At 47.5% G+C, this 71,628-nt stretch overlaps 2 protein-coding genes and 1 long non-coding RNA gene across 4 annotated transcripts; all 3 read left to right on the forward strand.

Annotated features, from left to right (window-relative positions):
- The first annotated feature begins 21,216 nt into the window (after positions 1–21,216).
- Positions 21,217–36,814, forward strand: LOC123187914 (ATP-dependent RNA helicase DEAH12, chloroplastic). The gene is made up of 3 exons (XM_044599907.1): positions 21,217–22,206; positions 22,447–25,600; positions 35,466–36,814. The coding sequence occupies exons 1-3, from the start codon at positions 21,388–21,390 to the stop codon at positions 36,740–36,742; spliced, it is 5,250 nt and encodes a 1,749-aa protein (XP_044455842.1). The 5' UTR covers positions 21,217–21,387; the 3' UTR covers positions 36,743–36,814.
- Positions 36,815–37,334: 520 nt separating this feature from the next.
- Positions 37,335–39,864, forward strand: LOC123187915 (uncharacterized). The gene is made up of 4 exons (XR_006494236.1): positions 37,335–37,516; positions 37,707–37,816; positions 38,680–38,876; positions 39,420–39,864. It is a non-coding gene; the product is annotated as an uncharacterized lncRNA (long non-coding RNA).
- Positions 39,865–41,590: 1,726 nt separating this feature from the next.
- LOC123187916 (uncharacterized) lies at positions 41,591–43,472 on the forward strand. Of its 2 annotated transcripts, XM_044599909.1 has the most exons (3): positions 41,591–41,843; positions 41,910–42,919; positions 43,020–43,472. In XM_044599909.1, the coding sequence occupies exons 2-3, from the start codon at positions 41,948–41,950 to the stop codon at positions 43,188–43,190; spliced, it is 1,143 nt and encodes a 380-aa protein (XP_044455844.1). In that variant the 5' UTR covers positions 41,591–41,843; positions 41,910–41,947; the 3' UTR covers positions 43,191–43,472. The 2 variants fall into 2 exon arrangements, with proteins under 2 accessions (XP_044455844.1, XP_044455843.1); XM_044599908.1 differs by having other exon boundaries at positions 41,720–42,919.
- Positions 43,473–71,628: the final 28,156 nt, after the last annotated feature.

The following is a 71,628-nucleotide window of genomic DNA, read 5'->3' on the forward strand; positions in this document are numbered from 1 at the left end:
AGAATCAACATCTGCGACAACTGATTCTTAAGGAGGCTCATGAATCTCCTCCCACGATTCATCCCGGTAGCACTAAGATGTATCAGGACCTACGCCAGAGGTTCTGGTGGACTAGGATGAAGAGAGAAATCACTGAGTTCATTGCTAACTGTGATGTTTGTCGTCGCGTTAAAGCAGAACATCAGAGACCTGCTGGCACCCTTCAGCCTTTAGCTATTCCTGAGTGGAAATGGGACAAAGTTGGTATGGACTTCATCATCGGCCTTCCCAGGACCAAGAGAGGGAATAACGCTATCTTCATAGTCATTGCTCGTCTTTACAAAGTGGCTCACTTCCTACCTGTTCGAGAGAGTATAACTGCTAGTCAGCTCGCTGACTTATATATTTCTCGAATAGTTTCACTTCATGGTGTCCCACTAGAGATCAATTCAGACCGTGGTAGTCTCTTCACTTCTCATTTCTAGGAGAGTTTCCAAACTGCCATGGGCACCCATCTTTCCTTCAGTACCGCTTTCCACCCTCAATCAAGTGGTCAGGTGGAAAGGGTCAACCAAATTCTCAAAGACATGCTTAGGGCTTATGTTATCTCATTCGGTATGGATTGGGAGAAGTGTCTTCCCTTCGCCGAGTTTGCTTATAACAACAGCTACCAATCCAGCCTCAAGAAAGCTCCTGTTGAGGTTCTGTATGGACGAAGATGTCGAACACCTTTGAACTGGTCAGAAACCGGTGAAAGACAATTCTTTGGACCGGATATGATCCAGGAGGCAGAAGAGCAAGTTCGCATCATTCGTGAGAATTTGAAAACAGCCCAATCTCGTTAAAAGAGCCAGTATGACCGTCATAATAAGGAAGTGGCTTATGAAGTTGGCGACAAGGCTTACCTTCGGGTTACCCCTTTGAAGGGTACCCATCGTTTCGGTATCAAGGGCAAGTTGGCTCCTTGTTATATTGGTCCCTTTCTCATTCTCGCTAAACGAGGAGAGGTTGCCTACCAGTTGGAACTACCCCCACATATTTCTCGAGTTCATGATGTCTTCCACGTCTCTCAACTCAGGCGTTGCTTCTCGGATCCCATCCGCGGAGTGGACCACGAAACGCTTGATCTCCAAGATAACCTCACATATTGAGAGTACCCTGTTTGCATCCTTGATCAAGTAGAGCGTGTCACCCGATGTCATAACATCAAGTTTCTCAAGGTTCAGTGGTCTCATCATTCCGAGAGAGAAGATACCTGGGAGCGTGAAGATCGTCTTCGACTTGAGTACCCCGCTTTCTTTCCGCCAACTCCTAAATCTCGGGATGAGATTTTTTCAAGTGGGGGCGAGTTGTCACATCCCTAGTTCTGGTATGACCTAGGCTAGCCCTTCATGTGTGCATCGTGTTTAAATTTCATTTAAATTTGAAATGGGGATTTGTGAAACCCTCAGAAATTATTTCAAGAAATGACTGAGATAAAAATTGCTCCAAAAAGGTCCGAGAAAATGTTCATGTTGCTCTCTAAAAATATTGGTCAGAGGTAAAATTCTAACAAATATTTTTAGGAGCTCATAAATACTTATTTTGGCCATTTGGAATTAATGCATAATTATTTTCTTTGGATATATATATGTTATATATATAATATATGTCCAAAACTTATGCTAGTTGTTGAGGAGCTCTGGAATAATACCATTAGCTCCTACAAAAATTGGCATAAGAAAATAAATTAGTTTAGTATTATTTTTAAGCAGAAACAAATGTCAGAAAATAGAAAACAAAAGTGGAGAAAGCTTACCTGGGACGGCCTACCTAGCACTGTGCAGCCCAGCCGGCCCACTGGCCCAGTGCGAGTCGTCGTTGTCCTCGCGCCAGTCGGACAGGCGTGTGGCCGACGCGCGCGCACCACTGTGCCGCCACGCCACCAGCCTGCCTGCCCTCTCCCCTGCCAGCGCGACGCGCTGGGCGACATCGCGGGTGCCGTCCCGATCAGGTCGACCTCCTCACTTCTCCCCTCGCCTTCTCCCTCGCTTGCCACAGCCATGGCCGAGCGCCATCCTCACCGCCGTTTGCCGTAGTTGTCGCCAGAGCCGTCCCCTCGCCCCTCCGTCGAGTCCATGAGCTCCGCCACATCTCCTTCTACCTCCCCGTCGAGCCACGTGATGCGGGAAGCCCTTGAGAGCCACCATCGCCATCGTCTTCACCTCCGGCCGCCGGAGATCTTCTTCAACGCCCTGACGCCGTTCGCCTTCCCCGAGCCCGCCGAGCATGCCCGCATAACCGTCGTGAGCTCTCCTCTGTTTCCCCTCCTTCCTCGTGCTTGATTCTGCACCATAGCATCGCCCGCAAGTGCCCGTGAGCTCATCACCGGCGACCATGGCGCCGTCGTCATTTTAGCCTGCGTTAGTGGCGCCCGAGCACCTTATCGTGCTCCTGGTGCCACGAGGGTGCCACAGATCCCCTCGGGTGGCCTCCCCGTGCCCCGCAGCCCGCTCCCGCTCGAAGCCGAACTCCGGCCACCGCCCCGAGCTTCGCTCCGGCGAGCTCCGGCCGCCCCCGCCTCTCACACTTGCTCCGATCAGTGTGGAAGAGCGCGGGCTTCGCCTCTGTGGTCTCCGCCGCGCGTTTGGTCGCCGGAAGGCGGTTTCTGACGCCCTCCGCCGCGTTTGGCCTCGCCGGTGTCGAGTCGCCGGCGGGTTTGACCCCGCTGACCGGGGTTTGACCTTCCCCTTGTGTCACTAATGCGTGGGCCACCCCCTGACATTTTAGTTAGTATTAATTTAACACTAATTAACCTAGGTTAGTTAGCTAGTTAGTCGCTGACCAGTGGGCCCGGCGCCCACTAATCCCAATTAGACTAAATAAACCCCCTGTTAACTAACTGAGTCACTAACGTGTGGACCCCACACGTCAGGTTTGACTTGGTCAGCGCCATTGACCTGCTGACGTACGCATGACACTGTGCTGACGCAACATATCATTTTCTGGTATTAAAATAAATTAGGAAATTCCAGAAAATGATATAAACTTCAAAAATTCATAGAAGTTCAACCGTAGCTCAGATTGAAATAATTTATATATGAAAAATTATCAGAAAAATTCAATCTATCCATCTGTACCAGTTTCATGCATGTCAAACCAACTTATACCTACTGTATAAGTGAAACACTAAAATGGCTTCTATAAAGAGATTATTTTGGAGATGCATTTGAATCTTTGGTTCAAATGGATTTCATCCAAATAAAAGCTAGTTGCATTAGCTCAATCAGCATCACATATTCATGCCATGATCATGCATCATATTGTTGCATATGCTTGTGTTTGATTATCGACACCGTTCCTTCTCGATAGGTCTTGCTCCAGAGACCGATCCAGAGTACCTGTCAGAGGAGCAGTGCCCCCTGTTGATCTACCAGGCAAGCAAACCCCCCTGTTCATTTCGATACAATCCTACTCTCACGCTCCTGCTCTCATTTATTGCATTAGGACAACAACGATTCAACTTCTAATTTATGCTGCGGTAGTTGAACCCTTTCCTCTACATGACCTGTCATTGCCACAGTAAATAGTTAAAACCCACTAGCATGTGTAGGAGTTGATTGAGCCATGTTGTGGTCCTACCATGCATGGCCTGCTATTGCTTAGAGTATGTCAGGTCTGATTCATCGGGAATGAATTGGAATGTTACGGTATGTTCTGGTGCTGAGAGTTAAGCGTGTGAACATGATTTGGTAAAGGTAGCAGTGAGAGGCCATGTAGGAGTACATGGTGGGTTGTCTCACTAGAACCGTCCTTAAGCACTGAGTTCCATGTATGTTGTCCAATGACTAGCTACTACCACACATTGGAATGCTTAAGTGCCCCTCTCGACTTATTAGCCAACTTGATCTCTGTCCAGGAGTTGCAAATAGTTTCTGGTGTTTGTAGGTAGTGTTAGTAGTCTACCAAGTGGCACTCGGCCATGTGGGCTTGGGACAGACTAGGCACAAGTGGCACCATGTACCAAGCGTAGATCCATCCGGCGAGGTGGGCTTGGGAACCCTGCACACATCGTTTGGGGCCGTGAGCGACACCCCGGCCGGATCTCCTTGCGGATGGAACCTGAATAGGCGATAAACCTGGACTAGAGTCTTGTGTGGTTAGTCAGGTCGTGGCCGACACCCTCGCCAGGCTTCCGCTTGAAGGTTGCCAAGATACATGACGTGTACATAGTGATAAGTGGTGAGAGCGTGTGTGAAGAAGTACACCCCTGCAGGGTTATCATGATCTATTCGAATAGTCGTGTCCTTGGTTATGGACTTCTTGGATGCTTACGTGGTACATAGACAACTTAAAGTGGATACTCTAAAATGCTCAAGACAAGTGTGAGTGCTATGGATGGCCTCCCGTAGGGAGACGGGAATGAATCCATAGTAGAGTATTGATGTGGTGATTAGTGGACTCGTGTGCGCCACCTCAAAAGAGTTACCAGCAGTCGTAGTACAAGTTAGCCACTGAGTCAAAGCTGGCTTGCTGCAACTGAACCCCACACCGCCTCCTTGATACTAATGCATGTATGATAGGATCTGATGTAAGTCTTGCTGAGTACCTTTGTACTCACGTTGATTTATTTATGTTTTTGCAGCGGAGACTTCGGTCTTACTAGTTTACTTGGACTTCGACGAGTAGCTTGCACCTCAGCTACGATCTTGTACCCTTGGGAGGGACTTGTAGATAGTCAGGCTTCTTAGCCTTTTTCTTTTGTGGTTGTCTGTACTCAGACATGTAATGCTTCCGTTGCTTGTATGCTCTGAATGATGGGTCATGTGACCCATGTTTGTATTTAATTCTATGTGGCTCTTCTGGGCCTTTATCTATATGAGTTGCGTTATGTTGTGATGCCATGTTGTACAGCACATACTTGCATGTTATGCGTACGTGTGATGTGTATTGCTATGTGTGGGATCCGACAATCTAGTTGTTTATCCTTGGCAGCCTCTCTTATGGGGAAATGTAGCTTAGTGCTTCCTTGAGCCATAGTAGTCCGCTACAGCCTGGTTCACCGGAGTCCTGCTAGCCCAGCACTACTGCTCAGGACACTTGGCTGGCTGGCATGTGTTTCACTTCGTTCCTGTGTCTGTCCCTTCGGGGAAATGTCACGCGGTGACATCCGGAGTCCTGCCTAGCCTGCTACATCCCGGGTTCCCCGGAGTCTTGTTAGCCCAGTGCTACAGCCTGGATTCACACGCTGCTGACCGACATGCTCGATGTGAATCATGTATGCCTGTCCCCATAGGTTAGTGCCGCTTTGGGTTCACGACTAGCCATGTCGGCCCGGGTTCTCTGTCATATGGATGCTAGCGACACAATCATATACGTGAGCCAAAAGGCGCAAACGGTCCCGGGCCGGGGTAAGGCGACACCCGTGGGAATACCGTGCGTGAGGCCGCAAAGTGATATGAGGTGTTACCGGCTAGATCGATGTGACTTGGAATCGGGGTCCCGACAATTATGGTCTTCTCCTATCGACCCCCAAAGAAAAGAAAAGAAATAAAACTATTTACACGGGAAAGCTCCCAACAAGCAAAAGAAGAATAGGAAATATTTTTGGGTTTTCTTTTTAATTACTACTATAAGCATGGAAAGTAAACTAACTAAAATCTACAACTAATTTTTTTGGTTTTTTTCTTAAGGTTTATTAACACACAAGAAGAAAGCATAAAAAAGGAAAATAAACTAGCATGGATGATACAATGAAAAAGTATGAGCACTGACATCTAGCAATGAGTGTGTAAACATAAATGTAATGTCGGTGAGAAATACGTACTCCCCCAAGCTTAGGCTTTTGGCCTAAGTTGGTGTATGGACACGGCTGGCCTGGCGGATATCCATAATAATAGTTGGGGTCGTACTGAGAAGAAGAAGAGGAAGACTTCGCTTGCCACTGGCTGACAATCATCTCCGGATCCCACTGGTAATTAGACTGTCGTGAAGGATCAACTTATGGTTCCGGCTCTGGCTCCATGGCTGGTGCAGGGTTCCGGTAGGCGTGAATAACCTTCAACAGAACAAGGTGTGTGCCTACAGATAAATCAAACAAAGAAGGAGCAGGCAGGGTAATAGTCTCAGGATGATGTTTATTAAAGAACAGTTGATATTTAAGCTCTCCTTCCCTATTCTTAACAATAAAATCATGCCCCACCATACTTTTATAATCTAGATAAACACGAGGCATCACTTTTTCTTCCTTCTCATAATGCCTAATAGGTATGTTAAAATGTGTAGCTAGGCATGAAGCATAGATGCCTCCAAAGATGGGGCCCTTTGTACGGTTCAAACTTAACCGTTTAGCAATAATGCCGCCCATACTAACAGAGTTATCACCATATAAACCGTGGAGCAAAATAATAATATCAGGGATATTAAGGTTTCCATAGTTTCCGCGACCAATTAAACAACGACTAGCAAATAATGCAAAGTAACATAAAACAGGAAAATGTATGCTAGTGATTCGTGCATCGGAAACCTTCCTTGTTTCCCCTACAGTGATAGTATCAATGAACCCCTCCACATCATCACGATGTGGTTCTTCTATCTTGCCCTCAAAAGGGACTAAACAAACCCGACAAAAATCATAAAGTGACATCTCCTTATGCTCATCATATAAATGAAACTCCACCGTAGGTGGTGAGCTCCTAGAATGGAAATGAAAGTTTTGCACAAAGGTATTTGTGAGTAAGAGATACTGATCGCATTGGTCGTGGAGGAAAGCGGTGAGGCCTGCATTTTCAGCCAATTCATGAAAATCTTCATAAATCCCGGCTGCTCTCAAGAATTCCTCGGAAGGCCATTCACACGCACGAACCTCCGCGGTGCGCGGCAGATTATACTTAGGCTTCGGTGCCTTTTCCTTTGAGCTTTGGCTTGATGAGCCCCTCAAAAGTCTCCTCATCATTTTCAAGGAACAATCTCCCCAAGAAGTTTTGTGAGAGGTGCTTTGAGCAAGGAGATCGAAAATGGCAGCAAAACAAGCCTGGACTCGGGTTTGAGCTGGATATTTGTGTTTGGGGGAGGAAGAAGGAGTGTATGGGTGAAAGGATAAGTGGAGGAGGGCCACCGTGGGCCCACGAGGTAGGGGCGCGCCCTCCACCCTCGTGGGCAGGTGGTTGGACCCCTGCTGTGTTCTTTGTGCCAAATATTCTCAAATATTCTGGAAAAAATCATATTTAAATTTTAGGGCATGTGGAGAACTTTTATTTTCGAGGTATTTTTATATTGCACGGATAATCAGATAACACACAGAAAAATATTTAATTTTATTTTATTTTATATAAGTAGAAAGTAAAAGTGGGATACAGAAGGTTGTGCCTTCTAGTTTCATCCATCTCATGATCATCAAAAGGAATCCACTAACAAGATTGATCAAGTCTTGTTAGCGAACTCATTCCGAATAACATGGAACTAGAGAAATTTTGAATAACACTATGTTACCTTAATAGGGATATGCACATCCCCAATAATAAGAATATCATATTTCTTATTGACAGTAGGAAGAGGAAATTCAAAACCTCCAAATATAATCGATGGAATTTTTCCAATAGAGTTGATACTATGAACTTGAAGTTGTTTCCTCGGAAAGTGTACCGTATGCTCATTACCATTAACATGAAAAGTGACATTGCCTTTAGTGCAATCAATAATAGCCCCTACAGTATTCGAAAAGGGTCTTCCAAGAATAATAGACATACTATCATCCTCGGAATATCAAGAATAACAAAGTCCGTTAAAATAGTAACATTTGCAACTACAATAGGCACATCCTCACAAATACCGACAGGTATAGCAGTTGATTTATCAGCCATTTGCAAAGATATTTCAGTAGGTGTCAACTTATTCAAATCAAGTCCACGATATAAAGAGAGAGGCATAACACTAACACCGGCTCCAAGATCACATAAAGCAGTTTTAACATAGTTTCTTTTAATAGAGCATGGTATAGTGGGTACTCCTGGATCTCCAAGTTTCTTTGGTATTCCACCCTTAAAAGTATAATTAGCAAGCATGGTGGAAATTTCAGCTTCCGGTATCTTTCTTTTATTTGTAATAATATCTTTCATGTACTTAGCATAAGGATTGGTTTTGATCATATCAGTTAATCGCATACGCAAAAAGATAGGTCTAATCATTTCAGCGAAGCGCTCAAAATCCTCATCATCCTTTTTCTTGGATGGTTTGGGAGGGAAAGGCATGGGCTTCTGAACCCATGGTTCCCTTTCTTTACCATGTTTCCTAGCAACAAAGTCTTTCTTATCATAACGTTGATTCTTTGATTGTGGGTTATCAAGATCAACAACAGGTTCAATTTCTACATCATTATCATTACTAGGTTGAGCATCATCATGAACATTATCATTAACATTATTACTAGTTTCAGGTTCATTACCAGATTGAGTTTCAGCATCATAAATAGAAATATCATTTGGATTCTTAGGTGTTTCAGTAATAGGTTCACTAGAAGCATGCAAAGTCCTATCATTTTTCTTTTTCTTCTTTTTAGAAGAACTAGGTACATCTATATTATTTCTCTGAGAATCTTGCTCAATTCTCTTAGGGTGGCCTTCAGGATACAAAGGTTCCTGAGTCATTTTACCACCTCTAGTCATAACTCTAACAGCATTATCATTATTCTTACTATTCAATTCATTGAGCAAATCATTTTGAGCTTTAAGTACTTGTTCTACTTGAGTGGTAACCACAGAAGCATGTTTACTAATAAGTTTAAGTTCACCTTTGACATTAGACATATAATCACCCAAGTGTTCAAGCATATTTGAATTGTACTTCAATTGTCTACCAAAATAAGCATTAAAGTCTTCTTGCTTAACCATAAATTTATCAAACTCATCTAAGCATGGGCTAGCAAATTTAGTAAATGGGATTTTAGCTTTATCATATCTGTAGAGAGAATTTACCTTTACTACCTGTGTCGGGTTATCAAGACCATGAGTTTCCTCAATAGGTAATGGATTAAGATTATATGTTTCTTCAACAGGTGGTAAATTAAGGCCGTCTATTTCTTCAATAGGAGGTAAATTCTTAACATCTTCAGCTTTAATACCTTTTTCTTTCATAGATTTCTTTACCTCTTGCATATCTTCAGGACTGAGAAATAGAATACCCCTCTTCTTCGGAGTTGGTTTAGGAATAGGCTCAGGAATTGGCTCCGGAGGTGTCCAATTATTTTCATTTGTCAACATATTATTCAATAGAATTTCAGCTTCATCCGGTGTTCTTTCCCTGAAAAAAGAACCAGCACAACTATCCAGGTAATCTCTGGAGGCATCGGTTAGTCCATTATAAAAGATATCAAGTATTTCATTTTTCTTAAGAGGATGATCAGGCAAAGCATTAAGTAATTGGAGAAGCCTCCCCCAAGCTTGTGGGAGACTCTCTTCTTCAATTTGCACAAAATTATATATATCCCTTAAAGCAGCTTGTTTCTTATGAGCAGGGAAATATTTAGCAGAGAAGTAATAAATCATATCCTGGGGACTATGCACACAACCAGGATCAAGAGAATTAAACCATATCTTAGCATCACCCTTTAATGAGAACGGAAATATTTTAAGAATATAAAAGTAGTGACTTCTCTCATCTTTAGTGAACAGGGTAGCTATATCATTCAATTTAGTAAGATGTGCCACAACAGTTTCAGATTCATAACCATGAAAAGGATCAAATTCAACCAAAATAATTATATCAGGATCAACAGAGAATTCATAATCCTTATCAGTAACAAAGATAGGTGAAGTAGCAAAAGCAGGGTCAGGTTTCATTCTAGCATTTAGAGATTGCTTACTCCATTTTGCTAATAACCTCTTGAGTTCATTTCTATTTTTGCAAGCTAAAATAGCTAAATAAGCTTCTTGATAAAAAACATAACCCTTAGGAATAACAAGTGATTCTTCATCATCACTTTCATCAGTATCATCAGATTCAATATTTTCAATTTCTCTAGCCCTAGCAAGTTGTTCGTCAAGAAAATCACTAAGTGGCATAGTAGTATCACGCATAGAGGTAGTTTCATCATAAGTATCATGCATAGCAGAAGTGGCATCATCAATAACATGCGACATATCAGAACGAATAGCAGAAGCAGGCGTAGGTGTCGCAAGCTTACTCAAAACAAAAGGTTAATCAAGTGCAGAGCTAGATGACAGTTCCTTACCTCCCCTCGTAGTTGAGGGATAGATCTTGGTTCTTGGATCTTTCAAGTTCTTCATAATGATAAGTAGATATATATCCCAGGTGACTCAAAGAATAGAGCTATGCTCCCCGGCAACGGTGCCAGAAAATAGTCTTGATAACCCGCAAGTATAGGGGATCGCAACAGTTTTCGAGGGTAAAGTATTCAACCCAAATTTATTGATTCGACACAAGGGGAGCCAAAGAATACTCAAGTATCAGCAGCTGAGTTGTCAATTCAACCACACCTGGAAACTTAATATCTGCAGCAAAGTATTTAGTAGCAAAGTAATATGATAGTGGTAGTAACGGTAACAAAAGGTAACGGTAGTAAAAGCAATGTTTTTGGTATTTTGTAGTGATGATAGCAATAGCAACAGGAAAGTAAATAAGCGAAGCACAATATATGGAAAGCTCATAGGCAATGGAACGGTGATGGAGAATTATGCTGGATGCGGTTCATCATGTAACAGTCATAACCTAGGGTGACACAGAACTAGCTCCAGTTCATCAATGTAATGTAGGCATGTATTCCGAATATAGTCATACATGCTTATGGAAAAGAACTTGCATGAAATCTTTTGTCCTACCCTCCCGTGGCAGCGGGGTCCTTACGGAAACTAAGGGAAGGCCTCCTTTTAATAGAGAACCGGAACAAAGCATTAACACATAGTGAATACATGAACTCCTCAAACTACGGTCATCACCGGTAAGTATCCCGATTATTGTCACTTCGGGGTTAACGAATCATAACACATAATAGGTGACTATAGACTTGCAAGATAGGATCAAGAACACTCATATATTGATGAAAACATAATAGGTTCAGATCTGAAATCATGGCACTCGGGCCCTAGTGACAAGCATTAAGCATAGCAAAGTCATAGCAACATCAATCTCAGAACATAGTGGACACTAGGGATCAAACCCTAACAAAACTAACTCAATTACATGATAGATCCCATCCAACCCATCACCGTCCAGCAAGCCTACGATGTAATTATTCACGCACGGTGGTGAGCATCATGAAATTGGTGATGGAGGATGGTTGATGATGACGATGGCGACGGATTCCCCTCTCCGGAGCCCTGAACGGACTCCAGATCAGCCCTCTCGAGAGGTTTTAGGGATTGGCGGCAGCTCCGTATCATAAAACGCGATGATTTATTCTCTTTGATTTTTTTCTCCCCGAAACTCAATATATGGAGTTGGAGTTGGAGTCGGAGAGGCAACAGGGGGCCCACGAGGTAGGGGGTGCGCCCTTAGGGGGCAGGCGTGCCCCCACCCTCGTGGGCAGGTGGTGGGCCCCCTGGCCTTCATCTTTTGCATGTATTTTTCTTATTTTCTGAAAAGTGGCCCCGTGAAGTTTCAGGTCATTCCGAGAACGTTTGCTCCTGCACATAAATAACACCATGGTATTTTTTGCTGAAAACAACGTCAGTCCGGGTTAGTTCCATTCAAATCATGCGAGTTAGAGTCCAAAACAAAGGCAAAAGTGTTTGGAAAAATAGATACGTTGGAGACGTATCATGGTGTCTCGGCACGACGAACTTTGGCAATGGTGCATACTCAGGGAGAACACTTTTACCTTGAAATTTAGTGAGAGATCATCTTATAATGCTACCGTCAAACAAAGCAGAATAAGATGCATAAAGGATAAACATCACATACAATCAATATAAGTGATATGGTATGGCCATCATCATCTTGTGCCTTTGATCTCCATCTCCAAAGCACTGTCATGATCACCATCTTCACCGGCGCGACTCCTTGATCTCTATAGTAGCATCGTTGTCGTCTCGCCAACTATTGTTTATACAACTATCGCTACCGCTTAGTGATAAAGTAAAGCAATTACAGGGCGATTGCATTGCATACAATAAAGCGACAACCATATGGCTCCTGCCAGTTGCCGATAACTCCGTTACAAAACATGATCATCTCATACAATAAATATAGCATCGTATCTTGATCATATCACATCACAACATGCCCTGCAAAAACAAGTTAGACGTCCTCTACTTTGTTGTTGCAAGTTTTACGTGGCTGCTATGGGCTGAGCAAGAACCCTTCTTACCTACGGATCAAAACCACAACGATAGTTCGTCAAGTTACTGTTGTTTTAACCTTCGCAAGGACCGGGCGGAGCCACACTTGGTTCAACTAAAGTTGGAGAAACTGACACCCGCCAGCCACCTGTGTGCAAAGCACGTCGGTAGAACCAGTCTCGCGTAAGCGTACGCATAATGTCGGTCCGGGCCGCTTCATCCAACAATACCGTCGAACCAAAGTATGACATGCTAGTAAGCAGTATGACTTGTATAGCCCACAACTCACTTGTGTTCTACTCGTGCATATAACATCTACGCAATAACCTGGCTCGGATGCCACTGTTGGGGAACGTAGTAATTTTACAAAAAAATCATACACACACAGGATCATGGTGATGCATAGCAATGAGAGGGGAGAGTGTGCCCACGTACCCTCGTAGACCGAATGTGGAAGCGTTAGCACAACGTGGTTGATGTAGTCGTACGTCTTCACGATCCGACCGATCCAAGTACCGTACGCACGGCACCTCTGAGTTCTGCACACGTTCAACTCGATGACGTCCCGCGAGCTCCGATCCAGCAAAGCTTCATAGGAGAGTTTCGTCAGCACGACGGCATGCTGACCGGTGATGATGATGCTACCGATGTAGGGCTTCGCCTAAGCACCACTACGATATGATCGAGGTGGATTATGGTGGAGGGGGGCACCGCACACGGCTAAGAGATCAATGATCAATTGTTGTGTCTATGGGGTGCCCCCTACCCCCATATATAAAGGAGCAAGGGGAGGAGGAGGCCGACCAGGGAGAGGCGCGCCAAGAGGGGGAGTCCTACTCCAACTAGGAGTAGGACTCCTCCCTTTTCTAGTAGGAGTAGGAGAGGGGGGAGGAAAGGGAGAGGAGGAGAAGGAAAGAGCGGGTCGCCCCCCTTGCCCTAAACCAATTTAGTTTGAGCCTTAGGGGGCTCCCCACACTTCCCTTGCTGCCCTCTGTTTCCACTAAGGCCCATGTAGGCCCATTAAGCCCCCCGGGGGGTTCCGGTAACCCCCCAGTACTCCGGTATATGTTCGAAACCTTCCGCAAACCTTTCCGGTGTCCGAACATAGTTGTCCAATATATCGATCTTTACGTCTCAACCAATTCGAGACTCTTAGTCATGTCCATGATCATATCCGGGACTCCGAACTACCTTCGGTACATCAAAACACAAAAACTCATAATACCGATCGTCACCGAACTTTAAGCGCGTGGACCCTACGGGTTCGAGAACTATGTAGACATGACCGAGACACGTCTCCGGTCAATAACCAATAGCGGAACCTGGATGCTCATATTGGCTCCCACATATTCTACGAAGATCTTTATCGGTCAAACCGCATAACAACATACGCTATTCCCTTTGTCATCGGTATGTTACTTGCCCGAGATTCGATCATCGGTATCTCAATACCTAGTTCAATCTCATCACCGGCAAGTCTCTTTACTCGTTCCATAATACATCATCCCGCAACTAACTCATTAGTTACAATGCTTGCAAGGCTTATAGTGATGTGCATTACCGAGTGGGCCCAGAGATACCTCTCTGACGAGTGACAAATCCTAATCTCGAAATACGCCAACTTAACAAGTACCTTCAGAGACACCTGTAGAGCACCTTTATAATCACCCAGTTACGTTGTGACATTTGGTAGCACACAAAGTGTTCCTCCGGTAAACGGGAGTTGCATAATCTCATAGTCATAGGAACATGTATAAGTCATGAAGAAAGCAATAGAAACATACTAAACGATCAAGTGCTAAGCTAACGGAATGGATCAAGTCAATCACATCATTCTCCTAATGATGTGATCCCGTTAATCAAATAACAACTCATGTCTATGGCTAGGAAACATAACCATCTTTTGTCAACGAGCTAGTCAAGTAGAGGCATACTAGTGACACTCGGTTTGTCTATGTATTCACACATGTATCATGTTTCCGGTTAATACAATTCTAGAATGAATAATAAACATTTATCATGATATAAGGAAATAAATAATAACTTTATTATTGCCTCTAGGGCATATTTCCTTCAGCATACAAGAATTCAGAGAAGAATCAAATAATATTCATAGATAATCAAGTTCATAAACCCATAATTCATCGGATCTCGGCAAACATACCGTAAAAAGAGTTACATCGAATAGATCTCCAAGAATATCGAGGAGAACTTTGTATTGAGATCCAAAGAGAGAGAAGAAGCCATCTAGCTAATAACTATGGACCCGAAGGTTTGTGGTAAACTACTCACACATCATCGGAGAGGCTATGGTGTTGATGTAGAAACCCTCCGTGATCGAATCCCCCTCCGGCAAATCGCAGAAAAAGGCCCCAAGATGGGATCTCACGGGTACAGAAGGTTGCGGCGATGGAAAAGGTGTTTCATGGCTCTCCCCGAAGGTTTTAGGGTACGAGAGTATATATAGGTGAAAGAAGTAGGTCGGTGGAGCTGCGAGGGGCCCATGAGGGTGGGGGGCGCGCCCTCCTGCCTCGTGGCTTCCTCGCTGCTTCCTTGACGTCCACTCCAAGTCTCCTGGATCACGTTTGTTCCAAAAAAGATCCTCGCGAAGGTTTCATTCCGTTTGGATTCCGTTTGATATTCCTTTTCTACGAAACACTGAAATAGGCAAAAAAAAACAACAATTTGCGCTGGGCTTTCGGTTAATAGGTTAGTCCCAAAAGTAATATAAAAAAGGTATATTAAAGCCCATTAAACATCCAAAATAGATAATATAATAGCATGGAACAATAAAAAATTATAGATACGTTGGAGACGTATCACCGGTTTTCTCCGGTTAAACGGTAAAAATTGTTCGGTTTTTCTGGGGTTTTTTCCGTTAGATCGGTTTTATTTGTAGGGTTTGCTTTTTAGCGAACTTTCACCCGTTCATCCGATAGATTTTTCTTATTATTTTTATTTTCAGCTAGGGACCTATCTGCGAGTATTTTCTTACAGATTAGTCCCTGATCTTTAAACCCTCGTTACTTTTTGCTCGTTTATCCAAATCAAGTGAAACCAACACCAAAATCTTTGTCTCGATCCCCTTTGTTCAGATAATCAACTTGAACATGGTTTTGACAATTTAAAATTTGGTTTCAAGCAGATTTGAATTCGAACTTCTTTTGATCGTGGTTTGAGTTTCGTAGCTCCGATTCGATTGATTCTTTTTTGCAAATCAAAGCTCTTCTTTTGGACTTTCTATTCAGATATTTTCTCTTGAGTTTTACCCTTGCATCTTATGCTTGAGTGCTTATTTATGCTATTGTTTGTTCACGATAGAGTTGCCGGAGTGCGAGGCTTGCTACTACGAATCACTAGGGTTTTTAGATCGTCAGCAAGGCGAGTAACACTTTGATCATATGCCTTTAACACACAATTTTTATGCATTAGTTTCAACCCTCAGACATTGCATGAGTAGGACTGATAACATGTGGGTATTTGGGAAGTAATTGATGAGGTAGGAACTTATTGTCTTATATCAAACCCTGGGAGTTACTACGTTATGCTTACACTGCTATGCTATGCTCGTAGACATGGATTGGTTTTTGAGTGAATTCATGAAAGTTGTGAGAGTTATTGTTTACTAAGGTTTAACTTAAGGTGGCTACTTTAATACACATCTAGGTGGATTGGTTTGTGGGCACCTGGGGAATCCAGTGCTATCCAAGGAGATCCCGGGGCATCCGTGTGATCATCCTATGGTTCGCCACCCAGGCTCAAAGGGATCATAAGATTATTCATGCTAGAAACTTCCGTGTGCAGCCACATGCCATTATGGGCTCTGGCATAGTTGAGTAAGTTGTGGGAAACCTTTCCATGATGGGCTAGCAGATGTAGGGGATTGTAGGTGTACCGATCTATCTATCGGTTAAGGGGACCTCTTCGGAAAGACTGTGTCTCGGCCATCCGTTTCTCAAACACCGTGCAGTGCGAGAAATTCAACGGAGGAGATCAAGTCTTGTGAGGAAAAGTACGCAAACCTCTGCAAAGTGTACAAACTAATCATGATTAGCCGTGTCCCCGGTTATGGACATCTTGAGTATCTGGTACTTGAATTATTGATTTGATTTCATCACTTTACTTAATTAATCTGTTGGGTTGTTAACTTTTAATTGGGATTGAGATGGGGTTACCATTCTTAATGTTTTCAACAAACTCGTAGTTAAATAAAATATATTCATTTGTTGTAGGGGAAAACTAGCTTTTTGCAAATGATAACCATAGAGCCTCCACCAGCCATATATGCATGTAGTGATAGGTGTTATTTGTTCATTGCTCTATAGTGTTATCTTTCCAGTATATTCCATGTGCTGACCTACACGGGCTGCAACGTATTATGTTGCAGAGTTCTCAGACAAAGAGTAAGGTGCGCTAGGTCATTGTCATGCACTCAGTTTTGCCGTGGAGTTGGATGGACTCTTCTACCTTCGAAGCTTCCACTGTTATCTTATTTAGGTGGCCTTCAGCCATATTATTGTAATAAGTTCTCTATTGGGACATTCGGTGTAATAAGTGTATGGTTGAACTCTGTTATAAATCTTCGAGTACTGTGTGTGTCAGCAATATCGATCCAGGGATGACACTTAAGCACAAAGACTTGACCGTCTGAGGTTGGGTCGCTACAAATACATATTTGATTAGTCCTATGTATTGGGATGAAGGGAGTAGATAGAAGAGACTAACAGAAAGAAGAAAATAGGTTTTATATCGGATGGATGAGAAGTTAAGAGCAACTCTAGCAGACCCCGCAAAACGCCCGACCCGCAAAAAATCCGGCAAGTATGCGGGCTCGGCCCAATTTTCCGGCCAGAACAAAGCCCGCATACTCGCCCAGCCCACAAATTTTTTTGCGGTAGTCCGCAAACCGCATGCCCCGCGCAGTATAACTGCGGCCCCGCGACCCTTTTGCGGGTCCAAACCCTATCCGTCCGCCGCCGCGAGCCACCCGATTCCCCTTTCCTCTCTCCCAATTTCTCGCTGTTGGCGACCACCCGCGCCACCTCCAGCCGCCATGTGGGGGCGCATGTGGAGCTCCAAACGCGGCTCCGGCAACAGATCCGGCCGTGAGCGCGACCCGGAGCGCGAGCGGCGCGTTCGGTCGAACGGCGCGAGGAAGCGCGACGCCCGGAGGTGGACTAACCACGGGATGTCGCCACCGGCGAGCTTCAACCGCCGCGAGACGGAGGAGTACGACCGGCGTGCATCCTTCTCCTTAGCGAGGTCCTATGCCGGATCCTCCTCGTCCTTCGGCGCGGGCTTCCTCCCCGTGAAGAGGGAGTGGTCGGACGACGAGGAGGAGCCGGAGCCGCCGGCGCCGTTCGCCTTCGTCCCGATGAAGGAGAAGCCCGAGGAGCCCGCTCCGCTCGGTCGCCGCGGAGTCGTCGGCCCCGAGGACTACGTCGCGGACTTCGACACCATCGTCGTCGCCATCGCCGAGCGGAGCGTGCACGAGGAGGAGGAGCGCCGACGCCACGCCGAGGAGCTCAAGGCCCTCGAGTGGCGGCAGGCGGTCGCCGACAACCGCGCTGCCAACGAGAAGGCTAAGGAGTGGCGCCGCATCCGCGCAGAGCAGGGGGCGAAGTACGTCGACCTGTGCAGCTCCGGTGAGGAGGATTGAGCATCCGGCTCCTCCACGACGTCGTCCAGTTACCGCGACCTCGCCGCCGTCATATCCAACCCCTATGCTAGTAGTTTAACGTAGTTTGTAGTATAAAATATGCTTGTAGTTTATTGATCATGTGATGATCTATGTAGTATGTGATGAACTATTAGTGCAATTTCTGCCGCGAAAGTGTTTTTTCAAATTATGCAGGTTTTGATACGGGTTCTGTTCTGTCGCGCATGTTTTCGACTCGCAAACGCGATCTTCGTGAAACCGCAAACGTGTTTTGCGGGTCGAATTTTTGCGGGGTCTGCTAGAGTTTCTCTAAGGGAGCCGAGGCAGACATCGATCCACAAGCCCAACAAGGAACATGGAGCTTTTTCATTGGACTGCAACATGTACCATGTGATTAGGATCGGGCGTCACTATGCAGAACCGCCTGTGTGTATACAAACTGCACAACTTTTTTCTTGTATCTATGGGCAATACATAGGTGAAAACTCAAGAGAGATAACCATGTATATTAATTTATTATTGTTGTGGCAAACGATAATTATTATGAATTAAAAATGATACCGTTGACGCTCAAAAGTGGTACGTTTATAAAGAGTGACTTGAAGCTATGTCAAGAGTAATTCAAACTTACTATTGAAAGTCACTATGAGATGGCTCTCTTCGAGAAGATCAAGATGAATATGAAGATGGTCTAAAACGGAGTTCGGATGCAAAAGTTATGACAACTTCAGAGATGCTCATGTTGACACCAGATTAAAGACTGGCTTGAAACCCAATTAAGATGTCCTTATATGGAAAAATGATCAACATGAAAGTTGTGCGTATCGTCGAAACGGTGGATTTTGATATAAAAATCATCTTAATCCGAGGTCGTATGCAACCTGTGAAGGCAAAACAAGGTTAGAAACAGAAGCTGCAGAGTCATTTCGGACCGACCGAGTTGATTTGATCGGTGAGACCGAGTTGGTCCGAAAATTTACCAGAGAGTTGGCAATGTTGACTCGGTAGGACCGAAGCAAACTAATCGGTAAGACCGAGATTGATCCGGAAATTACCAAAGATTCGTGTCCGAGTTAGGTTAGGGTTTTTGATGTTTTGGACAGAATTTTTAGTCCTTTTCTTGTACGGAAAGTCCAGCCGCCTCATAAATAGATGAGAGGTGACGACCGATTGAACAACACACAATCGCAAAAAACACATCTACTATTTTTCCATCTATGTTTTGACTTTCCATACAAGAAAAGGACTAAAAATTCTGTCCAAAACATCAAAAACCCTAACCTAACTCGGACACGAATCTTTGGTAATTTCCGGATCAATCTCGGTCTTACCGATTAGTTTGCTTCGGTCCTACCGAGTAAACATTGCCAACTCTCTGGTAAATTTTCGGACCAACTCGGTCTCACCGATCAAATCAACTCGGTCGGTCCGAAATGACTCTGCAACTTCTGTTTCTGACCTTATTTTGCCTTCACAGGTTGCATACGACCTCGGATTAAGATGATTTTTATATCAAAATCCACCGTTTCGACGATACGCACAACTTTCATGTTGATCATTTTTCCATATAAGTACATCTTAATTGGGTTTCAAGCCATTCTTTAATCTGGTGTCAATATGAGCATATCTGAAGTTGTCATAACTTTTGCATCCGAACTCCATTTTAGACCATCTTCATATTCATCTTGATCTTCTCAAAGAGAGCCATCTCATAGTGAATTTCAATAGTAAGTTTGAATTACTCTTGACATAGCTTCAAGCCACTTTTTATAAACGTGCCACTTTTGAGCGTCAACAGATACCTTTATGAAATAAAGGACAGTGGCGACCATGAGTGAATAATAAATTAGCAACCACAAAAAGTACCATTAGATTGTAAAAAACAAACACGCGACACATACTTATACACTTTATAGATTAAAAAAACTAGTACCAACAAAAGGCAAACTTTGGAGTACTAAAATTTTATTTAAAAAATGCCACAAAAATGATCTTTTTTTATGAACACACTATACTCGACTGATATGACTAATCACATGTACAAATTTAATTTGAACAGACACTAAGTACTCAACAATGATCCCCTACACTAACTATTTCACATACTTTAGCATCAGATTTCTAAATAAAAACTAATTTACGGCTACAAACCAAAAATCATCATTACATATAGCAATCCTTTCTTCTGTAGAGCCCCGCAATTCAGCTCACCTACCATTGTGATCTACACCTTACTGCTGCAATAATGGAAGATCAAAACATTGACACCCATATATACTACCTTTTCCTCCTAGTGATCCATCCTCATGCAATTTTTATTTCCACCCCAACATAATGCTATGTATGTCTTGATATGTTCTGGTCTCAACAACATGTAGAAATGGAAGGTGTCAGAAAATATTCAACAACATATGTGGTCGATGAGACAACTAGATCATGTGTTTAGATGTCGAAAAAGATTCATGACTCCACTAAACACGTCTACCTGGCCATTTGCCCCACGAAAGGTGCTTCACTAGTTTCATTTTTATCAACTTGTGTTAGATGTATTATGAGTGTATTTTTATATTTGTGATTATTGTTAAGCGGTATCGTAATGTTTTTGTTTTTACAACAAATGTTTGTCCTTCTGGATCTAAGAGGCTTCCACAAGGCCACACTGTTAAAAAGCAGTTCTTGAAGGCCTCAACTGTGCCGATGAAGTTGTTCTGGAACAACACCAATCCAGTAGCTCGTCCTCACTCTTAAGGTCTAGTCAGCTCTTCTATACACACACACACCACACACACACGCACACACACACGCGCGCGCACACACACACACCACTATACCCTAAACCAATCGTGTGAGAATGCAATCGGTCAAAAGATGGTCGATATACTCATCGTGTTGATCGCAAAAAGTGGAGATACCCTAATATGGCAACCCACAACAAACAAGGCAATCGACATCCATCACCCTTTCTTTGTAGCCAACGAGAGAAAAAACTTACAACTCGTCGATATACGAGAATCTTAGATCTTAAATAACTTTGGCAGCCAATACATCTTGAGGGCAAATAGCGTCGTATATGTAGATTGAAGACCTAGCGGAGAAGAGACCGTTTCTCTCGCAAGCTCACGGCACATCAAACACATTATACTACATTTTGCGTCTCGGTCGCGTGCTTCTGATATCATATTTATTTTAATTGTTTGAATTACTTATAACATGTGTCATGTGGTAAATCTGATACCACCTGATGATACCCCAAATCCCCAATAGTTTAACTTTACATTTACAGTTTTTTTCATGAGAGAAGCCGAACATATCTCCCGAGAAAAACAAAGGCCCAAAGGAAACCTCCGCAAACCCTCGTCGCGCCGCTGCCGCTGCCGCCACTTCGCCTCCCTCGACGCACCGCCGCCCCCGCCACCAATCCTCCCTCAACGCGCGGCCGCCCCGCCGTGCCTCTCTCGACGCGTCTCCGTCGCCTCCATGCGTCAATCCAATCACTGCCGCCCCTTCCGCCCGCCGGACTGGGGTTCTCCGCCTCCGCACTGCCGCCCGCACCACCAGCAGAGCCACCGCCAGCCGCAATCGGCCCCGCGGTTCGCCGTGATCCTCTTCCGCGCGGGCCCCAACATCTCCACCCCGACCGCCACCGAGATTGACGCGCTCGTCGCCGATCTCCCCTCGCCGCCCCCCGACAACCTCTCTGTATTCTCCTCCGGCCGCGACGCCGCACGCCTCCTCTTCCGCTCCCTTCCTGCCGCCGCGGCCGCAGCGCGCGAGCTCTGGTCGCTCCGCCTCGAGGGCCTCCACCTCCTCACACCCTACCTCCCCAATGCCGCGCTTGCCGCCCACGCCTTCCCACTCATCGCCTCTCTCTTCGCCTCCCACGCCTCCCGCCTCCTAGACACCGACCTCGTTTCCCGTTCAGCTGCCCGCTCCGCTGAGCTCGCAGCCTCCATCCAGTCTCTGGAACACCGCCTGCGCAGTCGCAATTCCTTCCGTGACTTCGACCAGCTCCATCTCCAGAAGAAAACATTGGAGGCCGAGAAGGACTCGGTAGATGCCAAAATTGCCGAGTACAAAGCGTCAATGAGTTCCATACGGCGTGCCATGTTACGTGGGACCGATGAGGAGGAGGAGGTGGAGGAGGAGGGAGTGGATGTGTTTGGGATTGGGGAAGGCGAGGATGTGGACTTCGCGAGGTTGCACATGATGATGCTCCGTGAATGCAGGAGACTCAACGAGGGATTACCAATTTACGCATACCGCAGAAAAATTCTCAATCACATTTTTAATAATCAGGTGAGGATGCTTGTTCCTCTGCAGTTTAGTTGTGATTGCATTGCAAATTTGTAGTGTGAGCCATTCGATCCTTTATGAAATTCATTCTTAGCTGTAGTTAGTCTGTCTCATGACTCGAGTTATAGGTACCGCATATCAAAACTTCCCTTTATTTAGTTTGACTTTCCTCTTTTTTTTTGTGAATTATGACATACCGTTGCAAAACTCGTGACCCAAATTATGCAAGCTCTGTTTCTACAGGTTATGACCTTAATTGGGGAGACTGGTTCTGGGAAAAGCACGCAGTTAGTTCAGTTTCTTGCTGACTCAGGTCTTGCTGCTAATGGCTCAATTGTCTGTACTCAACCTCGAAAAATTGCTGCCACGTCATTGGCACGTAGAGTGGATGAAGAAAGCAACGGCTGCTACAAAGACAATTTTGTGTTGTCATATTCAACCTTTTTAAATTCGCAAGACCTCAATTCGAAGATAATATTTTGCACAGATAGTTGTCTTTTACATCACTGCATGAACGACACGGGCCTGGATGGCATTTCATATATCATTGTTGATGAAGCTCATGAAAGAAGCTTGAACACTGATCTTCTTTTAGCCTTGATCAAGAAGAAGCTGCTTGATAGGTTGGATTTGCATCTCATTATAATGTCTGCCACTGCTGATGCTGACAAACTTGCTGACTACTTTTATGGCTGTCAAGCATTCCATGTTAAAGGGCGAAATTTTCCTGTTGAAATTAATTATGTCCCAGATGTATCAGTGGAGGGTTCCTCCAATGCTGTGCCAAACTCTATGTGTGATGCTTGTGCAACTGCTTCTTATGTCAATGATGTTGTAAGGATGGTAAGCATCATTCACAAGAATGAAGAAGAGGGTGCTGTCCTTGCTTTCTTGACATCTCAGCTGGAAGTTGAATGGGCTTGTGAAAATTTCAGCGATGCCAGTGCCGTGGTACTTCCTATGCATGGAAAGCTTTCCCATGTAGAACAGAGCCGTGTTTTTAGAAGCTATCCTGGAAAGAGAAAAATTATCTTCTGCACGAATATGGCTGAAACATCACTGACAATAAAAGAAGTAAAGTATGTTGTTGATTCTGGACTGGCCAAGGAGAGCAGATTTGTGCCCAGTAGTGGTCTCAATGTATTGAAAGTTAATTGGATTTCCCAAAGTTCTGCTAATCAACGTGCTGGTCGGGCAGGTCGAACAGGAGCAGGGAAGTGTTACAGGCTTTACTCTGAAGCCGACTTCAGTATGATGGATGTGCATCAAGAACCTGAGATCAGGAAAGTTCATCTTGGCACTGCTGTTCTAAGAATACTTGCTTTGGGTGTTAAAGATGCACGGAAATTTGAGTTTGTTGATGCCCCAAATCCCGAAGCAATCAGTATGGCTGTGAAGAATCTTGAACAGTTGGGTGCTGTCAAACATAGACTTAATTGCTTTGAGCTGACTGATACTGGACGCTACCTGGTCAAATTGGGGATTGAGCCAAGGCTTGGGAAAATTATGCTTGATTGCTTTGATGTTGGTTTGAGGAAGGAAGGTGTAGTTCTAGCTGCTGTTATGGCAAATTCTAGCAACATATTTTGTAGAGTGGGCACCGATGAGGAGAAACATAAAGCTGACCTTCAGAAGGTCCGGCTGTGTCACCGAGACGGAGATCTTTTCACTCTACTTGCTGTTTATAAGAAATGGGAAGATGGGCATGACAACAGAAATATGTGGTGCTGGCAGAACAGCATCAATGCCAAGACCATGAGGAGATGCCAGGAAACCATATCAGAACTTGAAAACTGTCTAAAGCATGAGCTGAACATCATTGTCCCAAGTTATTGGCGTTGGAATCCCGAGGCTCCCACTGTGCATGATAAGGATCTAAAGAGAATTATCCTATCATCACTTACAGGTAATCTTGCCATGTTTTTAGGACATGAAAGGTTTGGTTACCAGGTGATTTCGACAGGTCAGGTTGTGAACCTTCATCCCTCATCCTCATTGCTCAATTATGGCATCAAGTCAGAGTGGGTTGTGTTTACAGAAATTTTGTCAGTCCCGAATCAATATTTGGTATGTGTAACCGCTGTTGATCATGATGCCTTGTATACAATTCACCCAGTGTCTTTCATTAAGCAACTGGAGGAACAAAAATTGCAGATAAAAGTGATTAGTGGGCTCGGTACTAACTTACTGAGAAGGTTTTGTGGCAAATATGGCCAAAATCAGCAAAAGATCATCTCGCGTCTCAAGGAAGATTGCAGGGATGACCGAATAACTGTTGAAATTAACTTTCAAAATAATGAAGTTGTGTTATTTGCTACGGAACAGAATATGGAAAAGGTCTTTTGCACTGTCAACAGTGCTTTGGAATGTGAATGTAAGATATTGAGGAACGAGTGCCTAGAGAGAAATTTATTTCCTGGGAGGCCTGGCAGTTCTCCTATTGCACTATTTGGTTCAGGTGCTGAAATCAAGCATTTGGAACTTGGGGGGAGGTATCTAACAGTAGAGGTTTTGCATCAAAATGCCCATGATATCGATGACAAGGAGCTTATTTTCTTGGTGGATAGTATTGGCTCTGGCATCGCTAATTTTCATAAATCCACTGGAAGTTTTCGGATAGCCTCAGATGGAATTAAATGGGGGAAGTTCACATTTCTGAAACCTGAAAATGCTGAAGATGCTGTTTCAAAATTCAATGGCATAGAATTTAATGGTTCCTCATTAAAATTAGTTCCTGTATGTACTTTCGATAATCGAGGATTACCATTTCCTGCGGTGAGAGCTAAATTATGTTGGCCACGTAGACACAGCAGTGGACGTGCACTTATAACATGTGCCAGCGGGGAAGCTGAATTTGTTGTAAATGACTGCTTTGCCCTAGGAATTGGTGGAAGGTATATTAAGTGCAGGGTTAGTACTAAGTATGAGAATTGTGTTTTTGCTGAAGGAATTCCAATGCATGTCACAGAGCCAGAACTGTATGATGCTTTTCGTAGCACAACAGGAAGGAGAATCCTTAATATCCGTTTGCTCAGGGTCAAGGGAAATGCCATAGCTAGCCCCTCTGTTTCTACATGTGAAGAAGAACTGGTTAGAGAAATTTCTCCATTCATGTCAAATAAGAGTTTTCCTGGACAGAATTTCCGTGTTGAGGTGTTTCCTCCGGAGGAAAATGATTCACTGACAAGAGCAACTATAACTTTTGATGGAAGCCTTCATCGAGAGGCTGCAAGAGCACTGGACCATCTTGAAGGGCACTTTCTTCCTTGTTGTCAACCTTGGCAGATAATACAGTGCAATCATGTGTTCCATAGCACTCTGTCCTGTCCGGTACGTGTTTACAATGTTATCAGCCAGGAAGTTGCTTCTCTGCTTGAGAGTTTCCAAAGCCAAAAAGGTATGCCTGCATTCGACATCTCCTATCCATTTCGATCTTTTTCACTGTTCTATGGTTGAATGACATTCCACATTTTGGTTCATTTATTTATTCTTTCTGTTTATTCATTTAGTCAGTTTTATATGAGTTGGCAGACTTTTGAGCCATCTTTTTCCTGGAAATTCATCAAGGCCCCTTATCTCCTCAGGACTTTGCTTTGTTCTTTTCTCTAGTTTTTTGTTTGTTATATGTTTTTTGCTACTGAAGGGGAGCCTTGGCGCAGTGGTAAAGCTGCTGCCTTGTGACCATGAGGTCACGGGTTCAAGTCCTGGAAACAGCCTCTTACAGAAATGTAGGGAAAGGCTGCGTACAATAGACCCAAAGTGGTCGGACCCTTCCCCAGACCCTGCGCAAGCGGGAGCTACATGCACTGGGGCTGCCCCCCCCTTTATATGTTTTTGCTACTACTGAAGACCCACTCTCATTCTCTCCTTACTTCTACTGTAATTATGCTGATACCATTGCTCTCTTGTTCTCAGCTATATTTTGCCACATCCCCACATTACCGTCAGGTTAGCTCTGTTTGACTAGTCAGGGCAAGACTTCACCCGAAAATGCCCTTGTACTGCTTAAGTCTATTTAGTGATTCTTTGAGCATCTGGACCGTGGCTTGCAAGCTGATACATTTATTTTGGGGTCTGCAAGACCTTATTTAGACCATGCTGATGTATTCAGGGTGGGTGAAGTAGAAGATAACTCATGTAGAAATTATGGATTAATAGAAGCACTGTATCTCCCATGTCATCTTCAGTCACTCTTTGTCCATTCACAGAAACGGCGAAAGAAAAATATTGAGCAATATAGCACTAAAGAAAAATCAGCGAAATAAGCATCAGGTTTCAAGATTTTGCTTACTCATTGTCCAGACGTCCATCACAATAGCATCAGGTTTTAAGCATCATAAGCATGATAACGTTGTGAAAGACCTGTTTTTCAGGTGATCCATCAGAACTAGCTGCCTAACATCAGATTCTACTTATCAGTACAAGTCCTTTCCATCTTACTATCTAGCATCATTACAAAAGCATCAGGTTTAATTTAGCTTCACAAGTTAAAGTTAAAAAAAGGTACCTTCGCAGCCATTACAGTTTTTGGCATCATTATGAGCCATCAGGGCACATAAGCATCTGTAGAATCAGGGAGAGAGGAGTACCTGCAGCGTGAGTGTGAGTGTGTGTGGCGGCTCACACAGGGAACGGGAGGACTGGATGCCCCTTCTAGGTCAGCTTACCCTCATGGGCTTGGGCCCTAAGTGATACATATGATGGGCTTGGGCCCATACCGGTTCAACACTCTCCCTCAAGATGGGTGGTAGATATCTATCATTCCCATCTTGTCACATGCCAAGTTACAGTCCTTTGTTCCTAGTCCCTTTGTCAAGCAATTTGCAAACTGCTGCCCAGAACTGACATGACCAAGGCTGATGATCCCAGCATCAAGTTTCTCCTTAATGAAGAAGCGATCAATTTCCACATGCTTTGTCCTATCATGTTGAACTGGGTTATTAGCAATGGCTATAGCTGACTGATTGTCACACCACACCTTCAAGGGGCCCTTCCTCAGAAGTTTCAACTCGCTCAGTAGGTACTTCACCCAGAGCATCTCACACAACCCTTGAGATAATGCTCTGTACTCAGCTTCTGCTGTTGATCTAGACACAACTGTCTGTTTCTTGCTTCTCCATGACACCAAATTTCCTCCCACAAACACACAGTAGCCAGAAGTTGATCTTCTATCATCTTGACAACTGGCCCAATCAGAGTCACTATAGCCATCCACCTCAAGATGTCCACTCTTCGCAAACCACAACCCTTTACCCGGAGTCCCCTTCAAGTATCTCAGAATTCTGTGCACAATATCAAGATGCCCACTCCTTGGTTCATGCATGTATCTGCTCACCACACCCACGGCATACGTAATGTCAGGCCTGGTATGACACAAGTACAATAACCTCCCAACTAATTTCTGATAATCTTCCTTATTCACCAGCTCACCTGATTGAGCTGTCACTCGATGATTTTGTTCAATCGGCGTAGGGGCTGCACGACATCCCATCATGCCCATGTCACTCAAGAGATCCAAGGTGTATTTCCGTTGGCACAAAGGTATTCCCTTCTCTGTCCGAGCCACTTCAATGCCAAGGAAGTATTTTAGGTTGCCCAAATCCGTTACCTCAAACTCCTTGCTTAGACACCCCTTCAATCTCTCTATTTCCTCCTTATCATCTCAAGTGATGATAATGTCATCCACATAAACTGCAAGGATGGTCATCTTCCGATCAGAGAGTGAGTGTTTGTAGAACACCGTGTGGTCACCATTACATTGACCATACCCCATAGCACGGACAGCACATCTGAACCTATCGAACCAAGCCCTCGGCGATTGCTTCAGTCCATACAAGGATTTCTTCAGCCTGCATACCTTCCCCGTGGTCTGTGAAGTACCAAAACCTGGTGGTATCTCCATGTACACTTCTTCCTTCAACTCACCATGCAAGAAGGCATTCTTGACATCTAATTGATGCAACTTCCACCCAAAGTTTGCAGCACAGGAAACCAATATCCTTACTGTGTTCATCTTTGCCACTGGAGCAAACGTCTCGTCATAGTCCATTCCATAAGTTTGACTATATCCTCTGGCGACCAATCTGGCCTTATACCGTTCCACCTTCCCCTCAGGATTCTGCTTCACTGTATAGATCCACTTACAACTCACTGCTTTCTTTCCTGCCGGCAATGTGGTTAGCACCCACGTCTTGTTTTTCCTCAGTGCTTCCAACTCTTCTATCATCGCTTCACGCCACTTCGGATCTTGCTTTGCAGCCTTCCAATCCTTTGGGATTGACACAGTTTGAAGAGAGGCAACAAACACTCTATAGGAAGGAGACAAAGCCTCATAAGACACACAATTTCCAATGTCATGATCATCAAAAAACTTCGGTGGTAAAGCCTTCTGTGCCGCTTCACGTGTCCCCTTTCGCAACGCAATAGGCAGTTCCACCGTGTCAGATGAGCTTGCACCACTGCCTTGTTGCTCCCCCTGCACTGATTGCTCCCCCTGCACTTGCTGCTCCTCCTGCACAAGTGGTTGCCGCCGTGAATAGACCAGACGTGTGTCAGATGAGCTATGCACTTGTGGCACTTGTTGCTGCCATCGAGAGTACACTAGGGGAATATTCTGCCACCGATCTGGAACAGGGAGCTGGAGATTACCAATCTGAATGGAACCCACTGTTGGCTGGACCTGAACCTGCACATCACCATCAGTGAGAGTACCAACTGCAATTGTACCCACAATTGGCTGGACTTGAACCTGCACATCATCATCAATGTTAGTGCCCACAGAATCCTCCTGAGTGTGAGACACAGCCTTCTCCCCCTCTTGACCATCCTGCACAGAGTGTAAATGGTCAAGCTCTTGAAACAACACACTTAGATCTGTTGGCTCACCATAGAATGGCTCAGACTCCCTGAAGGTTACATCCATACTGACAAACCTGCGTTTCTCTGAGAGACACCAACATTTATATCCCTGTTGACTGGAAGAATAGCCCAGAAAAATACACTTCACTGCTCGCGGATCAAGTTTTCCAACAGAAGGACGGTGATCACGAACAAAACAGGTACCGCCAAACAATTTTGGGGGAATAACAAACTTAGTTTCTCCATATACTAGCTCACACGGAGACTTCATGCTTAGTATTCTTGATGGTGTCCGGTTGATCAGGTATGTGGCTGTCATCATTGCTTCACTCCACAAGAATTTGGGCACATTCATCGTAAATATCAATGACTGAGCAACCTCAAGAATATGCCGATTTTTCCTTTCCGCCATTCCATTCTGAGGAGGGGTGTCTGGGCACGAAGTTTGATGAAGAATACCTTGATCAGACAAGTAGGCCCCAAATGTGTTGTTCACATACTCTGTCCCATTGTCAGTCCTGATCACCCGCACCTGCACCTGAAACTGATTCTTCACCAAGGCATGGAAATTCTGAAAACAGCTAAACACCTCATCTTTGTGACGAATCAAATAAATCCAAGTCATACGAGAATAGCAATCGATGAATGTCACAAAGTATTTCATTCCATTCATTGATGCAACTGGGCTCTTCCATACATCCGAATGAATAAGCATAAAAGGAGATATGCTCCTAAGCCCCTTACTCACATATGAGGCTCGTGTGTGTTTGGCATATTCGCAAGCATCACATGTCAACTTGCCCTTGCCTATCCCACACATAACATCCGGAAAGATTCTACTCATCTTATCAAAAGATACATGTCCCATCCTACAGTGATGGATCATCGCCTCCTTCTCTTTGTCCTCCATGGTCGCAGCACACACCAAGTCCGGCTGCACCTCCTGGTCCATGTACCAGAGCCCCCTACGCCTGGTGCCAGTCCCAACTGTCTAGCTCGTCTGTCGCTCCTGAATCACGCAACCAAATTTGTCAAGGATCACACGACAGTCAATTTGATCAATTAGGGCACTGAAGGAGACCAAATTGACAGGAAAAGCCGGCACATGTAAAACTGAGGATAGGGAGATGGTCGGAGTGCACTTGACTGTGCCAACCCCTATGACAGGCTGGTTTGTGCCATCAGCAGTTTGCATAGTGCCCGTGTGAGACGGAGGGTGCTTAGTGTAAGACTCAAACACGCAAGATTTACTCGCAACATGCTTAGATGCTCCAGAGTCGAGAACCCACTCTGGAGCACTCCCATTAGAAGCAAGAGATGCCTGTTCTGGATTACCTTCATCAGTGGAGGCCCAGAGAGCAAAGTCTCCATAGTCAGCATCATCTGCATCTTTGCCTTTTGACGTCCCAGTGTCTCCTGCCACTGTCATGTGAGCCCTCTGATCCCCTGAGTGTCCTGAGTAGCCACCTCTGCCCCTAGAAGCCTGACCCCTTGAGGTCCCTGAGTATCCACCTCTGCCTCTAGCACTCCTGCCTCTGCCAGTTTCCCCTCCGTTGTATTCCCTGCCTCTGCCACGAGTTGGACACGCCCACTTCCAGTGACCTGCCTCCCCACAGATATGACATTTGTTGGGATCGCTCCACTCCATGCGCTCAGTGACTCCAAATGTCGGAGACGGCACAGCCTTCATGTCTGCATGCTCAAGAGATAGCCGCACCTCCTCTTGAGACATAGCAGCAATAGTCTCCTCAATAGAGGGCAGGAGAGGTTGGTGCAACAGGGATGCCCTCCTGCCATGAAAACAACCTCTAAGCCCCTCCAACAGTTTCAGCACACGCCTGCGTGCAATCCACTTGCGCCCTGACTCGATGCAAGCTGCATCGTAGAGTTCCAGAGGGTCGCAGTTATCCTGCTCTGCCCACAAAGCCTGCAGCTCTGCCCACAAAGCCTGCAGCTCTGCCACATATGTCATCATTGACATGTCGTCGCCTTGATGCAGCCGACTGGTCTTCCCCTCAATCTGAGCAATTAGCATGACATTGCCCTTACCTGAGTACAAGGTGGACAGAGTCGTCCATATCGCAGCGGATGTGGATAGCCCCTCCACAGAGCGTCCAATGGGGGGCACCACCGAGTTCAACAACCAGCCAATGAGCACAGAGTTTATGACCTTCCATCTTTTTCCCTCCACAGTAGTCTTGTCTCCTGGTTCAGCAACAACACCCAACAAGTGCCCATCAAGCTCCTTCTGTTCCACAGCCAGCAACGCCCTCCGGGACCAGCTCAGATAATTGGTAGCCCCCTCTAACTTCATGTCCATGGGCGACAGTTCGATCTTCTGAGCCACTTCCTGTCGAGGAACGATGGCCCCAGATTTCGACTCCTCGAAGATCTTAGCAAGCTTCTCGAAAGCCTCAGCAAGGCCTGTTGGCTCAGCCATCTTCGGTCGGGAGGAGTGGAAGCAGCAACACTCAGTAGCAGCAACAGACACAGCCTCTACACACCCAACAACAGCAGCCCACAGCAGCAGTAGCACTGACCACCACCAGTAGCAGCAAGCAACACCTCTTCCTCCCAAGGAACAGCAGCAGCAACGGCAGCTCCAGGACCACCTCTCGCGCTCACGCAAGCACTCCTTCGCATGGACAGCACCTGCGCAGCCTTCAGGTCGCGAGTCCCTCCGTCCTCTGCCGCGTCAGCCCGTGCACGGCCGCGCAGGCAGCGCCGCGCCCGACCACTCGTGTGCAGCAGCGCGTTGACGCCGCGACCGTCGTCGCCCAGGCACTGTCCCGCGCCTCGCCGGATCCCCGGCCGGCGCCGCCGTCCGTCAGGCCCCGCCGAACCTGGCCTCTGATACCATGTAGAATCAGGGAGAGAGGAGTACCTGCAGCGTGAGTGTGAGTGTGTGTGGCGGCTCACACAGGGAACGGGAGGACTGGATGCCCCTTATAGGTCAGCTTATCCTCATGGGCTTGGGCCCTAAGTGATACATATGATGGGCTTGGGCCCATACCGGTTCAACAGCATCTGATAAACAATCAAATTGCAAGTCTCTTCGTGCTCCTTGTATTGCATGCTGGGCAGCAGTGGTTTTTGTAGTTGGCTAGCATGCCACTGAAGTTTCATGATCATCACATTCATTTACTTGGTTGGATCCTAGTATTGCAGGCTTGCAGCTTTCTCTCCATCTCCTGACACTCTTCTTTTGCCTCTTCTTTTTGTTCCGGCATCTCTTTCTGGAGCTACAATGGTTCAAATGTTGCATGCCAACTAGTGTTGAATTAAGCTAACATGGAGTAAGATTAATTTGAATGCTTACCTTGCAGAGCTTGCTCCAGTGCCTTCTAGCTGTACAGGTTCCTTGCAATGTTTCATCATATGACCACTTAACCACTGGAGCTTCCTCTCCCATGCTCCTAGTCCAAATCTCTCATGCCCCAATCATGTTCCTTCTTGGTCTCCAGGAGGTCTGTTAAGAACTTTTATTATAGAGGTCTATGAACTGAAGGATGAATCTTGAACCCTGGATCAATTGACACCCACTGCATATTCCCTGTCATAGCTGTGATATTATCTGCATAAGCTGCTTTATAACTCTGCACTGTGTAAAATTCATCATACAAGTATATAACCTTCAGCTCCTCTAATTGAAGTGATGAACACATCAGGCTCACATTGCAGTACAGAAACTTGCCACTGTTTGCCGCTGCATGTTCTTTTCAACAATTCAACTGGATGCCTCCACTCTATGCCATCTGTCAGTGTCAATACACTTCAGCTTCATGGCTTGAACCCCTCTTCTGTTTTAGCACCAAACCCCTAGACTTGGCATTGAGTGCATTGACAACACTTGGTAAGAATTTGAGACCTTGATATTGTCAAGTCAACCACCGGAAGAAACTTCAATTTCTTGATCTTGCTGTTAAGTCACTCGGCAAGATTAATGTTAACATAGTGCACCTTGCATATCTCATTGAACTCGCTTCTGCTCCATATGTGGGTCTGATGTATGCTCAAATACTTTGTGACTTCCAGACTTGCACACATTTTTGCTGAGTATTACTTCTCAGCAAGCAATGGACCTTTGAAATTCTTAATGAAGTTAGCCGCCTCAACACTATATTGCCTCTCATTACCAGATTGTGCACACTCGTCTGCACCAGAGTATTATCAATGCACATTCATGATGCCTCAACACAGTCATCTACATAGGCTGTGTAGTGGTATTATCAATGCACATTTATGTTGGCTGGGAAGAAGGTTCAAAACTTCAAATATCTCAGAAGGTGCAGTGACAGTAACCTCAGAAGGGGGATCAATGGATGCGGTGCTTGGTCGTTGGCTGCTCCTACACACACTATTCTTCTTTACAATTAAAGTAGCCATATAGGTGTTCGTCTAAAACCACTATTTTGTTGATGTGTGAATAGCCATAAGAATCATCTATTATCGAATCCCTTCCCTCTACTGTATCTTCGACCATCCAAGGGGATCATACCCTGGGGATTACAAAATAAAGAAAAAGTAAAAGTGACCGAGTTGTGAGGGAAAAACTTATGTTTCAGAATTCCGGAAAGACCACCTATCTGTTTGTTTACCAGGTTCAGCACGAAATCATAAATCAACTCCTATGAGGCTGCTATTCTAGCATATTTAATTTATAGATGCCTTTTCCCATCTGCTGACCTTATTCCAAACTTTGCTCACGGTATTTGGCGTTTAAGTTCTTTTTTTGTACTTTTTTAGTCACCTTTTTTACCAGGAATGCTCTTACACCTTGTTTCTCTCCCAAGAATTGATTTTGATTCATTCAATTAGATCCCAAAACCCAACTCTGATGGTTCTGTTTTTTATTCTAAAAGATTCCAGTTTCATTATATATGTTTGAATGTCACATGGAATGGAAGTAATTTGTTCTACGAAATTTTGCATTTTAGAATTCGTGCAAGTGGGTCCCACATACGTGTGCAGATGGCCTTCGTAAAATTTTGGATTTAAATTTTCAACCCCATGTTCACACTAAATTTTCCACAAAATTATTTGAAATCTCATTGTCCACGTGCTGGGAAGTAACTTTGAGCTTATTATTGGTGGATCAATTCATGCAAGTGAGTCCCACACACTTGTGCAGATGGATTTGTAAAACTTGGTATTTTAATTTTCAACCTCGTGTTCACGCCATAAAATTCTCAGGAAATTATCTAAATTTTTGGGGGGTGACTTGGTGCATAGAGGAGCAACTTTCTGCATTTTGCTGAGTCCATTTGATTCTTTGCTGATAGTTAAATTGTTTGGACATATTCTAACTCACTGGAATTGGGTTTGAAGTTTGTGATTCCAATTCTTGTGGTAGCCAAACACCCCTATTTCTAGAACCCAATTCCAGTTCTTGAATTTAGGCCCAATTCATGAGAGCCAAACAAGGTAAATGCAGCAATGCCAAGGAGATATGGGCTAATTAATGTGTGTAAACATGCCAGAGTAGCCATGTGTAATCTATCATTGGCTTGCTTGTTTCCAAGGTCTAAAACTGCAGGCTGCATTTGCCAGCTAAGTATTTTTGGAGTTTTTGTAGAATGCCATGTTTTTTTAAACCATAGTTTTAAAAACTTTATGTGTTTGGCGTCAGCAAGTACCACGTTTTTTATAAACTGTAGTATCTCCAATACTGTAGCATTTTTGCTGTATTTTAAAAAGAGGTCTTGCCCTCTTTTTCTAAACCAAACTGAGGAAACTATGGTTTGTAGAAACAGGAGTATTCATTGCCCAGGCATTGGAATACTGCGGTTTTACGTCGCCACGGTTTTGAAAATACTGTGCTGCAGTAATTTTGCATGGTGGCAGTATATGCATACATGAGGGCAGGCCTGGCGCAGTGGTGAAGTCCTCCCCACTTGTGCCAAGAGGTCCTGGGTTCGAACCAGCCTCTCTGCATTGCACTTTGCAGGGGTAAGACTAGGTTCCTATAATCCCTCCCCAGACCCCACCTTGTGTGGGAGCTTCTATGCACTGGGTCTGTCCTTTGGCAGTATATGCATACATACAGCATTTGTATGACGTGTTGGTCCGTTGGTTTGTAACTACTTCCTGTGTAAATTCAGTGGTATGTGATGTTTGTGCTCAGATGTAAGTTTCTTTTAAGTACCACTGTAAACTTCACTGGCAGATACACTAATATGTAGATTAGCTTCGAGACTGCAACTAACGTAAGCATCCAAGAATATGTAGCATTAGTAAATAGGGATGTCCTGTTCCTTGCCTTCATTACCCTGAATATCATACTATGCTGTTAATCTTACATAGCTCCGTTCCCACCTTTGTATTGTTTGTTTAGTTCTTTGAGACTGCAAACTATTTCTGTCTGCTGGTGGGCTTAAAGTCGTATCTTTTTCTACTTCATGCAGGTGTATCTTACAATTTTGAAAAGACTGAGAATGGTATTTTTCGATTAAAGCTCACAGCAAATGCCACGAAAACAATAGCAGATTTGAGAAGGCCACTTGAGATTTTGATGAAAGGCAAAACCATAAACCACCCTGATCTGACATTAAGTGCAGTTCAACTGCTCTTGTCCCGTGATGGTGTAGCACATTTGAAATCAATTGAACAAGAAACTGGTACTTACATTATGTATGACAGGCAAAGTCTAAATATTAAAGTCTTTGGACACCAAGATCAGATGGCTGCAGCGGAGGTGAAATTCGTTCATGCACTTCGACAGCTACTTGAGAAGAAGCCTCTTGAAATTTATCTTCGTGGCCACAACCTCCCTCCGGACTTGATGAAGAAAACGGTAGAAAACTTTGGAGTTGATCTGGAAGGGTTTAACAAAGAGATGCCTGAGATAAAGGTTGAGTTACACCAACACCGCCATTTACTTAAAGTTTGGGGCAGTAAGGAGGATAAGCGAAGGGTGGAAAGGATGATCTCTGAGCTAGCCTCTTTTAAACACAGTTCCCTGGTTAAACTTGCATCAGAGAATGTTGGAGGCAAAGAAGATGATCAAAGGGTGGATTACGATGAGCCGTCAGAGGATGCATGCCCTATTTGCTTGTGTGAGATAGAAGATCCTTTTAGGCTTGAATCATGTGGGCACATGTTTTGTCTGGCTTGTCTGGTGGATCAGTGTGAATCTGCCATGAAATCACATGATGGGTTCCCTATTTGTTGCCTGAAAACTGGGTGCAAGGAGCCTCTCCTTGTTATAGACCTGAAGCATCTCTTGTCAAATGAGAAGCTGGAGGACCTATTCAGAGCTTCCTTGAGGGCATTTGTTGCATCTAGAGCAGGAATGTACCGCTTCTGCCCAACACCTGATTGCCAATCCATTTACCAAGTGGCAGCTCCAGATGCAGAAACCAAACCTTTTTCTTGTGGGGCTTGCTATGTGGAGATATGCACCAAGTGTCATTTCGAGTATCATCCTTTCATATCATGCGAGGCTTACAAAGAATACAAGGAAGACCCAGACTCGACGCTGCTTGAATGGCGCAAAGGGAAGGCGAATGTGAAGAGCTGCCCTTCCTGTGGATACACAATTGAGAAATCTGATGGCTGCAACCATGTTGAGTGCAGGTGCGGCAGCCACATTTGTTGGGTATGCTTGGAGAACTTCAGGAGCAGCGAGGAGTGTTATGGCCATCTCAGGTCTGTGCACCAGTCCTTTGTGGACATTGTGTAAATGTGTAGTAGAACCCAGATGTAGTTTCAGAAGGCAGGCCATGGCCAAGTAATGAATTACTGTTTCTAGTTACTTTTTCGCTTCTTGTTTGCCATGCCATTTCATTCTGTTCCGTCTGGGTGAGGCTCGAGAGGGAGGTGTGGAGGCAGAGAGAAACTTGTGCTGGGGTTTGTCTCCCAAGTGCAGATCAAGCTCGACACTGCATCCTTACATCCAGCAAGTTACTGCCTCATACCCTCTCTAGATTGATCTCTGGTACTTTTTATTGTCTTCCGTGTGACATCCTTTTGCCCCTTTTATGGAAATAAGTTGTTCAAATTTATTTCTTGCAGGCTTATTCGCTGGATCACAGAGTTTTTTCTGGTGATGTTAACGGGGCTAGATCGAATAATTGGACCATTCTCATTGGAGACCATGGTATTTTGTAATACAAATGTTTATTTACTTCATAACATTCAAATTCATAGTTTGCTTTTAGATTCAAGTTTTTTGCTTTTGCCTTTCGTGCACATGCTTATGTTTAAAGGGAAGAGGCGGACCGGGGGCATGCAAACGCAGCAAGTACAGTCTGCTGTTGTCAATGCTTGCCGAAAGGTCTACAAATTGAAGAGCTATCTAATTAGTCCTGATTTTCAAAAATTGATTTTCAGCAATATTGCTAGCTTTTCTATTGTTCTGTTGTTTGCCATACAGGACGATACATGAGAAGCTAGCCGCCGTTACTGATCTGCTTATGAAAATGATGTCAGGGAAATCCTAGATTCGGTCATTGAGGTTAGCAAAGAGGTTTTTTAGTGACAATGAGCGAAAAGGTTCCAGATATCACCCTTGCATGCATGGGATGGGAAATTTTACTGAAAATAAGGGTGCTGGAATTGTAGTCCACTTAGCTGATGAACATTTGATTTATGAAAAAGTGAGCTCCCTACTGACATTTGTATTATTATTATTTGCAAATTTCTAGTGGAAACAAGAAAGACTTGAAGATCCTAACTCGAGGAGGAGAGATGCTAGAACTTCGTTATGCCAACGGACAGCCGGAAACCATTTGCTATGTCCGGTTCTGCTAGTCAGGTCTGTAACAAGTTGATATACTTATGGCTTTTTTTTTAATTTTATGAGTGTAATAGCTATTTTAGTTGTGTGAATGTATGGATGGATTTCTGTTTTGTTCTGTTGCACTGTATTTGGCCCCCTTTTTGATATATTTGTTTTACTTCCTATTTCCTTAGAAAATAGCACAGTTGCTCTGTCCGGAATTAGTTGGCGCTCAAATGGATGTATCTAGATGTGTTTCAATGCTAGATACATCTGTTTGAGCGACAGTAATTCCGGAAGGAGTGAGTATTTTGTGATATAATATATTCATCCTAAAGATGGAAACGGGAAGAAGTGGCAAAATGTATAGAAGGAAAAGTGGGGCCGACAACTTCTTGCAATATATCTGTACTGTAGCCATCCCCTAGAACACATTGTTTCTCCTGGCAGCAAGCTGAACATGCCATGCACCATATGCCATCCGAAGACATTTTAATCTCACTTAAAAATCCACTGTGCAGCCTCCTATCATGACCTTTAGACATTCAAATGCTGGTAATTTTTCAAAATGAGAAAACCAGGTAGTTATATATGACAGTGTTGCGACAATATTTTGTCCTGTGAGTGCCTGTCATACGATCAAAATGAAAAGACTGTCAACTGATTTCATTTTTCAGACTTGCATTTGATAACCTGCACATAAAATCAAACCTCTGGGTGCTGTTGGTGTGAGCATTGCACTTGTGGGATTTCCTTCCTAATATTATTTCATCTGACTTTGTTTTGTCAAGGGTACACAATTGATCATCTATGTTTCTATATCGCATTCCACACTCCCTTCTAAGTTCTAATCGGTCACTGAGATTCCTTTGGACGAACTAATCTTTGCACTTTTTCAGGATCAAACATACCATCAGCGCACTTGTCTTCTCAAAAGGGTGGCGGCGGACTTCCTGAATGAGGGCGTGGGACTTGTTGTGGAACTTTGGGAAGCTGACATGAATGCGAGTTCTACAGAAGCCCGCAGACAAGGGTTAGTGGGGATTTGCTGCTGTAAGGCGATATCGGCTGCCATTCGTGAACACCTTGCCATTAGGTAGGTCGGGAGTGCTGCTGTTGCATTGGATCATGGAGGTCGAAAATGTGCAATGTTCTCGTTGCTAGCCGAACGGCTACGCATAGTTGAGGCTTCTTCAGTACTTTAGATTGCTTTATACTCCCTCCGTCTGAAAATACTTGTAATGGATAAAAAGGGATGTATCTAGAACTAATATACATCTAGATACATCCCCTTCTATTCATTTTGATGACAACTATTTCCGGACGGAGGGAGTATCATGTTGTAGAGTTCACTTTCTTTGTTTAAATTGTTCGCATGAAACACTCAATTTGCCAGTGTAGTTTTCCTGTATATCATTGCGAAAATAGATATAAGCTGATGGACAAAAACAACGTGTGTGGCATCGATGTTTTTTCCCCCTGGAACTACCGACAGGGATGCAGCCTATTTCTCACCCAAAGATGGTAGCCATCCAAAGTAAAAAATCGATGAGGGAACCTTACTGCAGTGATGATTTGTGATCGTAGTCATGCTAGCAAGCAGAAACCAAATTGTGATAATAATAATGTATATATGCAGGTTGGGTGGTGGCGTCGTGCCCGGCACGGAATGCGTGGAGGTTTGCTGCACTAGCACTACTGAAGTGATGAGGGAGAAGTGGAGACGACATGGCAAACACGCTGTGTTGTGTTGGTCATTCAAGTTCCCCTTCTGTCGGAGTAGTACTATAGGATCTCCTTTCGCCTTGCATATGCCGTCACCGCCGTTTATGTGTTGTGCATGTCTTGTGTCTGTGTTGGGCTTGTTGTACTGTGCCCACAGTTGAACCTTGTGTAGTGTTTGTGTGCCTGTGTGTTGGACCTTGCCTGCGGTGGCGTTGTGTATGTGTTGTTTGGATGGTACCATATTGACTTTATACTCGGTGGTTACTGTGTATGTGTTGTTTGGATGGTACCATATTGACTTTATACTCGGTGGTTACTTTATTTATAAAACGGGCGAAAGCCTTTTTTGATATATGCCATATATGCAATCTGCTTGCTCAACCACGATAGTAAAGAGACTGCAGTTAGATTGGAGCAGTTAGACTGCACTTAGATTGGAGCAGTGATACTTTCACCCTTTCACTCACACGAAATTAATTATCAATGAAGGCTTTTAAAAGCCCCATAAGTCGTCCATCCAAAGAAACAGGGAGCCTTGAGTGACCGGCTGGGATAAACCTTTGAAAAGTTATGCTGCCGAATTACAAGGCCTTCACTATGATGTTGAGGAAAATTTTCAACTCCACACATAATCAAACCAATGAAAGCAGCTTGATACAATGACATAAAAGCATCGCCAAGTAATCGATATGTGATACATGAACCTCTATAACTTCATGGCACCGTCAGAAAAGGACGAGAGTAACTTTATTCCCATATAAAACTATGTTCACCATTAAATACCAGGAATGGATATATAAAACTCCTAAAATTTGAAGTCCTCAGCGCCAAGGTGGTAGCCAGAAACAAGGGGACCAGAAATATATGCGACGGCTGCTATTCTTCCATTAAGAAACCATTATGTATGTACGTTTTATTGAGCACCTTGCATTGTACAAGGTGACCAGACGAGAAAAGAAAATAGGTAATTGCCATTGGTTACTCGGCGGACGGCCGCAGGAGAGCATTTCCGAATAGGAAACTGTTTGCCCTCCCACCGGCGGAACAAAGGAAATAATCGATTTAACAACAACAACAACAACAACAACAACAACAACAACAACAAAGCCTTTAGTCTCAAACAAGTTGGGGTAGGCTAGAGGTGAAACCCATAAGATCTCGCAATCAACTCATGGCTCTGGCACATGGATAACAAGCTTCCACGCATCCTTATCCATAGCTAGCTCTTTGGTGATACTCCAATCCTTCAGGTCTCTCTTAACGGACTCCTCCCATGTCAAATTCGGTCTACCCCGCCCTCTCTTGACATTCTCCGCACGCTTTAGCCGTCCACTATGCACCAGAGCTTCTGGAGCCCTGCGCTGAATATGCCCAAACCATCTCAGACGATGTTGGACAAACTTCTCTTCAATTGGTGCTACCCCAACTCTATCTCGTATATCATCATTCCGGACTCGACCCTTCCTCGTGTGGCCACACATCCATCTCAACATACGCATCTCTGCCACACCTAACTGTTGAACATGTCGCCTTTTAGTCGGCCAACACTCAGCGCCATACAACATTGCGGGTCGAACCGCCGTCCTGTAGAACTTGCCTTTTAGTTTTTGTGGCACTCTCTTGTCACAGAGAATGCCAGAAGCTTGGCACCACTTCATCCATCCGGCTTTGATTTGATGGTTCACATCTTCATCAATACCCCCATCCTCCTGCAGCATTGACCTCAAATACCGAAAGGTGTCCTTCTGAGGTACCACCTGGCCATCAAGGCTAACCTCCTCCTCACACCTAGTAGTACTAAAACCGCACATCATGTACTCGGTTTTAGTTCTACTAAGCCTAAACCCTTTCGACTCCAAGGTTTGTCTCCATAACTCTAACTTCCTATTTACCCCGTCCGACTATCGTCAACTAGCACCACATCATCCGCAAAGAGCATACACCATGTGATATCTTCTTGTATATCCTTTGTGACCTCATCCGTCACCAATGCAAAAAGATAAGGGCTCAAAGCTGACCCCTGATGCAGTCCTATATTAATCGGGAAGTCATCAGTGTCGACATCACTTGTTCGAATACTTGTCACAACATTATCGTACATGTCCTTGACGAGGGTAATGTACTTTGATGAAGGAAATAATCGATTTCTTTCACTGAAATAAAATCCCCCCTCCTACTTTTCTTGTCTCCTCTCTCCCGTCCTAGCCCGTGAGTTGACTTGGTTTTGCTCCACAACAAGAAATTAGACGACCTCTCCAATCCGATCAGAATTTTGCTTCAACCTGATCGACTAATCTAGGCCGGCCGGCTCTCCGCCCTGCAACTGCGTCCCTGGCAGGTAATGAATTCCTCGTGCCACGCCCACCATTGTTTGCAGTAGCTCATACGCGTCATCGGCGTGCAGTTTGAGGAAGGATCCGGGGAGAAGCTGAAAGCCGCGCCATGGAATTGGAGGCCCCGGTGGTCGAAGCAGATCCGGGGAGAAGAATCACAAGAGGAGCAGGAGGCGGCGGCGGCGGCGGCGAGGGGGAGGGCCCGGCTGGTCGGACCACCCTCCTGCCCTGCCTCAACTGCGACATCCAGGTGGTGCACAAGCTGGCGCAGCTGCTCCTCCCGGGCCTGGCCGCGGCGTGCGTCGACAGCACCCTCGGGAGCCCCTCCTCCGCGCTCGCCGTCCAGCTGCGCGCGGAGCTGGTCCGCTACGTCGCGCACCGCAGCAGCAGCCCGCCCGAGGCGGAGGAGGAGGAGGACCCGATCGACCGCGACGACCCGGCCGAGGCGCTGGCCGCGTTCCTGGACGACTTCGCGGGCAGCAAGAGGAGCGTCGCCGTCTCCATCGCCGGCTGGCTCCCGTACCTGGGCGGCGGCGACGACGGCCGCGACGACCGGATCGAGGACCTCGTCGAGGAGATGGAGGCGAGCCGCTTCTGGCCGGTCGAGAGGCGGGAGGCCGTCGCGCGGGACCTCCTCCGCGGCCTGGACGCCGGCGGCGGCCGGTTCCGCTGCCGCGAGGAGCTGGGGACGCCGGAGGAGCTCGCGGACCACGTCGCCGCGCGCTGCGGATTCAGGCCCGTGCGGTGCCGGAACCAGGCCCAGGGCTGCCGGGCCGAGGTCTCCGCCTGCCGCGCCGACGCGCACGACGAGGCGTGCGCCTTCAAGCTCCTCCCCTGCGAGCAGCGCTGCGGCCTCGCCGTCGCCCGCCGCCAGATGGACCGGCACTGCGTCACCGTCTGCCCCATGAAGCTCGCCAACTGCCCCTTCTTCCAGCTCGGCTGCGAGTCCGCCTTCCCGGCCTGCAACCTCGGGTCGCACTGCGCCGAGTTCCTTCGGCCACACCTCCGCCTGCTCCTTAGTCCCAGCAAGATCGGCGCCGGTCGTCTGGATCCGGAGGAGCGTCTTCTACGGCTGGAGAAGGTGCCCCATCTCCTCTCTTCTACTGTAGTTTTCTAACATTGCTTGCTCAATTTATTTGTAAAATACTGGTAAAACTGATGCTACTCTATGTATGTTTCAGCATGATTCCGATGGTGCGTTGGGCGAAGCTTTGGACGTGAGGTCTCTCACTAACGCCATTGCTCAGCTAGAGAAGAAGATGGACGCTGAAGATGGTTCCCCCGGTTACACCGGAGACGACAACAAAGAAGCAATGCCCACACAAGATTCCAACTCCGCAGCTCTGCACTAGTTTCGTTCCCTGATGCAGGAATTTTTTGGAAAAAAAAACATTTTTGTTTCTTATATACTCCCTCTGTACCATACTACTAGTATATATGTCGTTTTAACAGTTCAAATTGAATTGCTAAAACGAAATATATTATGGTACGGAGGGACTATTTTTGGAAAGCACCACACCTTTTCTTTTTTGAACAATCGGCAGAAACGTTGTCCTTTTATTCAGAAGAACATAGAATTTGTACAAAAAACGATGGTCCCACTAATTAAGCAGTTTATACAAGGTTTGCGAAAAGTTGAAACCTAGGGTTTATGCTCTCAGCATTATTTGTCTCGAATGCTTCGCACTGGTAGTAGTCCAAAGTGATGCCTCTTTCTTGATGACATCAAGTAGCATTGTCGGCGTCGCCGATTTATGGCAGAAAATTCTAGCATTATCTCGTTCGAATTCATCCAAGAAATGACCATGTCGCGGGAGGCAATGGCCTTCTATTAGGGTTGTTGTTGCTTCACTTGTTGATCCATCATTCTTCGAGCGAGCACTCCGCCAACCAAGAGTTTGGATGGCATCAAGGCGTAGGCACTACTTGGTAAGTTCTAAAGCCTTAGAGCATCTTCAGCCGTTCGGCCCTTCAGGGTGCCGAAAAAGAGCCCCCTGGGGGACGAGCCGGCGCTAGATTGACATGTGAGGGTGACCTAGCTCTCAGTCGTCGGCCCAACGGTCGCCCCGGATGCGGCGATATTATGTACAAAAATTATGTAAAGAGCCCCCTGGGGGACGAGCCGGCGCTAGATTGACATGTGAGGGTGACCTAGCTCTCAGTCGTCGGCCCAACGGTCGCCCCGGATGCGGCGATATTATGTACAAAAATTATGTAAACTTGGCGACATTTGCACGAACTCGGCGAAACTTCATTCAAATTTGTACATAAAACATGAAAACATGCAAACTACGACTGAACTACGCATAAACTACGCCTAGCCACCACCGTCCGCCGCCGCCACCGCCACCGCCGTCTACATGCCGAGAAGCCTATAGAAATGGGTGTAGTCGCCGCTGCCGTCATCATCGTCGCGCGACTGGCTTGGGCCGGCGACGTCGCTGCTGCAGCCCTGGCCAGGGTCGGCGAGGCGCGGTGGCGCGCTGGACGGCCCGGCCTCCGCCTCCTCGTCGCTGCCGAGGACGATGATGCCGCGCTCCTCGCGCCTGTGGCGCCGGGCCTGGAGCTCCGTGTATGCCCGGCGCTGGCGGCGGACCTGCTCACAGACGTAGTCCTCCTTCGCCCACTTGAGAGCGGACTCGTCGTCGGGGGCAGCCATCTCGACATGCTCTGGCTTCACCGGGAGCAGCCTCGGCTCGGGCTTCGGCCGGACCAAGCGAAGGGAGCGCCTCTGTAACACCCCGTATGTAACTTGCCATATTTGTATTCCAACTCTTGCCATTTTCGGCACTAAGTTATGATATTTCCTCGTTGTCGGGTTTTTGTCTTCGTGTGTTTTTGTCTTTGTCATGCATCTCATATTATGTCATCATGTGCATTGCATTTGCATATGTGTTCGTCTCATGCATCCGAGCATTTTCCCCGTTGTCCGTTTTGCATTCCGGCGCTCCTATGTCCTCCGGTGTCCCTTTTTACCTCTTTTCGTGTGCGGGTGTTAAACGTTCTCGGATTGGACCGAGACTTGCCAAGCGGCCTTGGTTTACTACCGGTAGACCGCCTGTCAAGTTTCGTGCCATTTGGACTTCGTTTGATACTCCAACGGTTAACCGAGGAACCGAAAAGGCCTCGTGTGTGTTGTAGCCCAACACCCCTCCAAAGTGGCCCAAAATCCACCTAAACCTCCTCCATCATCTAGGTCGTTCGATCACGATCGCGTGGCCGAAAACCGTGCTCAATTTGGAGCCTCCTAACTCCTCCTACCTATAAAAGGCCTTTCCCCAAAAAATTCCGGATCCCTACCTACCCTAACCCTAGCCCCGCTCCTCTCCGCGCGCCGGACGCGTCCGCCAGCGCCAGACACGCCTCGCCGCCGCCACCCACAGCGCGCCACGTGGCAGCTTCTCGCGCCCGCGCCGCCGGCCCGCCAAAGCCCAGGGCGGGCCCTCCCGCGCCGCCAACCGGGCCGCGCCCCGCCGCCCGCGCCTCCTCACCGCGCCGCCTCCCCGCCGCCATCGCCGGCTGCTGCCTCGCCGCCTCGACTTCGTCGCCGGTCGCAGCGCCACCGCGCCGCCCGCACCGCCCGGCGCCGCGCCAGCTCGCCGTCGACACCGACAGGTGCCCCGCGCCCCTCGCGCCCTCGGGTCCCGCTCCGACCGGCCGGACTCTTCCTCCCCGGCGACGCCCCGCGAAGCTCCGGCCGTCTACAGTGTTCTCCGGCGATCCTCGAATCCCGTGCACGAACCCTAGATCCGATCTGAGACGGTTGACTTTTTTCCTCTCTCACATTATTTTTTTTGCATATTTTCATCACATCATAACTTTTCACCCGTGGCTTCGTTTTGGGCGTGTAGCATATCAAATTGTTCGTCTCGATGAGTACTTCATTTCATTCCATTGCACCATGTTCATTTGAGCTCATCTTGATGCCCTAAATGTTGTTGCAAGAGTGCTAGTTTATATTAGTTTCAGATTCTTATCAGTAATTGGACATTTGTCATTTTTGCCATGATTGTTGTGTGCCTCCTATGAACTTGAGCCCTACATGAGTTTTGAAGTATGCCATGCCATCTTTACAGGGGTGTATGCCATGTATTTTTGTGATCTTTGTGGTGATTAGCATAAGCATGCAAAGTAGCTCTCGTAATGTTGCTGATTTCAGGAACTTGGAAATATTCTAAATCTTTGCACTGATTATATTTTTATGCCATGTATTCATGTTGCTACAGAGTGATCCATGCCTCTTTTGAGCATGATTAGTAAGGATGTTTCAAAGATATTGTTGTGCTCTATCCATACATGTCTTTGCTTGCAATTATGGAGCATGATCAGTAAGGATGTTTCTTGTCATGTTTAGCTTCTATGCCATGTCTACTTGCTGGGTGTATGCTTAGTTTGTCATGCAATGCCTTGTGGTGAGTGCATCGAGTTCGTAAACATGCCTACTTAATATCTGTTTTGCCATGTTCTAGTTTTCTTCTAAGTCTGAATCTGTTAACGATAATTGCTATGTTCACATGGTTGCTATTGTATTTTTTGATCCCTTTTGGCTTATGGTCAGTAAGGGACTTTTGTTGTATGCTTTTAGTAGCTTCATGCCATGCCTTGCTTTGCCATGATATGTTCCTGTAGCATGTTGTTACCTTGCCCTAAACATTGCTTCCTGATATTAAATTCCTGACTTGTTGTTATTTTCACAAAGTCTGTAACCTGATATCTTTTGCACTTTTGCCATGCTTGTTTGAACCTGCTATTGAGTGAATTAGCCGTATCTCAGTGTTCATCTTTTGTCAAGCATCTTGATTGGATCCCTGCCATGTATTTTGTTGCTATGTTAGAGTGCTGTAGCATGCTATTCTTGATGCATTTAGATGGCCTCGTGCTGTTAATCACAGCTTTGTGTCATTATTGTTTTGCTTGCCATTTGCAAACCGCGCATCCGATTCCGGTGATCTTTATATCGATTTCGACCTAAAATCAACTCCTCTTTCTAGTGACACTCTTGGTTTTCCAAGTTAAGGCCAGGTTCAATCTTTCCTTTCCGAAACATGCATATGCATCGCATATCACATCCCGCATATCATGCCATATTTTTGCATCATGTTGCTTGTGCTTTGCACGTGGTTGATTGTGTCTCCCTTTTGCTTGTGTTCTTGCTTTGGGTAGAGCCAGGGGACGAGTACGTGATCGAGGAACCAGTTGAGTACGCTTACAAGGATCAAGCTAACGTCAACTCGGAGAACTTTGCAGGCAAGATGACCATACCCTTGAAATCACTTCTATCTTTGCTTGCTAGATGCTCGCTCTTTTGCTATGCCTATGCTACGATACCTACCACTTGCTTATCATGCCTCCCATATTGCCATGTCAAACCTCTAACCCACCTTGTCCTAGCAAACCGTTGTTTGGCTATGTTACCGCTTTGCTCAGCCCCTCTTATAGCGTTGCTAGTTGCAGGTGAAGATTGGAGTTTGTTCCTTGTTGGAACATGTTTATTTTTAGGATATCATTATTATATCTTGTCTATTTTTTAATGCATCTATACACTTGGTAAAGGGTGGAAGGCCCGGCCTTATGCCTGGTGTTTTGTTCCACTCTTGCCGCCCTAGTTTCCGTCATACCGGTGTTATGTTCCTTGATTTTGTGTTCCTTACACGGTTGGGTTATAATGGGAACCCCTTGACAGTTCGCCTTGAATAAAACTCCTCCAGCAACGCCCAACCTTGGTTTTACCTTTTTCCACCTAGCCTCTTTTTCCCTTGGGTTTCTGGAGCCCGAGGGTCATCTTTATTTTAAACCCCCCCGGGCCAGTGCTCCTCTGAGTGTTGGTCCAAACTGGGCGATGTCCGGTGCCACCAGGGGCAACTCTGGGCTGGCCTACCCGACGTCTGGCTCATCCGAGTGTGCCCTGAGAATGAGATATGTGTAGCTCCTATCGGGATTTGTCGGCACATTTGGGCGGCTTTGCTGGTTTAGTTTTACTATTGTCGAGATGTCTTGTAACCAGGATTTCGAGTCTGATCAGATTGTCTTGGGAGAAGGAATATCCTTCGTTGACCGTGAGAGCTTGTGATGGGCTAAGTTGGGACACCCCTGCAGGGATTTGATCTTTTGAAAGCTGTGCCCGCGGTTATGGGCAGATGGGAATTTGTTAATGTCCGGTTGTAGATAACCTAAAGCTTAACTTAATTAAAATGAATCAACATAGTGTGTGGCCATGATGGTCTCTTTTCGGCGGAGTCCGGGAAGAGAACACGGTCTCATGTTATGCTTGAACGTAGGTTGATCTAGGATAACTTCTTTATCATAGTTTATCGAGCGTGCCTTTGCCTTCTCTTCTCGCTCTCTTTTGAGTATGTTAGCCACCATATATGCTAGTGCTTGATGCAGCTCCACCTCATACCTTTTACCCTTCCTATAAGCTTAAATAGTCTTGATCGCGAGGGTGTGAGATTGCTGAGTCCCCGTGACTCACAGATTACTTCCAAAACCAGATGCAGGGACCAATGTTACCGCTCTAGGAGATTCGACTGAGCTCAAGTGGGAGTTCGATGAGGACCCAGGACGATACTATGTTTCCTTTCCAGACGATCAGTAGTGGTGCCCAGTTGGGGCGACCGTGGACTTTGTCGCATTTGGGGTTGTTCTTTATTTTGGTTCCGTAGTCGGACCTTGATTGTATCTGGATGAATGTAATGATATTTATGCTATTGTGTGACGTGGCGAGTGTAAGCCAACTATGTATCTCTTTTCCTTATGCATTACATGGGTTGTGTGAAGATTACCTCACTTGCGACATTGCTTACAATGCGGTTATGCCTCTAAGTCGTGCTTCAACACGTGGGAGATATAGCCGCATCATGGGCGTTACAAGTTGGTAATCAGAGCCTTCCCCGACTTAGGAGCCCCCTGCTTGATCGAATCACTGGCGTTGTTGAGTCTAGAAAATTGTTTTGAGTCATTTAGGATTATATATATCAGAGAGTAGGATTCTTTTTACTCCTTAGTCCCTTCATCGCTCTGGTGAGGCATCCTGACGTAGAGTTTTGACTCTTCTCTTCTCAAATTTCACTAAATTTTTTTAGGATCACGCGGGTATCTTGGAATTGTTTCAATGGATTTGTGACGAGAACATTGTTCTTGGTGCCTCCTGACATTTAGGGGTTGTGGCAGTGTCCCGGGGAGTTGATCTCCGAGGTGTTGTTGTCACAATTTTATCGTTGCAATTCTGGAATACCTGAGTTTCGCCGACATCGAAAATCTCTTTTATGCAGTTGTTAGTGAAAAAACCTCGACGCCACCCAGTACTGGGGCGGGAGTTAGGGAGTATCACCATAACTCGTATAACAGATGCTTTTCGAAGGTTGAGGTAAATGATTTCCGAAGGTTTCTTGGTTATGTGTTGAAGGATGGATACAACTGGATGTAGGATTTGCTAGCTTTGGGTGAGATATTATGCTTCCCCTGTATCCCCAACACCTGATTGCATAACCGGGAAAATTTCAGGAGTTTCATAGGTGGGAATTCTTGTAGCTCTAGTATTTCTTCCGCAGATATTTGGTTTGTGATTGGGTAATCCTCACCAAGTATTTGTTCTTGTCCGTACCTTGTTATCTTATTCTTCTACCTCTATCTAAGTGGCTTCTCAATTTATGGAAGTGTGACCATTTCAATTGGAATGCATTCGTTCATTTTGTTCAGATGTTAAGACTATATGTTGCAATTTCGATCCATTTGATTCAGCTTGAATATATGTCTGTCATGATGCTAATGGATGTCACCCTCTTCAGGATGGCTCCTCCAACACGTCAGAATCCTGAACCGCCACAACCACCTCCTCCTCCGGAGGCATGGCAAGCTGTGATGGATGCTCCCAATGCAAACACGCAGCTGATCATGCAACTCTTGCAAGAGCGCAACCAAGGAAATCAAGGCCATGGCAACAATCAGAACCAGTTTGCTACACTCAATTAGTTCCTTGCAAACCAGCCAAAGACCTTCAGTAACTGTGTCGAGGCAACAGATGCCGATGATTGTCTCGTGGATATCTACAAGCATTTTGAGTGCAGCAATGTCAGGCCTGAGGACTTTGTCAAGTTTGCCTCGTTCCAACTCAAAGACCAAGCTGCAGAATGGTATCAACAATACAAAGATTCCAGAGGAGGTTGTGTGATTACCTGGGATGAATTCCGTCAAGACTTCAAAGCTCACCACATTCCTCAGAGTGTTGTTGAGAGCAAGCGTGAGGATTTCCGCAATCTGAAGCAAGGCAGCTTGTCTGTTTACCAGTATAACATCATGTTCTAGAAGATCGCTCATTTCGCTAAGCAAGACGTCCCTGATGAGAAGAGCATGATTTATCAGTTCAGAGGTGGCCTTAGAGAAGATCTCCAACTAGCTCTTGTGCTTTTTGAGCCGCAGAAGTACGATGAGTTTTACAACATGGCACTGAAACAAGAGACTGCTCAGCTCAAGTGCGATGCTTCCAAGAAACGAGTTAGTGATGCAACTCCTTCTTCCTCAACTCAAGTGGCAACTAAGCAGCAAAAGTATTGATCGCATCCTCCTCCTCTATTCCGTCGGCCTTATCAGCAGAAGAGCAAAGGTGGCAATGGATCTTCCCACCCACCCAACCCAGGCTTTCAGAACAAGACTTCGTCTCATGCTCCAAGATCAAGTGCTCCGTATCACCGTCCGCTCTCGGAGGTCACGCACAACAAGTGTCAGCAGAAGGGTCACTATGCCAACAAATGCTTCAATCAGAGGTGTCTTCCTCCTCCTCCCGTGAGATCTGCTAGTACCGCAGTGGTCAAGCATAATCCCAAGTCTTCAAAGGTCAACTTGATGAACGCAGCTCAGGCAGAGGACTCGTCAGATGTGATAATGGGTAACCTTCATGTTAACAATATTCCTGCAAAAGTCCTTTTTGATACTGGTGCATCACATTGTTTCATTTCAAGACCATTTGCATCTAAGCATGAGTTGCCTTTCCAAGATTTGCCTAGATAGTTATCAGTTGTTTCTCCGGGTAAATTCATGAACGCAAGCTCTATGGTCCCGGATGTTACTATCATGTTGGGCGACTATAAGTTTCTGTCCTCTCCAGTGGTTCTTGGTAACTCGGATATTGATCTTATTCTCGGAATGGATTGGCTTTCTAAGCACAAGGCTCAGTGTCGGTGTCAAAACCGGTAGATCTTGGGTAGGAGGTCCCGAACTGTGCGTCTAGGCCGGATGGTAACAGGAGGCAGGGAACACGATGTTTGACCCAGGTTCGGGCCCTCTTGATGGAGGTAAAACCCTATGTCCTGCTTGATTAATATTGATGATAAGGCTAGTACAAGAGTAGATCTACCACGAGATCAAGGAGGCCAAACCCTAGAAGCTAGCCTATGGTATGATTGTTGTATATGGAGTTGATTGCCTACGGACTACAACCCTCCGGTTTATATAGACACCGGATAGGGTTAGGGTTACATAGAGTCGGTTACAATGGTAGGAGATCTTGAATATCCGCATCGCCAAGCTTGCCTTCCACGCCAAGGAAAGTCCCATCCGGACACGGGACGAAGTCTTCAATCTTGTATCTTCATAGTCCAGGAGTCCGGCTACCCGAACACCCCCTAATCCAGGACTCCCTCAGTAGCCCCTGAACTAGGCTTCAATGACGACGAGTCCGACGCGCAAATTGTCTTCGGCATTGCAAGGCGGGTTCCTCCTCCAAGTCCTTCATAGAAGATTGTAAACACCAAGAGTAGTGTCCGGCTCTGCAAAATAAGCTTCCACATATTTCCATAGAGAGAATAATATTAACACAAATCAAATCTGCTGACGTATTCCGCAGTGCGTCAACACACTATAGCCAAGTCCTTCACTCGAATCGTTTTCACTTTTCCACGTTAGCGTGTTTTGCGAGGCGGTTTCCTTGGCACATCTCGTCGAAGCAGAGATCATGTACCCCCCTTTTATGGGATTCTCATCAATACGGACGTGGGTAACCCAACCGTGCCACTTATCACGACGCTTGGGAGGCAAGCGAGTTTTACTAGGCAGGTGGGGACGCACAACCGCATCCGCCCATATAAGGGGACAAGGATACACCTTTTTACCTACGCCTTCTTCCTCCTTTGCCTATCCATCTCCTGTGCACCCGAGCTCCAGCGCCCAAGCCCGCACTTCCCACCTCAACCTTCTCCAGCAATGTCCGGAGCGGGAGGCAAGTGGATGGTCTCCTCCGTCATGGAGGGTAAATTCAAGAAGCTAAGGAAGGTCGGATACCTGTCCAAGGACATCGCACACCGGCTTCCTGAAGAGGGGCAGCTTCTCCCCACCCCAAGGCCCCATGAGAGGGTAGTATTTCTCCCCCACTTCCTCCGCGGACTAGGTTTTCCACTCCACCCATTTGTCCGGGGGCTCATGTTCTACTACGGCCTGGATTTCCACGATCTGGCTCCGAACTTCATCCTCAACATCTCGGCGTTTATCGTCGTGTGCGAGGCTTTTCTCCGCGTCCGCCCCCATTTCGGCCTCTGGCTCAAGACCTTCAACGTCAAGCCCAAGGTGGTGCGCGGCAGCCAGGCGGAGTGCGGAGGCGCCATGGAGGGCAAGATGGCCAAAGTCCTATGGTTCGAGGGCTCTTTCGTGGAGACCCTAAAGGGATGGCAATCCGGGTGGTTTTATATCACCGAGCCGCGCGATCCGAAATGGACCGCAGCCCCCGAGTTCCGATCCGGACCCCCACACGGCTTATGTCCTGGAAAGAGACGGGCCTGTCATGGGGTGACGAAAAAGAGGTGACCGGATTGCAAACATGCATCCAGTCCCTGGTGAACAAGCCAATCCGGCTTGTTAATGTAATCCAGGTTATGCTCGTCCGCCGGATCCTCCCGTGCCAACAACGGGATTTTAATCTGTGGAAGTTCGACCCGGCGCAGCATTAAACCCTCAGCAGGCTCTTTGACACGACGTACGAAGACGCCTGAAAGATGCTATTCAAGGGCGCCGAGGCTCCCGCATCCGCTTCCGAGGATCGCAGACACAGCTCGCAGCGTCACGCTAGCGAGGTATGCCATCTACACCTTTTACAGGATGTTAAGCTTTTTTCATAGTTTGACTCTATGCGGGATCTAAACTCCCTTACCTTTGACAGGCTTGGCGGGCGATATCCGGACCGATTAACTGTTCGGCTCCGCTTCCCGAAGACCCAGCCCCAGCTCTACTAGCAAAGCTGCTGGTTCCGGCGCCTTATGTGGTGCCGGAGAAGAAGGCCAAGAAGAAAAAGACCACGGGGACTCGAAAGAGTGCCCGCAACGTGGTGGTGTCGGACTCGTCATCTGACGAGTCTGAGACGCCCTCCTCCCGCGAAAACAAGGAGGAGGAAGAAGAAAACTCTCCCCCCCAGCAGAGGGAGGAGAGAAGAGGAAGGCCGCCCCAACGGGGGAGGCCGAGGGGTCTAGGAAAAGGAAGACCCCTCCTCCGGACTACGCCCCCAACGCCGAAGAGGGCAAAGAGGAGTGGCCAAACAGGGCCAAGCGTCCGCGAAATCGTAAGTTCGGATATCAGAGTAACTCATGATGTTCCTTTGTTGCACAGCTTTCCCTAATGTCGAATGTAATTATGTAGTCCGCCCCGGGCCGAATTCGACGAATCATCGGGCGGCTCCCTGGACTCATCGGACGTGAACTCAGTTCCGCCCGCTGTCTCCCCCCGCACTGCAGACGACACCGAAGTGGCGTCACGACAAGCTCCGGGGCAGGAGGAGGTGGTCCCGGAGGAGCTGCAAGGCAACCTCCCGGACTCCAGGAGTGAAGGGGATAAGGCCCCCAGGGCTCCAAGTCCGGCTTTGTGCCGGACACCGCGCCGGAATCTCCAAGTTCCGGACCGCGGTAGGCGAACTCCTTCCAAGAGGAGCAAGCCTTCTGAGCCGGCGGCCTCCGTCCAACCGGAGGTGCCGGACAATCTGCTGGAGGTGCTTGACGACGCCTCCATCGACGAGGGGCACCGTACTATTATGAGTACGGTGATCCAGAAGGTTCAGTCCGCCAAGAGCGGACTGACTGAAGCTTGCGCTAGCCTTCTAACAGGCTTCGAGGTAAGTAAAAATATGTAAAAATATTACCGCATAGACAGTAGCCCCTGATGCTCTGTTTGGCGTTCGGAAAGAAAAGCCGAATAGAGGATCTATTAAATATCGCAGGAGTCTAACAAAAAGAGTCAATATGCGTATGCAGGCTTCGCTGCTATCCACCGCCGCACTGACTGCGGAGGTGGGTGTCCTGAAGCAGGACCTCGAGCGGACCGAGCAAGAGCTCGGCCTTGCCAAGCGGCGGCTCGAGGAGGAAGAAGGTAAGAAATACCTTACAGAAAAAGTGCCTATAAAAAGGCGTGATTGCAAAAAAGATAACAGGATTGTACTGCTTATTGTAGGGGCCACGACTGAGGTGGCGACCCTTAAGCAGGCGCTGTCTGAGGCCGAAAAGAAAACGGCCGCGGAGCGCACCGAGCGAGACAGACTTGGGGCTCAGGTCGGCGAGGTGCAGCAAGAGCTTCAGGCTCTCATGAAAAAACATGAGAGTTTGGAGCTTGAGTCGAAGGCGCAAGCATCCGAGCTCGCGACGGCCCTTGAGACTGCCAAGTCTGCCAAGGCCGAAGCCCAAAAGGCCCTCCAAGAGTTGGAGGAGATGAGGAAGATAGCAGCGGGTAAGGCATTCTTTATGCAAAGCAGAAATATAAAAGTAAACTACTTGTTACTTACCCGAATCCGGAGCTCTCCAGGGGCATTCGCAGATCTTCCCCGCAGCGTATCCGATGCCGCCGCATTCTACCGAGCTGAAGAGGGCAGCTCGACGGAGAAGGTGTTCTGGTCTCAGTATTCTGAGGCCGGACACCCTGTGCCCTTGAGCGACCAGCTGAAACAGCTGGTCGAGCTCCACAAGGCGGCCGAACAGGCCATGAAGGGCTTCATAGTTCGGCTGTGGCCCGGAGAGGCCCTGCCTGGGAGCTATTTCGGGCTGGTGCGGCGGCTGGTGGAGGCCTGTCCGAGGCTCGAGGTCATCAAGCGCTCCGTCTGCATCGAAGGTGCCCGTCGGGCCCTTGCCCGTGCAAAGGTGCACTGGGGTAAGCTGGACGGTGAGAAGCTTGTGAAGGACGGGCCGCCGCCGGGGAAGGAGCATCACAAGCCCGAGAACTACTACAAGGATGTTCTTGCAGGTGCCCGCCTTGTGGCGGATGAATGTACCAAGGATGTGATATTTGAATGAACTCGCTCGTGTTTATCCTGTGCGCTGAAAACTTGTTCATATGCGCTAAGCAATGCTTATTGAATTTAAAATATTACTTTCTGTGCGGCCGTTTATCAAAAAATTGAGAGATGGCCAGTCGTCGGCTTCTGCCCCCATGCCACTAGTGCTGGGGTGTTCGGGATAAACCTGAGCGCTCTTTTTCCCATAGTTGGGTCCTTCGAGGGAGGCGCTCAGCACAACGAACCAGGCAATCGGACTATAATGCTTGAACACTCTCACTTAGCCATAGAACTCTATAATTTTAAATTTAGGCGAAGCCCCTAGTTCGAAAGACCGAGTTCGGGGCGCTATCCACGCCTTGGCCGGACAAAGCCAGCTCCTCGCTCGAAGCGGCATAAGCCTTTAGGGACTCGAAAAACCTCTCGAACAGCGACCGGTCTCTCGCCACATCATGACAGTCAGTTTTAGCTTTCTCCATTGAGGTGCTTAACCCAGCTGAACCGGGGCACAATCGCAGTGGTTCTTCTAGTGCTACCTTAGCCGATAGAGCGGAACGTAAGGCACCAAAACATAGGAGCCGGGAAAACCCAACTATTGACCCAAATCATGATTCGGAGCCGATGCATATAGTGCTATAAGTTCGGGGTGCCGCACTTGTGAAAGTGTACGGACTTCTCACACCATTATGAGGGGTACTGAAGCCCCTGGCGTGTTTGCCGTACCATGGTGTACGGGTGCAATCATGTCATTTAATAAACCTCAATGTGAAAAGAAGATAATGCAAAAAATAGACAAGAAGCTAAGCATTGTTTATAGAGAGGCTATTTATCAAAGCCGAATGATACAAATAGTGCGGTAAGCAAAAGATATTGGACTATTCAGTATGTCCTGACCAGGGGCAGGCCACGGAATTGTATTTAAAACAGGTATACCGCTCGTAACAGAGACCACCTGGGAGTTCCGTAATGCGGCATGGCTTGTCTGCCTCCCTGGATCTTGCATCGTTTGTGCGGCAGTCGAATTGCCGAACAGGTCGTTCGAAGTATGGAGTCCTGAAAGTAAGAAAAAAATAAAAAAAAGAATCCGGCAGCCCCTAGGACGTTTTAAGCCGTATTTTGGGCATGCCGTCACTGTGCCCCTTCCCCTGTGCCCATGGTATTTCAAGGGTGTAGTTATGTACGCGAGGTACTGGTTTTGCTATGTCGCGAGAGCTGGGGTTGGGGCCGCATTGCTACGCTTGCTCAGAGTGTGCCAGGCGGTCCTGCTGTGGGTTACTCCGGGCGCGCTTGGCAGTGTCTGGCTTTTTAATGGCCGGACTGGAGAATTGCCTGAGAAGGCTACTTTGTACCTCCGCTGCGAGAGCCGCCGTATGCTCCTCCGTACGGAGGGAGCGTTCGGTGTTTCCGTTGACCATAATTACTCCTCGAGGGCCTGGCATCTTGAGCTTGAGATATGCGTAGTGCGGCACCGCATTGAACTTTGCGAATGCGGTTCGTCCGAGCAGGGCGTGATAGCCACTGCGAAACGGGACTATATCGAAGATTAACTCTTCGCTTCGGAAATTGTCCGGGGATCCGAAGACCACGTCAAGTGTTACTGAGCCTGTACAGTTGGCTTCTACACCTGGTATAACGCCTTTAAAGGTCGTTCTTGTGGGCTTAATCCTTGAGGGATCTATGCCCATTTTCCGCACTGTATCCTGATAAAGCAGGTTCAGGCTACTGCCGCCGTCCATGAGGACTCTTGTGAGATGAAATCCGTCGATGATTGGGTCGAGAACCAATGCGGCGAAGCCGCCATGACGGATGCTAGTGGGATGGTCCCTTCGATCAAAAGTGATCGGGCAGGAGGACCATGGGTTGAACTTTGGGGCGACTGGCTCCATCGCGTATACGTCCCGTAGCGCACGCTTCCGCTCCCTCTTGGGAATGTGGGTTGCGTATATCATGTTCACCGTCCGCACTTGTGGGGGAAAGCCCTTCTGTCCATTGTTGTTCGGCGGCTTGGGCTCCTCGTCGTCGCTGTGCAGCCCCTTGTCTCTGTTTTCGGCCCTTAACTTGCCTGCCTGCTTGAACACCCAACAATCCCTGTTAGTGTGATTGGCTGGCCTTTCGGGGGTGCCATGTATCTGGCACAAGCGATCGAGTATTCGGTCCAAACTGGACGGGCCCTGAGTATTCTTTTTGAATGGCTTTTTCCGCTGACCGGATTTATAGCCTTTGAATCCGGCATTGACTGCCGTGTCTTCATTGCTGTCGCTGCTAACGCGGCATTTTTGCTTATTCCGACGTGTCCTGCCACTTTTGTCCTTGGTATCCGAATTAACAGGGTTCTTTGATAAGTTGTTACTGCGAGCTAGCCAGCTGTCTTCTCCCGCGCAAAAGCGGGTCATGAGTGTCGTGAGGGCTGCCATGGATTTCGGCTTTTCCTGTCCCAGGTGCCGGGCAAGCCACTCGTCGCGGATGTTATGCTTGAAGGCTGCTAGGGCCTCTGCGTCCGGACAGTCGACTATCTGGTTTTTCTTTGTTAGGAACCGTGTCCAGAATTGTCTGGCCGATTCCTCTGGCTGCTGAATTATGTGGCTTAAGTCGTCGGCATCCGGTGGTCGCACGTAAGTGCCCTGGAAGTTGTCGAGGAATGCGGCTTCCAGGTCCTCCCAAGAACCGATTGAGTCTGCTGGCAAGCTGTTAAGCCAATGCCGGGCCGGTCCTTTAAGTTTGAGCGGGAGGTATTTGATGGCGTGTAGATCATCGCCGCGTGCCATGTGGATGTGAAGGAGATAATCCTCGATCCATACCGCCGGATCTGTTGTGCCATCGTATGATTCGATGTTTACGGGTTTGAAACCCTCTGGGATTTTATGATCCATTACTTCATTCGTGAAGCATAGCGGGTGTGCGGCGCCTCTGTACTGGGCTATATCACGACGCAGCTCAGAAGAGCTATGTCTGTTGTGTTCGGCCCGGCCGGATTTGTTGTATCCGGAGTGAAGATCATTGTCACATGCCGTAGGGCGCCTGCGTGATCCGTAGATCGATCTTGTTTGTCTTGCCTTATCCTCCAGTATGTCTCGCAGGTCGGGCGCATTTTCCCGTGCCTTAGTTGAGCGGCGTCGGGGCATGGCTTGGGTGGAGGGCCGAGAGGCCTCTCTGTCGCGGCCGCGAGGTGGCCGGTCTGCCATGTCATGCGCTGGTGATGTAGGTGCTTCCTCCTCTGATCGGGGTAGCGGCCTGCGCTTCGGGTAACTCTTGGAGGGGCGTTCGAGTTCATACTCTTCGGCCGCAAGGACTTCAGTCCATCTGTCAGCTAGCAAATCTTGGGCAGCTCTAAGCTGTTGCTGCTTTTTCTTGAGGCTGCTTGCCGTGGCTAAAAGCCTGCGTTTAAAACGCTCTTGTTCGGCGGGGTCTGATGGTATGACGAATTCGTCGTCATCGAGGCTTGCCTCATCTTCGGAGGGAGGCGTATAGTTATCATCCTCGACCTCTCGGTCTGCCGCTCTCTCATGAGGGCTGGCTTCTCCATCTTCCTGTGCCGAATCTTGCTGAGGTGGGTGTTCTTCGGCGCTATCCGGGGTAGTATTATCTCCCGTGCCGGAATCACCGTTTTTGCTTTGGCGGGATTTAGAGCGGCGCCGCTGACGCCGGCGCTTTGGCTGTTTCTTGGGGGCGTCATCCCCCACTGTTCCATCGCCATCTCCATATTTTGGAGTATCCACCATATATATGTCATATGACGAGGTGGCCTTCCAGCGCCCTACAGGTGCTAGTTCCTGTTCGTCTCCTACATCGTCGTCCATGCCGTCGATGTCTTCGGAGCCGAAGTCAAGCATGTCGGTTAGATCGTCGACAGTGGCTACAAAGTGGGTGGTGGGTGGGCTTTGAATTTCCTCATCGTCCGTGTCCCACCCTCGCTGACCGTAGTCCGGCCAGGGCTCTCCTGATAAAGAGAGAGACTTAAGAGAATTCAGGATGTCGCCAAAAGGCGAATGCTGAAAGATGTCTGCGGCGGTGAACTCCATTATCGACGCCCAATCGGATTCGATTGGCAGGGGCGCGGGGGGTTCGGAGTCCGGGGAGGAGTCCGGATCCTCGAAGTCATGGGTCGTGCAGAGTGCGGGGCTAGCGTTCGGCTCGATCGCTTTTAGGATCGCAGCCCCCGAGGTGACGTCCAACCGCTCATCCTCGATTGGCGCAATAGGCTCCAAGTTAGGGGTCGGAACCGATGCATGTGCGGCCTCCAGGACATTGTCTGGGGGCAGAGCTAGATCATGCCCCTCGAGATAGTGCGGCGCACTTGGCCGTGGCTCGAGCCCGTCGAAGATCAAGTCTCCGTGGATGTCAGCCGTGTAGTTTAAGCTTCCAAACCTGACTTGATGGCCAGGGGCGTAGTTTTCGACCTGCTCCCGGTGGCCGAGCGAATTGGCCCGCAGAGCGAAGCCGCCGAAGACGAAGATCTGTCCGGAAAGAAAAGTCTCACCCTGGACTGCATCATTGTTGATGATCAAAGGAGCCATCGGTCCTAAAGGCGACGACACAGAGGAACTCTCAATGAAAGCACCAATGTCGGTGTCAAAACCGGCGGATCTCGGGTAGGGGGTCCCGAACTGTGCGTCTAGGCCGGATGGTAACAGGAGGCAGGGAACACGATGTTTTACCCAGGTTCGGGCCCTCTTGATGGAGGTAAAACCCTACGTCCTGCTTGATTAATATTGATGATAAGGGTAGTACAAGAGTAGATCTACCACGAGATCAAGGAGGCCAAACCCTAGAAGCTAGCCTATGGTATGATTGTTGTATATGGAGTTGATTGCCTACGGACTACAACCCTCCGGTTTATATAGACACCGGATAGGGTTAGGGTTACATAGAGTCGGTTACAATGGTAGGAGATCTTGAATATCCGCATCGCCAAGCTTGCCTTCCACGCCAAGAAAAGTCCCATCCGGACATGGGACGAAGTCTTCAATCTTGTATCTTCATAGTCCAGGAGTCCGGCTGAAGGTATAGTCTGGCTACCCGAACACCCCCTAATCCAGGACTCCCTCACTCAGCTTGATTGTGCTGCCAGGCAGATTCAATTGACACATTCGTCTGAGGATGTAATCGTCTTTGCCGCTCGTGATGATACCATCTGACTGTTTTCTTTCAATGAGAAGGGCGAGCTGGATGCCATCTCTCAGATTCCAGTCGTTTGCGAATATCAAGACGTCTTTCCAGAAGAGCTGCCAGGAATGCCTCCTCACCGGCCAGTTGAATTCGTCATCGATCTTGAGCCTGGCACGGAACCTGTTTGCAAACATCCTTACAAGCTTCGACCTGAAGAGTTGAAGGAGCTGAAGAAGCAACTCAATATTCAAGAGCGTATGGGTCTCATCCGACCAAGTTCTTCTCCTTGGGGTTGTGGTGTTCTTTTTGTCAAGAAGAAGGATGGAACAGACCGACTTTGTGTCAACTACCGTCCATTGAACAAATAAGACCATAAAGAACAAGTACCCACTTCCCAACATCAATGAGCTTTTCGAACAACTCAAAGGTGCTTAAGTATTCTCCAAGCTTGATCTCCGTATGGGCTATCATCAGATTCACATTCATGAAGAAGATATCCCCAAGACAGCATTCAGAATAAGCTATGGTTCATATGAATACACTTTCATGTCTTTCGGCCTTGTCAATGCTCCTCCAACATTCTCTCGCATGATGAACATCATCTTCAATGCCTACACAAATGACTTCGTCTTGGTCTACCTCAATGACATTTTGGTATTTTCCAAGAACAAGGAGGATCATGTCAAGCACTTGAGATTGGTGCTGGACAAACTCAGAGAACATCCGTTCTATGCCAAGTTTTCAAAGTGCGAGTTTTGGCTCGATGATATTCTCTACCTTGGGCATATCATCTCTGCCAAGGGCATAACTGTTAATCCTGAGAAGGTGTCTGCAATTGTGAATTGGGAACCACCTCAGAATGTGAAGCAACTCCGCAGCTTCCTTGGGCTCGCAAGCTATTGTCAAAGGTTCGTCGAGAACTTCTCTAAGATCCTGAAGCCTCTTTCCAACCTTCTCCATAAGCATGTGAAGTATGTCTGGTCGCCTGAATGTGACATCGCTTTCAACACCGTGAAAGAGAAGTTAGTCACTGCTCCAATTCTGACTCCTCCTGATGAATCCAAACCGTTTAAGGTTTTCTTTGATGCTTCCTGTCAGTGTCAAAACCGGCGGATCTTGGGTAGGGGTTCCCGAACTGTGCGTCTAAGGCAGATGGTAACAGGAGGCAGGGAACATGATGTTTTACCCAGGTTCGGGCCCTCTTGATGGAGGTAAAACCCTACGTCCTGCTTGATTAATATTGATGATATGGGTAGTACAAGAGTAGATCTACCACGAGATCAGAGAGGCTAAACCCTAGAAGCTAGCCTATGGTATGATTGTATGTTGTAGTTGTGTCCTACGGACTAAAACCCTCCAGTTTATATAGACACCAGAGAGGGTTAGGGTTACACAAGGTCGGTTACAAAGGAGGAGATATCCATATCCGTACTGCCTAGCTTGCCTTCCACGCTAAGTAGAGTCCCATCCGGACACGAGACGAAGTCTTCAATCTTGTATCTTCATAGTCCAACAGTCCGGCCAAAGGATATAGTCCGGCTGACCGAAGACCCCCTAATCCAGGACTCCCTCAGTAGCCCCTGAACCAGGCTTTCAATGATGATGAGTCCGACGCGCAGTATTGTCTTCGGCATTGCAAGGCGGGTTCCTCCTCCGAATTCATCATGGAAGAATTTGAATACAAGGATAGTGTCCGACCTTGCAAAATAAGCTCCACATACCACCGTAGAGAGAATAATATTTCCACAGATCTAGTTTGCCGACTTGTTTTGGCAACACGACATTATGTCATGGCCCGGTGATTATTCGAACCGTTTCCTTTAACTAGCCCCGCACATAACGCGAGGCAGTTTTTTGACACGTGTTGTCAAAGCAGAGATCGTGTCCCCTTATCACGGGATTCTCATCAATACGGGCGTGGGTAACCCAACCGCGCCATTGATTACGACACTTGGGGGATAAGCGAGTTTTACCAGGCTAGTGGGGACGCATAGTTTCGTCCGCCCATATAAAGGGATAAGGATTCACATCTCCATCCACGCCTTCTTCCTCCTTTGCTCATCCATTTTCGCGCACTCGAGCTCCAACACCCAAGTCCACATCCTTTCCCTCAACCTTGTCCAAACATGTCTGGAGCGGGAGGCAAATGGATGGCTTCCTCTGTTACGGAGGGACATATCAAGAAGCTAAGGAGAGCTGGATAACTACCCGACAACATCGCGCACCGGCTCCCAGATGAGGGGCAGCTCATTCCCACCCCCAGGCCCTATGAGAGGGTTGTGTTCCTTACCCATTTCCTCCGCAGACTGGGATTCCCTCTCCACCGATTCGTCCGGGGGCTCATGTTCTACTACGGCCTGGATTTCCACGATCTGGCCCCAAACTTCATCCTCAACATCTCGGCGTTTATCGTCGTGTGCGAGGCCTTCCTCCGCATCAAGCCCCACTTTGGCTTATGGCTGAAAACCTTTAATGTCAAACCGAAGGTAGTGAGTGGCCGCCAGGCGAAGTGCGGAGGCGCCATAGTGGGCAAGATGCCCAATGTCACATGGCTCGAGGGCCTCGTGGAGACCGTAAAGGGGTGGCAATCGGGGTGGCTCTACATCACCGAGCCGCGTGACCCTAAATGGGCAGCGGCCCCCGAGTTCCGATCTGGCATCCCCATGCGGCTCACCTCCTGGAAAGAGAAGGTCTTGTCCTGGGGTAGTTCGGTAGAGCTGACCGGACTCCAAACATGTATTCAAAACATGGTGAACAAGAAACTCAAACTCGTCAACGTAGTCCAGGTCATGCTCATCCGCCGGATCCTCCCTTGCCAACAACGGGCTTTCAACTTGTGGGAGTTCGACCTGGCCCAGCACCGAACTCTGAACAAGCTCTTCGACACAACTCACGATGCCTGGAAGGTGCTATTCAAGGGTGCCTAGGTTCCCCCTCCCACTACCGAGGATCGCGGATTCTGTGCGAAGTGCCAAGCCAGCGCGGTAAGATGTTTTTACCTCTCACAGGATACTTGTTTTTATAGTTTGTCTCTATGCGGGATCTAAACTCCCGTACCTTTGACAGGACTGGCAGGAGACGGCCGGACAGATCGACTGTCCGGCTCCTTTGCCCGAAGGCCCAGCGGACGCTCTCCTGACAAAGATGCTGATTCCGGCCCCTTACAAGGTGCCGGAGAAGACCAAGAAGGCCAAGGGAACCCGAAAGAGTTCCCGACACCAGGAGTCATCGGACTCATCGTCTGATAACTCTACGGCACACTCCTCCCCCGAAGATGAGGAGGAAGAATAAGATGCTCCCCCTCCAGTTGGGGGAGACAAGAAAAGGAAGGCCGCCCCAACTGGGGAGGCCAAAGGGTCCAAGAAGGGAAGAACTCTCCTTCCGGACAGTTCCACCACCGCCGCCGAAGGCAAAGACGAGTGGCTGCTCAGGGCCAAGCCCCTGGCGAAGTCGTAAGTATTCGGATACCAGAGTAACTCATAGCATTCCTTTGTCGCACTGCTTCCCCTAACGCCGAATATGATTATGCAGGCCACCACGAGCCAGTATCGATGTATCGTCGGACGACTCCCTAGGCCCTGCGGACAACGCCGAGGTATTGTCTCAAGAGGCACCGGGTCGAGGGGAGACAGTCCCGGAGGCGCCTCAAGGCGACCTTCCGGACTTCGGAGCAGAGGGGACAAGGCCCCCGAGGGCTCCGAGTTCAGCCCTCAGCCGAACACCGCGTCAGAACCTCCAGCGGTTCCGGATTCGGGCAGGCGGCCTCCTTCCAAGAGGGGCAAGACGCCTGTGCCGGTGACCTCTGTCCATTTAGAGGCACCGGACAATTTGTTGGGAGCGCTTCGCAGTGCTTCCATCGACGAGGAGCACCGCACTATTATGAGTGCGGTGGTCCAGAAGTTTCAGTCCGCCAAGAACGGATTGACTGAAGCCTATGCCAGCCTTCTAACAGGCTTTGAGGTAAGTGTTCGAAATGTAGGAAAAATATTACCGCATAGACAGTAGCCCCTGATGCTCTGTTTGGTGTTCAGAAAAGAAAAGACGAATAGAGGATCAAATAATACCGCAAGAGTCTAACATAATTATGTCTGTATGCGTATGCAGGCTTCACTGCTGGCCTCAGCCGCACTAACTGCGGAGGTTTCCACACTAAAGCAGGACCTCGAGGGGTCCAAGAAAGAGCTCGGCCTTGCCAAGAGGCAGCTCGAGGAGAACAAGGGTAAGTAATACCCTGTCTATGTATATATAAAATAAGACGCGATTGCAAAATGATAGGATCATCATATATTTGCCAGGGGCCACGACCGAGGTGGCGACCCTGGAGCAAGCGCTAACCGAGGCCGAAGACAAAGCGGCCAAGGAGCGGACCGAGCGGGAAAGGCAAGAAGCACGGGTGGGCGAGGTGCAGCAAGAGCTCCAAGCTCTCGTGTCGAAGCATGAGGCATTGGAGCGTGACTCGAAGACGCGAGAGTTCGAGCTTGCCGCCACCCGTGAAAGTGCAAAGAGTGCCAAGGCCGAAGCATAGAAGGCCCTCCAGGAGATTGATGCGATGAGGAAGATAGCGGTGGGTAAGGCATTCTATATGCAAAGCAAGCATGTGAAAGTAAATTACCTGTTACTTACCCGAATCTGGAGCTCTCCAAGAGCATTCGCAGATTTGCCCCGTAGCGTGTTAGATGCCGCAACTTTTTACCAGGCCGAGGAGGGAAGCTCAACGGAGAAGTTGTTCTGGGCCCAATATACTGGGACCGAACACCCGATGCCTATGAGCGACCAGCTAAAGCAGCTGGTCGAGTTGCACAAGGCGGCCGAACAGGCCATGAAGGGCTTTATAATCCGGCTGTGGCCTGGCGACGCCCTTCCAAACAGCTACTTCAGCCTGGTGAGGTGGCTTGTGGATGCCTGCCCACTGCTGGAAGTCATCAAGCAGTCCGTCTGCATCGAAGGTGCACGCTGGGCTTTCGCCCGTGTGAAGGTGCAATGGGCCAAGCTAGACGCCGTGAAGCTGATCAAGGAAGGACCACCGCAGGGCAAGGAGCATCGCACCCCCGAAATTTATTATGAGGGTGTCCTGAAGGGTGCCCGTCTTGTAGCGGACGAATGTTCAAAGGATGTAATATTTGAGTAAACTTGCTCGTGTGATCCTGTATGATGAAAACTTGTTTCATATGCGCTATGCAACGCTTGTTTGAATTTAAAATATTACCTTCTATTTGGCGGTTTATCCAATCTGAGAGATGGCTAGTCCTCGGCTTCTGCCCCCATGCCGCGAGTGCTGGGGTGTTCAGGATAAACCTGAGCACTCTTGTTCCCATTTTTGGGTCCTTCGAGGGAGGTGCTCAGCACAGCGAACAAGGCAACCAGACTAATAATGCTTTATCACTCTCACTTAGCCATAGAATTCTATAATTTTAAATTTCGGCGAAGCCCATGGTATTCGAAAGGCCGAATTCGGGGCGCGATACATGCCTTTAAGCCGGATAGGAGCGGCTCCTCGCTCTAAGCGGCATAAGTCTTTAGGGACTCGAAACCTCGACGAACAGCGACCAGTCTCTCGCCTTATCATGACAGTCAGTTTTAGCTTTCTCTACTGAGGTGCTTAGCCCAGCAGAACCGGGGCACAATCGCAGTAGTTCTCCTAGCGCTAGCTTAGCCGATAGAACGGAACGTAAGATACCAAAACATAGGAGCCGGGCAAACCCAACATTTGACCAAAGACATGATTCGGTGCTGATGCATATAATGCTATAAGTTCGGGGTGCCGCACTTGTGAAAGTGTTCGGACTTCTCACACCATATTGTGGGGTACTTAAGCCCCTAGTGTGTTGGCCGTACCAAAGTGTACGGTTGCAAGGTGTCATTAATGAGCACATATATATAAAACAAGAATGCAATAATAGTCATAATGTTATGCGTTGTTTATTCAAAGAGGTGCGTTAAAGCATAATGATACAGATAGTGCGATAAGCAAAAAGTAGGATTATGTCCCTTCCAAGGGAAAGCTGAGGAATAGTATTAAAACAAATATTTCACTCGTTATCGTAAACCACCTGGGAGTTCCATGGTGTGACGTAGCTTTCTGCCTCTCTTGGTTGCTGCATCATGTGTTCGGCAATCATGCTGCCGGACAAGGTTTCCAGAGATTAAAGTCCTGAAAGAGAAAAATAACAAAGTGGGAAGCCCCTAGTGCGGTTTAGGTCGCATGTTGGAGGCGCCGTAGTTGTGCCCCCCTCCCCACCTGTGCCCATGGTATTTTTAATGCGTAATTCTGTACACGTGGCACGGATTTCGCCGTTTGGCTGGGACTCGGGTGGGGGCCGCATTGCTACGCGAGCTTAGATCGTGCCAGGCGGTCTAGTTGCCGATTACTCCGAGCACGCTTGAAGGTGTCTGGGTCTTGAAACGCCGAACTGGTGGATTGCCTTGAGAGGCTGCTTTGCGCTTCTGCTGCGAGGGCCGCGGTGTGCTCCTCCGTTTGGTGAGAGCACTCTGTGTTTCCATTAACTATAATAACCCCACGAGGTCTTGTCATCTTGAGCTTGAGGTATGCATAATGCGGTACAGCATTGAATCTCGCAAATGCGGTTCGCCCGAGCAGTGCATGATAACCACTGCGGAACGGGACTATATCGAAGATTAATTCTTCGCTTCGGAAGTTATCCGGGGATCCGGAGACCACTTCCAGTGTAATTGAGCCTGTGCAATTGGCCTCTACACCTGGAATGACGCCTTTAAAGGTCGTTTTTGTGGGTTTGATCCTTGAGGGGTCTATACCCATTTTGTGCACTGTGTCCAAATAAAGCAGGTTTAGGCTGCTGCCGCCATCCATAAAGACTTGAGTGAGGTGAAATCCATCAATGATTGGGTCTAGGACCAGTGCGGCGAATCCTCCATGACAAATACTAGTGGGGTGGTCCCTGCGGTCGAAGGTGATCGGACAGGAGGACCATTAGTTGAACTTTGGGGCGACTGGCTCCAACGCATATACGTCCCTGAGCGCACGCTTCCGCTCCCTCTTGGGGATGTGGGTTGCGTATATCATGTTCACCGTCCGCACTTGTGGGAGGAACCTCTTCTGTCCTCTGGTGTTCGGCTGCCGGGGCTCTTCCTCGTCATCGCTATGTGGCCCCTTATCCTTGTCTTCGGCAATTAACTTGCAGGCCTGCTTGAACACCCAACAATCCCTATTGGTGTGGTTGGCTGGCTTGTCATGGGTGCCGTGTATTTGACACGAGCGATCGAGTATACGGTCCAAACTAGACGGGCCCGGAGTGCTTCTTTTGAATGGCTTTTTCCGCTGACCGGGTTTAGAGCCTTTGAATCCGGCATTGACTGCCATATCTTCAGTATTATCGCTGTTAATGCGGTGCTTATGTTTGTTGCGACGTGACCTGCTATTCCGTCCTTGGTATCCAAAGTACCATGGTTCTTTGACATATTGTTACTGCGAGCCAGCCGGCTGTCTTCTCCCACACAAAAGCGGGTCATGAGTGTCGTGAGGGCTGCCATAGATTTCGGCTTTTCCTGACCAAGGTGCCGGGCTAGCCACTCGTCGCGAATGTTGTGTTTTAAAGCTGCTAAGGCCTCTGCATCCGGACAATCAACGATTTGATTTTTCTTTGTTAGGAACCGAGTCCAGAATTGCCTGGCCGATTCTTCTGGCTGCTGAATTATGTGGCTCAAGTCATCGGCATCTGGTGGTCGCACATAAGTGCCCTGAAAGTTGTCGAGGAATGCGGCTTCCAGATCTTCCCAACAACTAATGGACTCTGCTGGCAGGCTGTTAAGCCAATGCCGCGCTGGTCCTTTGAGCTTTAGTGGGAGGTATTTGATGGCGTGTAAGTCATCACCGTGGGCCATGTGGATGTGGAGGAGGAGGTAATCCTCGATCCATACCGCAGGATCTGTTGTGCCGCCGTATGATTCAATATTTACAGGTTTGAAACCTTCTGGGATTTGATGATCCATTACTTCGTCTGTGAAGCATAAGGGGTGTGCGGTGCCTCTGTATTGGGCTATATCGCGACGCAGCTCGAATGGGTCTTGCCCGCTGTGTTCGGCCCGGCCGGATTTACTTTTACCGTATCCGGCACGCCATCGTGATCCGTAGATCGATCTTGCATGTTTTTCTTTGTTCTCCAATACGTCTCGCAGGTCTGGTGTGTTTCCCCATGCTTTTTTATTTGAATGGCGTCAGGGTGCGGGCTTAGTTTTTGGCTGGAATGCCCCTCTATCACGGCCACGAGGTGGCCGATCAGCCGCTTCATACGCTTCTTCCTCCAGTCGAGGTAGCAACCTGCATTTTCGGTAACTCTTGGAGGGGCGCTCGAGTTTATATTCCTCGGCCGTGAGGACTTCAGTCCATCTGTCGGCTAGCAGATCTTGATCAGCTTGAAGCTGCTGCTGCTTTTTCTTAAGGCTATTTGCGGTGGCCATAAGCCGATGCTTGAAGCGCTCTTGTTCGACGGGATCCTCTCGCACGACGAATTTGTCATCGCCGAGGCTTGCCTCGTCTTCGGAGGGGGGCATGTAATTATCATCCTCCGCTTCTCCATCTGCCGCTCTCTTAGGAGGGTTGGCTCTTCCATCCTCCTCCTCTAACTCTTGCTGGAGGGGGTTATTGTTGTCTTCGGCACTATCCGGAGTGTTATTACCTCCTGTGCCGGTATCACCGCTTTTGCTTTGGCAGGACTTAGAGCGGCGCCGCTAACGTCGGCGTTTGGGTTGCTTCTTGGAGGGGTCATCCTCTGCTGTCTCGTCGCCATTGCCTTCTTTGGGTGTATCCACCATGTATATATCGTATGATGAGGTGGCTGTCCAGTGCCCTGTGGGCAGTGGTTCCTCTTCGTCTCCCGCATCGTCGTCCATACCGTCGATGTCTTTGGAGTCGAAGTCGAGCATGTCGGTTAAGTCATCGACAATGGCTACTAAGTGGGTGGTGGGTGGGCCGCGAATTTCTTCGTCGTCCGCATCCCAGTCCTGCTGGACATAGTTCGGCCCGGATCCTCCTGACAAGGAGAGAGACCTTAATGAGTTCAGTATGTCGCCGAAGGGCGAGTGCTGAAAGATATCTGCGGAGGTAAACTCCATGATCGGCGCCCAATCAGATTCGATAGGAACGGGCGCAGGCGGTTCGGAGTCCGTGGCCGGAGAAAGATCCGGCAGTTTAACAATACGGCTCTCGTGCAAGGTAAGGTCGATGTTTGGCTCGATCGCCGCTGAGGGTAAGGCCTTCGTGGCGGGGTCCATCCACCCATCCATGGACGGTGCAACTGGCTCCGAATTGAGGGTCGGAGCGGCTGCCGGTGCGATCTCCTTGACACTGTCTGATGGTAGAGCTAAATCATACTCATCGTGACCGTGTGACACACAAGGCAGAGGCTCGAACCCGTTGAAGATCAAGTCTCCGCGGACGTCGACCGTGTAATTTAAGCTTCCCAACCTGACCTGGTGGCCAGGGGCATAGCTTTTAATCTGCTCCAGATGGCCAAGCGAATTGGCCCGCAGTGCAAAGCCGCCGAACACAAAGATCTGTCCGGGGAGGAAAGTCTCACCCTGGACTGCATCGCTATCGATGATAGTAGGAGCAATCAAGCCTAACGGCGACGACACAGAGGAACTCTCAATGAAAGCACCAATATCGGTGTCAAAACCGGCGGATCTCGGGTAGGGGGTCCCAAACTGTGCGTCTAAGGCGGATGGTAACATGAGGCAGGGAACACGATGTTTTACCCAGGTTCAGGCCCTCTTGATGGAGGTAAAGCCCTATGTCCTGCTTGATTAATATTGATGATATGGGTAGTACAAGAGTAGATCTACCACGAGATCAGAGAGGCTAAACCCTAGAAGCTAGCCTATGGTATGATTTTATGTTGTAGTTGTGTCCTACGGACTAAAACCCTCCAGTTTATATAGACACCGGAGAGGGTTAGGGTTACACAAGGTCGGTTACAAAGGAGGAGATATCCATATCCGTACTGCCTAGCTTGCCTTCCACGCCAAGTAGAGCCCCATCCGGACACGAGACGAAGTCTTCAATCTTGTATCTTCATAGTCCAACAGTCCGACCAAAGGATATAGTCCGACTGTCCGGAGACCCCCTAGTCCAGGACTCCCTCACTTCCCTTCAAGGTCTCGGTGCAGTGTTGATGCAAGAGAAGACAGTTGTGGCCTATACCTCTCGTCAGTTGAAGCCCAACAAAAAGAACTACCCCACTCATGACCTCGAGTTGGCGGCAGTTGTCCATGCTCTTTTAACTTGGAGACATCTCTTATTAGGAAGAAAAGTGGACATCTTCACTGATCACAAGAGTCTCAAGTACATCTTCACTCAGCCAAACCTCAACCTCAGGCAGACTCGTTGGGTCGAAATTATTCAAGAGTATAGTCCGAGTATCAAATATACTCCAGGCAAGGCCAATGTAATTGTTGACGCATTGAGCAGGAAGGCTTACTGCAACAGTTTGATTCTCAAGCCCTACCAACCAGAGCTTTGTGAAGCTTTCAGCAAACTCAATCTCCAAGTTGTTCCTCAAGGATTCCTTGCCAACATCCAAGTCTCTCCTACTTTGGAAGATCAGATTCGCGAGGCTCAACTTCTTGATGCTATGGTGAAGAAGGTGAAGATTGGGATTGCCAAGAGTCAACCCAAGTACAAGTGCTATCGTCTTGATGACAAGGATACTCTATTCTTCGAGGATCGCATTGTTGTGCCTAAAGGTGACCTTCATAAAGTCATTATGAACGAAGCTCACAATTCACTCCTTTCTATTCACCCTGGAAGTACAAAGATGTACCATGACCTCAAGCAGTCGTATTGGTGGACTCGAATGAAGCACGAGATTGCTCAGTTCGTGAATGAATGTGATGTCTACAGAAGAGTGAAAGTAGAGCACCCATGACCAGCTGGTCTCCTCCAACCTCTTGCCATTCTAGAATGGAAGTTTGACCATATTGAGATGGACTTCGTGACTGGATTTCCAAAGTCCAAGCGTGGCAATGATGCTATCTTCGTTGTCATCGACAAACTCACTAAAGTGGCTCATTTTCTTCCTATCAAAGAATCTATCACAATAGCTCAGTTGGCAGAGCTATATACCTCCAGGATTGTCTCTCTGCATGGCATTCCGCAGTTGATATCTTCAGATCGTGGCAGCATCTTCATCTCTAAGTTCTGGGATTCTTTTCAGAAGGCCATGGGCACCAACATTCACTTCAACACAGCCTTTCATCCTCAAAACAAGTGGCCAAGTCGAGCGAGTCAATCATATTCTTGAAGATATGCTCAGGGCATGTGTCATCTCTTTCGGTATGAAGTGGGAAGATTGTCTTCCATATGCCGAGTTCTCCTACAACAACAGCTTCCAAGCGAGTTCGGGCAAGGCCCCATTCGAGATTCTCTATGGCAGGAAGTGCCGTACTCCACTTAACTGGCCAGAGACTGGTGA

This window comes from Triticum aestivum, chromosome 2A, assembly GCF_018294505.1.
Source record: "Triticum aestivum cultivar Chinese Spring chromosome 2A, IWGSC CS RefSeq v2.1, whole genome shotgun sequence".
NCBI lineage: Eukaryota > Viridiplantae > Streptophyta > Magnoliopsida > Poales > Poaceae > Triticum > Triticum aestivum.

What these genes read in the sequence shown, in the direction of transcription:
- LOC123187914 (XM_044599907.1), top strand. Translation starts at nt 21,388, where the DNA reads ATGCGTCAATCCAATCACTGCCGCCCCTTCCGCCCGCCGGACTGGGGT. An exon ending in ATCACATTTTTAATAATCAG is followed by an intron (nt 22,207 to 22,446) that starts GTGAGGATGCTT and finishes CTGTTTCTACAG; the next exon opens with GTTATGACCTTAATTGGGGA. An exon ending in GAGTTTCCAAAGCCAAAAAG is followed by an intron (nt 25,601 to 35,465) that starts GTATGCCTGCAT and finishes TACTTCATGCAG; the next exon opens with GTGTATCTTACAATTTTGAA.
- LOC123187916 (XM_044599909.1), top strand. Translation starts at nt 41,948, where the DNA reads ATGGAATTGGAGGCCCCGGTGGTCGAAGCAGATCCGGGGAGAAGAATC. An exon ending in GTCTTCTACGGCTGGAGAAG is followed by an intron (nt 42,920 to 43,019) that starts GTGCCCCATCTC and finishes TGTATGTTTCAG; the next exon opens with CATGATTCCGATGGTGCGTT.